The following is a 69,941-nucleotide window of genomic DNA, read 5'->3' on the forward strand; positions in this document are numbered from 1 at the left end:
AGCACAAGGGCTCAGGTCTAATCCCTGCCCACTTCTCTCCACACCCCTGAGGCTTCACTAGATTGTGGAGCCCGCTCAGCCTGCATCCCTCCAGCCCATGGAGCCTGTAATGGCTCTTCCTGGTTGTCAACTTGACTGTACCTGGAATGAACTACAATCCAGAATTGGAGGACTCACCTGTAATCCAGATCTTGAGGCTGGAAGACACAAGTTTCTGACCTGAATCTTGGCATGGAGATCTTGAGGCATGGTGGCCATGAAAACTTTAGGCCCAGGCAAGGTAGTACACGCCTTTAATCCCAGGAGACTCTGAGTTCAAGGTAAGCCTGGGAGAAAGCCAGTTCCAGGCAGGAATAGCAGTGTCACCTTTAATCTGGGCCACACCTTCTGCTGGAGACCTACATAAAGACATGGAAGAAGGAAGATTTGCTCTTCTTCACCTGCTTGCACTTACTCGCCAGCTCATTTGTTGGAACTTCTACAGAAGACCAGCTCAAACAACTAGCCTCATGGGACTGAGCAACTACTAGATTCTTGAACTTCCATCCACAGCTGCTCGGAGTTGGTTTAGTTGAACTGCAGACTGTAAGTTCTCACAATAAATTTCCTTAACATATAAAGACAGTCCATAAATTCCGTGACTCTAGAGAACCCTGACTACTACAGAAGTTGGTACCAGAAGTAGGGTTCTGGAGGATCAGATGTATAAGGACGATTCTTCTAAGAATCTGAAATTGGCTTAATAATTTGCTAGCACCTTCTAATTCACCAGCAGTTTCAACTACCAAAACCTCTCCAGATACTTCTCCCTCCTGGGAGCTTGGAAAATATTGAAGGCCTGTGGTGGAAACTATATTGCAAACTTAAAGAAGCTAATGCCTTTGATTATCTTGATCCATCAATTGTAACTGGCAATGAATTAGGTGACCCGGTATACAAACATTTCTATAATGTTGGTGGGGAAAAATTATATGACTGGCTTGTTGCTCTTAGTATCTCTAGACCACACCTTTCATCTTAGCACTTAGGAGACAGGCATGTAAATTCTGAGTTCAAAGTTACTCTACAGAGCAAGCTCCAGAATAACCAAGCTTAGGCATGGAATAAATTCATTCTATGAAAGCTGGTAATAATATAATAGAACAAGGGGACCATGTTTCAGTTCCAGCAAGCAGCAGAACTTGGCAACTTTGGCCATGCATCTCTGGTTTTATAATCAAGAGGAGAAGGAGACTACTGGGACAATTGATGCTGGTTAACTGGAGCTAAGAAATTAGTGAAGATACCAGCATCACTGAAGAGAAATACGGGAAGTGTTTCCTGAGAGCGTGTCACTATAGGTATGAGTTGTAAGACCCTAGTCCTAGATGCCTGTAAACCAGTCTTTTCCTGATTGCCTTTGGATGAAGATGTAGAACTCTCAGCTCCTGCTGCACCATGTCTGCTGGGACACCGCCATACTCCTGCCTTGGTGATAATGGACCCAACCTGTAATTCAGCCCTAATTAAATGTTGTTTTTATAAGAACATGGTCATGTTCTTGGTCATGATATCTGCTCACAGCGGTAAAACCCAAGCTAAAACATAGCCCCTGCAAGAAACTGTGGATTCCACTGTGCCCTCCTAGCCCTTCCCAGTCTCTGGGGTTTAGCAAGATCATTTTAGATCAGGGGATGTTGGAAGCATGACTGAGGCCTCAGGCTCCCCTTAAAATCTTGTCTTATGGTTGAAGAGATGACTCAGTGGTTAAGAGCACTGACTGCTCTTCCAGAGGTCCTGGGTTCAAATCCCAGCAACCACATGGTGGCTCACAACCATCTATAATGGGGATCTGTTACCCTCTTCTGGTATGTCTGAAGAGTATACTTATATATAATAAATAAATGAATCTTTTCTTAAAAATCCTGTCTTCATGAGGCTGAGGATAGGTGACTCAGTGGTTAAAGTCTGTTACATAAACATGAGGACCAGAGTTTGAATCTCCTGGAAACCCATGTAAAGGACCAATGAGCTTGGCAGCCTGTGTAATCCCAGTCCAGGGAGACAGGAGAAGGGAATTGATCCCCAGAGCTGTCTAGAAAGACAAGCCATATCAGAGAGCTCTGAGTTTGATTGAGAAAGCCTGCCTCAAAGAACAAAGGTGACTGAGGCTGATTCTCAACATGGGTTCATATGGGTTCACACACAGGATGGAGGCTTCAAGGCTGCTATGGGCCAGGCCCAGGGCTTAATGCCAAGAATATAAACAAACTGGGAGACAGAAGCACCTGTACAATGGAGCTTATAGAAACAGGCCAACCCATGACAGAAAGATCAGCCCTGACACCAAATCCCTTTACACCAAGAGCCCCTCCCTGCTTTGTGAGCAGCAACCGAGCTAAAAGGTAGACCAGTTGCCTTGAGAATAAGTCCTAGAGGATATTAAACAGAACAAGGGACCAAGTAGAACCCGTTAGATTTAGAGTGGGCAGAGGGCCTCTCAGAAGTGACCCTGAAAAAGAACTGGAGGATCTCAAGTAGAAAAGAGCAGTCTAAAAGCCAAGAAGTTGGGAGATGTCAGGAAGCCATGAGGCTAGAGGAATGGAGAAAGAGACTAGGCTGGCCCTGCAGGTTATGGTAGGGATTCAGGTATGCAATGTGGGCTTTATCCCAATTAGCGGGAAGGGAAAACGAGGCTCAGCAAACCATGTATGATACAATGATGCAGGTATCAAGTCACCCCAGTGACCAAACCAAGAGTCTTCCAGGTTTATTGAAAAACAAGCAAACAAACAAACAAAACCCACAGGACGGGTTTTTGTCACTCCACGTACAAATCAAGAGCGGAGCTGGCTGCTCCAACATGAAATAAACCAGTGAAGCTACCCATAACAACTGCTTTTCTCTATCTGTGTATAGGTATTGGGGAATGCGTGCCATTGCATTCATATAGAGGCCTGAGGGACCTTCTGGGAATCCGTTCTCACCTTCTACCACATGGATGGCAGAGGATTGAACTCAAGTCATCAGCCTTGGCACCTTTACCCACTGTGGTGGTGTGAATAGGTTTGCCGCCAGGACTCCTGTGTTGGAGTGCTTGGCCTTGAATGGGAGTGGCCTTGTTGGAGTAGCTGTGTGGGTGGGCCTTGAGGTCTCCTAATGCTCAAGCTCCACCTAATTTGAGACAGTCTCCTCCTGGCCACCTTCTGACCAAGATATAGACCTCCAGCCCCTTCAGCACCATGGCTGCCTGGACCCTGCCATGTCATGACAATAATGGACTAAACCTCTGAAACTGTAAGCCAGCCCCACTTAAAAGCCAGCCTTTATATGAGTTGCCTCCGTCATCGTGTCTCTTTACAGCAATAAAACCCTAAGACACCCACTGAGCCATCTCCCTGACCCCATTAGTTATTTCGGGGCCTAGCATCTTCATACATCTTAGGCTGGCCTCAGTCTTGCTAAGATAGCCAAGGATGACCCTGAACTTGTCATCTCTCTGCCTCCATCTCTCCTGGGTGCTGGAATTCCAGGTGTGCACCCACATCTGGTTTATGTAGTGCTGACGATGGAACCCAGAGCTTCGTACATGCTGAATAAGTCCTTTGCTGATGGCATGGAATCCTCAGCCCTAACAACTGATACAATGAGAGGAGCGGGGGGGGGGGGGCGGTGTTACTTTTCAGGGAAGTCTCATTTGTATAGGAGCCAACAAGAACCAGGCCTGAAGAACTAGGGGGAAACCGAGAGGGAGGGAAAGCATGAGGAGTCAGCAGGACTATCCCTTGTAAGCGAAGATCAGCAGAGAACATATACTGACTGGTGGGAGCCGGGAGATGTGAGGGCCAGAATCCAGAGCTGCATGTGGAGATGCGGTATCTGAGTTCCAGCTTCTGCCCCTCGGAGCCTGTGTCAGAAGCCAAAGTGGGCTTCAGCTGGGATAGGCTGGGATCAGGCCAGCCTACGGACCCTCCCAGACTGCCCTGTTCCCAGTAGACCCCTGCAGCCGGTTCTGGCTCTCTGGCTCTCACTCTGCATCTCTACTGGGATAACAGGATGGGGCAGGGGTGGGGGGTGCTGGGGGAAGACACACAGCTACTAGGGGCATTCTAGGTGCCAAGGTCCCACTTCAGTTCCAGGACCCGCTTGCTGGTAGCCCTCTTGTCCAATAGAGGGCGCAATGTGCACAGAAATTTGACTATCGGCTCGCCCTCCCCTCCCACCCAGGAGGGGACTGAGGTTCCCACCCCAGTTCATTCATCCTTATTTTATCCCAATTCCTCACCCCTACCCACAACAACCACATATATGTTCCTATAAGCCAAGTGCATGCATATTTAAAATTTCTTAGTCCTTTGTAAAGATAGGGTTTCACTATGTAGCCCTGACTAGCCTGAAACTCACTACGCAGACCAGGCTGGACATAAACTCACAGAGATTGACCTGCCTTGGCCTGTGTCTCAGCCTCCTTGGTGCTGCTGGACTAAAAGCATGGGCTATTACACCTGTTCCTCATTCTTAGTGTTTGTGGTGGTACTTGTTCTCTACTGGACAAGAACTAGAACCACCTGGGAGATGGGCCTGTTGATTAAGTTAACTGTAGCAGGCAGACCCATCTCCACTATGGGCGGAATCATCCCCTAGGCAGAGGAGTATGGCGTGTATAATGTAAGGAAGTGAGCCGAGCCGCAGCTCACATTCATCGCCCTCAGCTTCTTTACTGTGTGAGCCTTGCACAGGGAGCTAAAATAAGTTTTTTTTTTTCTTTATTAAATTGCTTTTGTCTGATTATTTTATCATATCAATAGGAGAAGAAACTAAGAGAGGACATTTATGGTTATTACTGTCCCTCCTCTTATTTTAAGGTTTAGTTATATTGCTGAGAGTATATTTAGTCTCTGGTGGGCACCTCACATTTATACACGATCTCTAACAGATACCCAGGCACCCCTCAGCACCAAATAACAGCCCAACCCTGAGCATGCTCACACCCCACCCCCACACATTGCTCAGTTTGAATAGGGCAAAGAACTCCTGGGTTGCTGGACATTCATTACTGTTAACTACAGAGGATGACCAACTATTTTTTTACTTACATGATTCTTGAAAGGTCCGCAGGCCTCCCCGGGTGGCCCTTGCTGGCATTCTTCTTACCACCTGGCCCAAATCCTCTTGGCTTAACTTAGGAAGATGCAGACCCACTGGCCCTGTGGCTTCTGTAAAGATCCTCTTACATACATAAGACACACTACTGCTCTCTGTTGGGCTTACCCTGCAGTTGAATACTCACCAAAGCAGTTTGGACCAGTGAACACCACAAGTCTCAGAAGGAGGCTTATCCCACTGCAAAATCCAGTTGGCCATTTCCTCTTCTACAGAGCTAACCCAGCTTTCTGAATTTCCCCATAGCTCTTGTTAAGACAACTTCTTCAAGGATCTATGCTTCCCAGTTTTGTCTGGAGACAAATTAAATAGACTCTCTGAATCCCACTGTATACCATGGAAGCAATGTCCGCTCCTGGCTTCTGCCAACAGCATCCATTTCTGACTTACCCAGCTAAGTTTCCTGCAGAAGTTGTTGGCTCGAACCAGACTCAGTCTCAAAGCCCTTAACCCAACTGTCGCCCAATGAAAGCCCCAATGTTTTAGGAGCAAAGGCTGAAAGAGAAACTGGGTATGGTAGATTAGACAGCTAGATCTTTGCTCTGGCCTGCCTGGTCACCAGGGCCCTTGAAGATCATCCTTGCCATCTCTACGTCACAAGTGACTGGGTATCCGCTCGGAGTTAAAGGACGTGCCTGGGGTTGCTGCAGGTCATTGTTAAGGTCAGGACTGGAACACAGGCTTGTGTGGGAGGAAAGCAGTCTTCCATGATGCACTGTACCATTCCCTACAGAATCCTGCCCCCCCTTTCTCTCTCAACATCCCCCCACACTCCACCGTGTAAACACTGCATTTTAAATTGGTTGTAAGTTCATAAATAATACAGGGATATATTCTCCTTCTTAAAAAATTAAAGTGCTCAGGGGCCTGAAAGATCGCTCAGCAGTTAAGAGCACTTACTGCTCTTGCAGAGGACCCAAGTTCAGTTCCCAGCACCCACATGGAAACTCTAAGCTGCTTATGGTTTAAGTTTCAAGAAACCTGAGGCCCTCTTCTGCCTCTAGGGTGACCAGGTATGACCGTGGTGCACACACATGAGAGGTAAGAAATACATCTTGCCAGGTGGTGGTGGCTCACACCTTTAGTTTCAGCAGAGGCAGAGGCAGGCAGATCTCTGTGAGTTCAAGGCTAGACTTGTGGAAAGAAAGAAACAAAGAAAGAAAGAAAGGAAGGAAGGAAGAGACAAAGAAACAAGGAACAAAGAAAGAAAGAAAAACAAGAGGCCAGGAACAGTGGTGCACCTCTTTGAGCCCAGCACTCAGAAGGTAAAGGCAGACAGATTTCTATAAGGCCAACCTGGTCTACAGAGTGAGTTCTAGGACAGTCAGAGCCACATAGTAAGACCCTGTCTCAAAAAAACACACAAAAACCCCCACAAGATTTACTAGAGCATGTGGTATGCTCCCATACTGGGGAGGCAGAGGCAGGCACATCTCTGTGCACTGGAGGTCAGATTGATCTATATGGTGAGTTTTATATAGTGAGGCTATAAGGGCTACATAGTGAGAACCCATCTTTTAAAATTAAAATAATAAGGGCTGGAGAGATGGCTCAGTGATTAAGAGCACTGGCTGCTGGGTTCCATTCCCAGCACCCCAAAGCAGCTCACAGCTGTTTGTAGCCCCACTTCCAGGGGGCTTGGCACCTCCACACAGATATACATGTAGGCAAAAAGTAAGTAAATCATTAAAAAATTTTAACTAAAAAATGTTTAAAGAGCACTAGGGATGTGGCTTGACAGAGTACTGGTCTAGCCTGTGCAAGACCCTGTGTCTTGTCTCCAGAACCACACAAAAACAGACACAATGCAATTCATAGCACTCTCTTACCTCAGAGCAGGCCCTCCTCTCCCTAAGGAACCCTGCTAGCAGCTTGGGAGCCACTGTACTGTCCTTTTGGTGTGAACAGAACAGGTGTTTCATAGCTCTGAGTTAAGTGGCACTGCTGTCTGAACTTACTTTGCTTCATTCAGTGCAGCTAATATGTAAGTAATGTGTTTATTCTATGTAGCTAATGTGTAAGTAATGTGTTCATTCTATGTAGCTAGTGTGTAAGTGATGTGTTTATTCTATGTAGCTAGTGTGTAAGTAATGTGTTCATTCTATGTAGCTAGTGTGTAAGTAATGTGTTCATTCTATGTAGCTAGTGTGTAAGTGATGTGTTCATTCTATGTAGCTAGTGTGTAAGTAATGTGTTCATTCTATGTAGCTAGTGTGTAAGTAATGTGTTTATTCTGTGTACCTAGTGCATAAGTGATGTGTTCATTCTATGTAGCTAATGTGTAAGTGATGTATTTATTCTGTGTAGCTAATGTGTAAGTGATGTGTTTATTCTGTGTACCTAGTGCATAAGTGATGTGCTCATTCTATGTAGCTAACGTGTAAGTGATGTATTCATTCTATGTAGCTAATGTACAAATGATGTGTCCATCCAATGTATGCAAATGTGTAAGTGATATGTTTATTCTATGTAACTAATGTGAAAGTGATGTATTCATTCTATGTTTAGTTCTCCTCAGCCAAAAGTCTTGGGATTTATGTCTGTTTATACTTCTACCTTTCTTTCTCAGAACTACCACGTAATATTCCACGGGACAAGAGGATCCGACCTATTTATCTAGTCTCTTACTGATGGCCACGGAGCTCACTCCTAATTCTTACTATTAAAAACGGGGCTGGGGGAGAGAGAGAGGGGGGGGGAGGGAGGGAGAGAGAGAGAGAGAATTAGGAAATATAATGAAAAAAATTAGGATGGGAAGTGGCTATGTACACTTTTACTTTCTGCACTTGGGAGGCAGAAGCAGGTGAATCTCTATGAGTTTGAAGCCAGCCTGGTCTACAAAACAAGTTCCAGGACAGCCAGGGCTACACAGAGACTATTTCAGTACTGTAAATGAAGCTAGGTCTGGCGGTGTGCTCCTGTAGTCCCACCAATAACACAGTAGAGGCAGGAGGCTCACGAACTCCCGACCAGCCTGGCTACACGCCAAGGCCCATGCAGGCTCCTGTGTGCAGTGATGTGTGCTCTAAGTGTATTGTTTCCTCCCATCAACCTTTGGGGCTGACAAAAACCCTCACAGTTGTTTACCAGTTGGGAGCCTCAGGAGGCCTAGGGGTGGGAGTCCAACCCCTGACATCATACCTAAAATTACATACGGGTGCTCTGAATGTATTAACAGTGCTACAGAGAGAACCTATAAACCTTCCCAGGTTTCAAGCTCTTGATGGCTTTGTAGGAGCCAAGGGACAGACCTGTAGTGCCTTTCATCCCTTCATGCTCCAGCTAGGCCATGGTACGTGCTCAAGGAGACAGCAAAAGCATGGCAGTCCTGTCTCCAACTTTGCCATGCAGTACAGAGGGGACCCAAGGGGGTCAGACCTGGGCCAAAGCCTAGCTCTGCTCTTCCAGGGAAGCCTTTGGGCAACCAGTTAACACGGGGCCTTAGTTTGCATGAAATGACATGGGGCTGCTGTAGAGAGCTGTCTAACTTGGTGCTGATGTCTGCATTACCTTCACTCCAGTGCTATAAAGCAACTGTCTCAAGGGCAGGGACCAAAGCTTGCAGAGTTTGCAGCCCCCTTAAGATCTGAACCTAAATTTGTCTTTGAAAAATTATGAGCAGTGAGGCCAGGTGTTGCTGACACTCATCTCTAATCCCAGCACTTGGGAGGTGAGGCAGGAGAATCAAGAGTTCAAGGCCATCCTAGGCTACCTGAGACCTATCTCAAAAAACAAAACAAAACAAAAAAAAAACAAAACATAAAAACAAACAAACAAAAACAAATCAAGGTAGGGATGCAGCTCAGTTGAGTAGAGTACTTACCTACACACTTGACTGTAACCCTGGCATTTAGGAAGTGGGAGCAGAAAGGTCAGGGTTTCACCTTCGGCTATATAATGAGTTCCAGGGCAGCCTGCACTACATGAGTCTCTGTCTAAAAAAAATGAAAAGAAAGAGACAAAGAGAGAGACAAAGAGCCCAGACAGAAAGATTTAGAGCCAGGTGATGATGGCCCATGCCTTTAATCCCAACACTCGGTAAGGAGGCAGGTAGAGGCAGGCAGATCTCTGAGTTTGAAGCCAGTCTGGTCTACAAAGCAAGTTCCAGGGCAGCCAGGACTTCACAGAGAAATCTTGTCTCAAAAACAAACAACAAAAACAAATAAATTTTTTTAAAAAGGAGTAGAAAAGAAAAAAAGACAAGGAACAATAACAGACAAACTACTGCTCTGGGTCTAGTTGAGCCACAGCAGTGTGTGGCTGCAGGGCCCACCCTGGACCTGGAAAGACCTTCAAGAACAGCTCGGACTGAAGCGGTGTGTGTGAGTACCACATGTATGAACAGGTAGATGGTTAGAGTCTACACTGTAACTGTGTGTGCTGATGTGTGTGCGTATGTGCATGTGTGTGTTTGTGTGTGTGTGTGTGTGTCTCTCTCTCTCTCTCTCTGTGTGTGTGTGTGTGTGTGTGTGTACACCAAAGGCAGACATAAAGAAGAGCAGAGAGGCCAGAGAAGCAGCAACACCTTCTCCCATGACACATTTCCAGGCTGGTGGGAAAATATTTGGTCAGGGTTACATGCAACCCTGCCAGCGCTGGGGGAACCCACAGTGGGACAGAAACAAGATACTTGCACTCAAGTAGGAGATGCAAACATGGGCATTTGTGCTAAGTACCAAAGACACCAAAAGACATGCACTCCCTACTCTTTTGAGTCAGGCATGCAATTCAGTGCAAACCCGTGTGTGGCACCCACGATGGTGTATGTTTAAGACCCAGAAAACCCTGGCTGGAGATGTAGCTCAGTTGATAGAGTGCCCATTTAGAATACACAAAACCCTGAATCAGAGCCCCGGCATCGCAAAAACCAGGCATGGTATGAACACCACAAAAGTGGTAGAGACAAGGAGACTGTTCAAGAGCATCCTACATACAGTGAGTTCAAGGCCAGCCTGGGATATGGTTTTGTCCCAGGCATTGGATACTCTATGAGTATTGTAGTGTACACCAAAGATGCCCCTGGCCTCCTCCTTTTCTATTCTGTCCCTGCATACAAGGCCACAGAGTCCAGCTGAACAAAATCTTCCTCTAGTGGACAGAAAATGTACAGGAGCCTGCCTCCGCCTCTCCTTCCCTTGTGGCAGCTGGTCCTCATCTCTCCCACATCCTGCTTGTACTGCATCCTCCTCCTCCCCCATGCCTACTTCTCTAAATGTGCATGGGTGTCTCACACGCATGTCTGTCTGTGTACCACTTGCGCATGGGAGGCCCACGGGAAACCAGAAGGAGGCACTGGATTCCGTTAGAACTGGAGTTACAGACAGTTGTGAGCCGCTGGATTGCTGAGAATCACACTTGGATCCTTTGGAAGAGTAGCCAGTGCTCTTGACTTCTGAGCCATCTTTCCAGCCCCTTGCTTTTTGTTTTTAAGATAAGGTCCTGCCATGTAGCCCAGACTAGCCTTGGGTTTACAGTGTAGTCCAGTTTGGCCTCAAGTTTTCTTTCAATCCTCCTGCCTCAGCCTCCAGTGCTCTGGGATTAGAGACATACCCAGTGTGGTGGTTTGACTAAGAATGGCCCTCATTGACTAATTGGCCATAGGGCGTGGCACTATTAGGAGGTGTGGCTTTATTGGAGTGGGTGTGGTCTTGCTGGAGGAGGTGTGTCACTGGGGGTGGGGTTAAGGTCTTCTATGCTCAAGTCAGTCTCCTGTTGTCTTGCGGATCCGGATCCGCAGAACTCTCAGCTCCTGCAGGCTACCATGCTTCCTGCCATGATGATAATAGACTGAACCTCTGAAACTGTAAGCCAGCGCCAATTAAATGTTGCCCTTTATAAGAGTTGTTGTGGTCATGGCATCTCTTCACACAATAGAAACCCTAACTAAGACAGCCAGCACACATTCTGAACTCCCTGACAAGCCCCCCCATACCTCTCAACCCCTCCCCCAATGACCCCCATCAGCCCACCTGCCTCCCCAACTCGGAAAAGAGCAGCCTTCTCATATTCCCCTGCATCTCCACCTCTGCTGTGTCTTCCTCCACCAAACTCCACCATACCCCCCTTCCTACAGCTTCTCCCTCTGCTGCCCTATGGCCACTCCGCAGAGAGCTAAGCAGCCCAGCCCTGCCACGTCTCAGCCTAGCTTCTTATATGTGCCGATGCACCTCCAGAGCTTTGACTTTGATGTCTGTAGCCCAGGGCAAATCCCAGTGATCGGGCCAGAGCCGGCCTTGAGAAGGATGTGAGTGGGGTAAATGTTTATGGGAGACCCAAGGGAGGAAAGACTGCGGCCGTAACCTTCCGGCCAAACCAGGGTCTCAGAGGAAAGAGAACCACTATCAACCAACAGAGATAACAGTGATACAGAGTCCAAGGACAGCATCAGGAAGTTTGTGGTCCTCATCAAAGCATCCTCCTGAGCTGTCAAGGTAGCTCAGCCCCTTAAAGGACTTGCCATGCAAGCCTGTGAACTTTGGTTTGATAGCTCCTCCCAGTGGGAGGGGAGAATTGAATCTGGAAAGATTCCCCCTGACCTCCACTCATGCACCATGGCACACACGGTAACAATAACTATGATAGTAATTGTAAAGCATCCCCAGTCTGAGTCAGATAAACCCTTGAGTCTCCCTTCTCACCTCAGCCCTTCTTAGACCGCTGTGGAAACCATCCCTGACCCCATTTTCTTCCCACAATACCTCAGGAAGCCCGGACCCCAGCACTTTCACCTGTGACCTCTGTGGTCCCTTCTCTGTCCCTCTGCAGGAGGAGCGAGGCAGCTCACTTCCTTTTTTTTTTTTTTTTTTTTTTTTTTACGATTTGTTTATTTTTATTATGTGTGTTTTGCCTGCACATATGTCCACATGTGTGAGGGTGTGATCCCCTGAAACTGGAGTTACACACAGTTGTGAGCTGCCGTGTAGATACTGGGAATTGGACCCAGGTCATCTGGAAGAGCAATCAATGCCCTTAACCTTTAAGCTGCCTCTTCAGCTCCTGCCCACTTCCCCTTAGAGTCTCACCTTGAACCTCCACCTCTCCACTTCCTCACGCCCTCTCCTCCTTCCCCACGGGTCTGTCCTGATGCTCATCCGGCTTCCTTCTGCCTGCTCTTGGTTCACGGTCACTGTGCCTCTCTCCTTCCCTTTCTCAGGCACTGCTGAAATCTCTGTCATATCTCCCAGGCCTCAGCCCAGCAAATCTTACTACCTCTGAACATTCTCAAACCAATATCAGATATAACTCCCTTTCTCCATCTCCACTCCCAGGATGCTGGACTCCGTGGGAAGTCTGTCCCTAACCCCAGGCAAGACCTAGGGTGGATTCTTACCTACTCCTACCCCAGTATTTATTTATTTGTTTGTTTGTTTGTCTGTCTGCTTATTTTGAGACTGGGTTTCTCTGTGCAGCCCTCCTTGGTTGTCTTTGAACTTGCTCTATAGACCAGGCTGGCCTCGAACTCACAAAGATCTGCCTGCCTCTGCTTCCTGAGAGCTGGGGCCAAAGGCGTGCTTCCACCATGCCTGGGTCTTTTTAATATTTTTTAAATGAGATTTGTATGATAAATCCCAGGAACTGGAGTTGCAGATGGTTGTGAATCCCCATGCCAGTGCTGGGTATCAAACCTGTTTTCTGCAAGGGCTGCCAGCGCCCTTACCACAGAGTTGTCTCCACAGCCCACCTCCTGCCATTCTTGAAGTCCTGCCCAATTTTGGAGACACAAACAACCCCTGGGCTGAAGGATGGAATATGGACAGGCATAAGGATGTGCTTGATTTGGAGACCACAGCGGGCAGCCCAGAGCTCTCCACAGATTACAGCAGAGATGGCAGCGGCAACCTGTCCAGACCCTTGTCACTCACTGAGCTGGCCATACTCATACTTCCCCTATAGGCCTGCCCTACCCCAGCTCTGTTCCTGAGCTGTCCTTCAAGGTCGTCTACCCTATGAAGTGACTCCACATAAAGACTCAGCTCTCCACTAGCCTTCAGTGTTTGGATGCTTAGCATAACTCCTCAGTGTCAAGTTTCCTTAAACTGCTAAATACCTATTCCCACCCCTTCTTCCCCCCATGGGATAAGGTCTCCCCATGGTCCAAGCTGTTCTTGAACATCCTATGTGACTGACAATAACCTTCAACTCCTGGTCCTCTTGCCTCCATCTCCAGATGGTTGAGATTCACAGGTGTGTGCCACCCCAGACCTATCTGTCTGTCTTGTTTTTTTTTTAATTTATTTTTATTTTATATATGTAAGTATACTGCAGCTGTCTTCAGACACACCAGAAGAGGGCATCAGATCCCATTACAGATGGTTGTGAGCCACCATGTGGTTGCTGGGAATTGAACTCGGGACCTCTGGAAGAGCAGTCGGTACTCTTAACCACTGAGTCATGTATCTGTCTTTACATGAGTGCATGTGTGTGTGTGTGTGTGTGTGTGTGTGTGTGTGTACATATGAGTGCAGACACTACTAGGACCATTGTCTTAAGTACTGGGACAAGGAGCCATTAGCATAAAGCCGGGCCGTGATGGGTTAAAGCTGCAGCCCTCCAGCAGCCCACAGGCCTGCCTCTGCCAGCTTACCATCACTGCTATGAACCACAAACTGCAGGCAGGTCTCAGTACAGTCTACTCACTGTCACATCTGTGGCTTCGGCTGGGACCGAGGGTATTCCCGTTTAACCCTGTCACCTGGCTAACTGACTTCTCTCCCCAGCTCTGGTCATCTTTTAACACCACTGCAGAATAGAATGTTCAAGGGGCTGGAGATCCCCTCCCAGGAGTGTCTTCAGAAGCTCATAATGAATGTTTGAATAAGGCCAAGAGTAGAGCAGGCAACAGGTGAGACCCGAAGGGATTGCTTTGAAAGGTGTGGGCTGGCGTGGGTAGTGCATGACCCTGGGCAATGAAGACATGTGTCTATAAAGGGATGTGGCAGGTCTGAATGGGAAAAGAAGCCAGTGCCAGACATTCTCTCTCTTGTCCTCCGTGCTCCTGCTCTGCCTCCCCAGTGCAGAGCAGTGTGGAAGGAGACAGGGCAGGTCCTGAGGGGCCATTTAAGACACCAAGCCTGGATTTTGTGTCTGTTGATCGGAACTTCATTGATGAGAAATCTGAGCAGGACTCCATAAGACGATCAGTCACCTCTGCAGACAAGAAAGGACACTCCTGGCCACAGGGCTGCCTGTGAGCTCTTGAGGGCTTATGCTGGAAACTCAAGACAGAAATCCTAGAGATGGAGCAGGGGAAACAAGGACCAAATGAGAGGCCCCTGAGTAGGACTAAATCCCACATCACTACTGCAGGGACCACTGAACAGAGCTGCTTACCCAGCACCTAATGTGCTTCCATGGCCCAGGATTTACAGAGAGAAGGAATGGGGCTTGGAGAGACAGAGAGAACCTAACACTGGTGTGGGAGACAGCTAACATTATCCTTTAGTTATTCAACAAACATGGAAAAAACATTCCTAAGAGCACTGTGATGCCTGGCACAGGGCACAGGCCCCATGAAGGCAAAGGGCCGGTTTCCTTGGCCATAGTGGATGTAACTGTGAGATGGCAAGAAGCAGAGCTGGTAAGGCAGGCAGGCAGGCAGCAGGCAGCAGGCAGGCAGAAGGCAGGCAAGCAGGCAGCAGGCAGCAGACAAGCAGGCAGGCAAGCAGGCAGCAGGCAGCAGACAAGCAGGCAGGCAAGCAGGCAGCAGGCAGCAGACAAGCAGGCAGGCAAGCAGGCAGCAGACAAGCAGGCAGGCTCTAGCAGGAAGCACAACCTTCCATTCAGACTAGGACAAGATAATCCAAGAGGTAACTGGAAGCAACACCAAATATCTTGGTGGTTATCTAAAGGCTGCTTCCGGAAAACAGTTTCAGTTTTAATTGTTAGAGAGGGCACCTTGAGATCAGATGGTCCCGATTTGGAATCCCAGCCTGCCACTTGCTCGGCAGTTCCTAAGATCTGGCCAGCTTGGGTATTCTCTCCTAAGTCAGGCACACAACAATGTGAAGCTTTGGATTCCATCGCTAGCACCATATAAACCAGGCATGGGGTGTACACTTGTAACCCCAGAATTTGGCAGGTAGGGCAGGGTGATCAAACTTAAACTACATAGCCAAGTTTGAGGCCAGACTGGTATATAGGAGATACTGTCTCGATTTTATTTTTTTAATTAATTAATTTCTTTGTTTATTTATTGGGTTTGGGTTTTCAATACAGGGTTTCTCTGGCTTTCCTGGAACTTGCTCTGTAGACCAGGTTGGTCTTGAACTCAGAGCTCTACCTGCTTCTCCCTCCCAAGTGCTAAAATTAAAGCCATGGGCTACATGAAACGCTGTTTCAAAGGATATATATAAATACATACATACACATAATATCATATACAATTATACATATACTATACACATATATAATATATATCATATGTATATGTACACAGATATAATTTTTTAAAGACAAAATAAGGCAGGGAGGGGCAGGGCATCCCCAGGACTCAGGATGCAGAGTCAGGCAGATATGTCAATTCCAGGCCAGCTTGGTCTACTAAATGAGTTCCAGGCCAGCTGGGGCTACATAGTAAGCCGTTGTCTCAAGGGAGGGCAAGGGAGAGAAGAAAGTAGCTTTCAGTTAAATGTTCTTTCTTCATACCTAGTTCTGGAATAGTCATCAAAGTTAAAGCCAAATGTCACGTCAGCAAAGGTTCTCTCCAAGAAACATATTGATTCTCTGCATATAAATGCAGATTCCAGTTTAACTGGGTTATCAGTCTAGACTTGGTACAGAAAGACACCTCACAAGTAGGAAGCCTGAGACACACAGCCAACATGGGGAAAAGTCTGTGAGGGTAAGAATCTATTTGGAAATGGGCAGCTATGCTCAGCGTGGGTGCTTGTTCCAAACTTGCAAATGTCAGAATGCTAACTTCATGCCAGACCCTTACACTACAACTCCTTTTATGACTAATTCAAAGTACAAGAGCCAGGTGTGTTGACCCAAGGTTGGATTCCCAGCCCTTGAGAATTAGAAGCTGGAGGGTCAGAAGTTCAAGGTCATCCTGGGTTGTATAGGGAATTTAGAGCCAGTTTGAGCTACACAAGACCCTATCTCAACAAACCAACCAACCAACAAAAATAAATAGAGGCTGGAGAGATGGCTCAGTGGTTAAGAGCACTAGTTGCTCTCCCAGAGGTCCTGAGTTCAATTCCCAGCAGCTACATGGTGCCTCACAACCATCTGGAATGGGATCTGATGCCCTCTTCTGGTACGTCTGAAGACAGCTACAGTGTACTCATAGACAATAAATAAATAAATAAATAAATAAATAAATAAATAAATAAATAAACAAACAAACAAATAAATTCAGTCAGGCATGCCTTTATTTACAGCACTCAGGAGGCAGAGGCAGGCAGATCTCAGTCTGAGGCAGCCTGGTCTACAGTTAGTTCCAGGACAGTCAGGGCTACACAGAGAAACCCTACCTTAAAAAAAAAAATCCAGCATAATGAACATTTCTACTCGGCTCTCTTCTCTCTACAGTCTAGACTCCTAGTCCAGGAACCAGTTTCACCTACAGTGAACAGTCTCCTCACTTCTCTACCGCAGGCATGCCCAGCCTCCCATCTCCTAGGTGACAAGAGAGATGATCACTACAAGGCCTTAGACAAGCCCTGTGGGGAACAGATGCAGACCTGCAACCGAGTTGTTCAGAAGCCACGGGGATCCAGATAAGGAAGTGCTCAGTCCTGGAGTGGAGGCCTTCCTGGGCTGTACCAGGCCATGGGGGACAAAGGGCTCAAAGGGGAGTCTCCACACAGCATCCCCAGTGCCTTGCCTCCTGCCCAGTCGGGTCTGGTCTGGTCCGTCACTATGCATTCAGCTCTGCCTCACTGTTTCCCAGGCAGTCATTCTTAAGGCCCCACCTCATGGCAGCCTAGCTTTCCACCCAGTCCAGCTTCTTGGTAGTCTCACCCACGGGGTTTTTTGGTTTTTGTTTTGGTAAAGTTTTCTGTTGTCTGGTTTTGAAGCAGGGTTTCCGTGTAGCCTAGGCTGGTCTCAAACTCCACATCTTCCTGCCTGTACCTCCCACACTGTGGGATTATAGGCATATGCCACCTTGACTAATTCTCAGAGCATGTTTCAGGGAATTCATCAGAGTCGGTGGTGAAAGAGCCCTCAGGGGTCTCCTGACTCATGGCAGAAAGAGATCTGAAAACCTTGGATGTATCTCAAAGCTGCTTTCTTCCTTCCTTCCTTCCTCTCTTACCTAAAGATTTATTTATTTAATGTCTATGAGTACACTGTAGCTGTCTTCAGACACATCAGAAGAGGGCATCTGATCCCACTACAGATAGATGTGAGCCACCATGTGGTTGCTGGGATTTGAACTCAGGACCTCTGGAAGAGCAAGTAAACCATGCTCTCAACTGCTGAGCCATCTCTCCAGCCCCAAAGCTGTGCTATTTACACACATAATGTTTGGGAGCTATCTCTCTCTCTCTCTCTCTCTCTCTCTTCTACATGTGTTGTCCATGTGTTTGGGTACACATCTGTAGGTGTATGCACATGTGGTGGTCATGAGCTCTTCCACCTGATTCATAGAGTCAGGGGTGCTCAATCAAACCCAGAGCTACACGATATGGCCAATCTGGGTCTGCTTTCCTAGGCTGGAATAACACAGTATCTCCTATTTCCTAGGCTACCACACCGCACAGTATCTCCATGAGTGCTAGGTATTTGGCTTCAGGCTTGCACACCACGTGCTTAACCCTTAAGCCATCTCTCCAATCCCTCAGGGAGTTCTTTTGCCCCCATATCTCCAATGGTCATAGTGAAGGGTGGTAAATTTACTTCAGCTCTGCTCCGAAATAAACTGTCCTTAAGCCATAGGTCAGCTGCCTACAATGAAGCCTTGACCTTGGAGAAAGACCCCCTCCAAATTTCTGAACATTAGATTTGGGGGGGGGGGAAGTATTGTGTAGCCGAGGCTGACTTCAAACTCAGACAAGGATGACCTCAAACTCGGGATCCTCTTATGCTTACCTTCTGAGCACCGGGATTAGAGGCGTGCACCAGCACTCTTGTTTGGAACAGCACTGGGATCAAGCCCAGGCCTTCATGCATGCTGGGCAAGCAGACTGCCAACTAACTAATCGCCATTCTGAGCAAGAAATCTTGACATGGAAACCTCCACATCCTCACAGACTGACAGCAATGCCGTGACTAAGATCTAAAATGTCCCCATAGGCTCCTGTGTAAAAGCTTGGTCCGAGCACTGTTTGGAAGAGCCTAGTGTAAGGAAGTTAGGCCATGGGAGCTTGTGCTCAAAGGACATATTGGGAGGCTAACCCTTTCCTCTCTCTGCTCTGCAGCCCGTGACAGGAGGAGGCTTTTTCACGTACTCCACGCTGTGCTTAATCACAGGACTCAGAACAGTGGAGCATCTGACGGAGGCCTTAAACCACAAATCCAACGAGGTCTTTCCTGCTGTAAAGTTGCTTCTCTCAGGTAGTTAGTCTGGGAAGGCATCTCCCAAAGGACCCATAATTTACAACACTTGTAACTCTGGCTCCAGATCAGATACCGCTTCTGGCCTCTAATGAACATAAAGTAAAAAGTAAAATATTTAAAACACATAGACCCTTTGGAGAGAGTGAGAGTAAAATGAGTTTGTAGCTATGACAAAATAAACACATGTACACACAAAGTCTCTGCAAATGATTAAACACAAAGGGTGCCCATGGGTTGGGAGGTCTGCAGCGAAGGTTGTTTGGGATAATTGGGAAACCACAAGACTATCTATAATTATAGGGACCTGTCCTGGAAAAAGAGGTTCTACAAAGAACCTTAAAACCTCAATTTAAGCCTTCTTCTTTCACTACCCCCTTGAACCAGGGCTGGCGGCAAATTCAGTTAATGTTTCTTATGAACAGAACACTGGTTAGATTTATGGCCACCCAGAGCTCACTCCTCAGCTCCCGTATGCCCATCCCTTTCTGGACATCAGCTGTGGCTAGCCAGTAAGGCACCGAATTAACCCAGAAAGGACAGTACAGTCTACTCCCAGCTCAGAAATTCCACCAGAGGCCAGGTGTGGCAGCCAGCGCTAAGGCTGGGAGAGAAGGGCCAGCTTCTCTTCCTAAGCCGGGCAGCTCTGGGGAAGCAAGGTGAAATCAATATGAATCTGGCAGCCCGAGTGAGCAGGACACAGGTAACTATGGCCAGCTGGCCGCTCCATCCTGGGTGAGCAAGGGTTGCCTCCCTCTGTTTGGCATGTAAATATTGGGCCTCAAGTGCTTGCCCACTCCAGGTTTCATAATACCCAAGGGTATCCCAATTATGCAAGAGATCTTTTTAAATTCCCAAAGTCAGTATTTCCTCTTCAAAAAGCCATCCAAGAAGACAGATGGCTTGCCATACTGTCAAGCAAATGGTAAGAGGTCATCACTGCCCTGAATGCGTTAAGCAAGCTGTAAATCCCTTTCATCTCAGGAAAGGCAGAGGAAGCAACTCAAATTTGGTAAAACCATTTAGCAAAAATACATCTCAAAGGCTGAGAACCAACCAGTGCCAGAAACAGTTGGCCTCCGCAGATGCTTTGGCCAGGTCCCTATCTGCAGCCACGGGCACGTCCTTCCGGTGGATGAGGCAAGGACTTGTATTTTAGTGTCAGGCTAGATCTGTAAAGTGAAGCCATCAACCAGGCATCCTGAGCACCAAGTCATCAAAGGAGAAGCCGAATCTCTCCTTCCGTCTGAGCCCGTGGCTTGCCCAGAGACACACAACAAGCCAGTGACCGGTTTCCAACCGCAGATGCTGATCTAGGAGCCTTTCTCAGCATAGTCCTTCTGTAGCAATGTGACAAAGTCACACCGTGGGTGGGCAGGACACCAGTAAAGACACTGCAAGGAAGTCGGTGGTAACTCTGGAAGACGAGTGAGGTCTGCAACCCAACAGGAGTGGCTTTCTTAAGGGCACAGAAGGGGAACAAAGGAAAGCAAGCTTATACGCCCAAGGAAACATAATCTGTGATTATAAATATTTCATGGGCAAAGAAAGTACCGGCTGTGGGCATGAGGATGTGTGTGTGTGTGTGTGTATGGCTACAAATTAGATCTCCCTTTGCAAAGCGATAGGACAGCTGGAAGGACAACCAGGCTGGGGCTATTCTGGGCAGTGTGCTCCAAGGGCCTGCGTCACAGGCACTAGCCTGTGTTGAAACCACAGGCTTCTAGTGGTCAGCACAGAACACCTTGGGAGGAGTGCTTAAGTCCGTAAGAGACCAGAGGGGACAGCAAGGATGAGAGTCACCCAGAGGACAGTGGTGAGCTTCAACAGCCTGGAGGCAGGTGAGGGGGCTGAGGGGACGCGGCAGAGCAGCCAGCACCCTGAAAACACACGGCAAGGCAGAGGGAGGGGAGGGCCCAACTCCAGCTAAGCGAGCCGCCAGAGGCTGTAAGGTAGCAAGGGTCAAGCTACCCTGTTAAGGGCAAAAGTCCAGGTGAAAGCAGGTTGTGTCAGGCTGAGGACAATAGCTGCTTTCCTTTACCCCAAGACAGAGGCCTTATCCACCCCACCCCCACCAGTTTACCTTCCAGAAGCTGCCGAGACAGCAGGGAATTAAGAGTCCACTAAGCCCCAGCACCAAGGCTGTAAACACGCTAGCAAAACAGCAATGTGTTGGAGAGAGTTCTGCCACAGCTGGTCCACCCCTAGAGCCCGCCATGGCAGCCACACTGCACCAGTCCTTCCAGGGGCCAGATTAGGAGGGGCACGGGTATACCCTCAAAATACCCACGATCCCTTGAAGCAAACTCAACCAGAGGGGACCTGTTTCTGCCTCCTAGTATTGAATGGCAGCTCCCACCTCCACCCCCTTACCCCCTAAGGTCTGCCCTGAGGTATTCCTTATAATCAAAATGGCAGCCTGTAGGATCACAGCTGGTAGGAGTCAAGATAGAGGCCTCAGCAACAGTAAGAATGAGAGATGGGAATGCTAGGGGGAAGACAGATACCTGGCCTGAGACCCAGTTTCCCCGCATGGCCTCTGAAACTGTCCTCACCAGCAATGGGACCAGTATTTAAACCCAAGGACTGTGAGCCGCACTAAGAATATGCACATACCTGGATTTCTCCACAGAACACTGCTGCTATAACTCAAGATGACACACACTTCAGAGAAACAGCCACTTACCCACTGACTACCCCTTCTCTCAGATCCTCGGGCCTCTGCAATAGCACCCAAGCTGTGTTCTGCATGGGTGATTCTAAGAACCCCAGACTCATCTGGTCTCCTTCATATCAGCCTACTGCCAATCCCACCTCTTCAAGCACCTACATCTGAGTGTGCCACAACAGTTCATGGTGGCGTCATGCGGTACTAGTCTGTCCTCTTCAAACCCTCAAGGAAAAGCCAACCCACCTCCCCTCCTTGTCCCTAGATAACCATCACATACATCTTAATGCCTTTGAATAAGATAAGCCTCCTTCCCTGGGCCTTGCAGTCAGGAGTAAACGGAGGTCCACAGAATCTGAAGCGGCCCCAAAGGCTCACAGGTTAAAGGTCCTGGTACTCACTCCAAGTCCTGCACACACATGCTCCTTTCTCCCCAGCAAATTCCCACTCCTTTAAGAAGACACAAGGGTTGGAGAGATGGTTCAGCGGTTAAGAGCACTGACTGCTCTTCCAGAGGTCCCAAGTTCAATTCTCAGCAACCACATGGTGGTTCACAACCATCTGTAATAGAATCTGATGCTCTCTTCTGGTGTGTCTGAAGACAGCTACAGTGGACTCATATAAATATAATAAATCTTGAAGAAAAAAAAGAGGGCATAAGTGCACAGTGCATTAATTATTCACAGATATAAATACTCATGCAGTCGCTAAGTCTAACACATTCCCAATGACCAGAAGGCTCCCTCTTGCCCCTCCCCAGTTCACATAGCCCCTCATTTGGGTTTCTGTCATATCGCCTGTTTAGACTACAGCTGAGGCAACTAACCTGAAGGTCAAACCCTCCATTATAAGCCCTTGTTAGAGGAATTTATTGGGTCCCTTTGTAACACCCCAAGTGCCAGGAGGACGAGAGCCACACCTGCTCACTCTCACCTTTGCACTCCTGGAGCTTGCATATGCACAGTCACAATACAAGAAACACTGAGCACTTCCTGCCGCCAGGAACTGCTTTGGGTATTAACAGGCACTGGCTCTTTTAATCTTCATATCATTAGCACCAAATGGGCACCATCATTACACATCATGTGAAGACACTGAGGCTCAGAAAAATAAACCAACTTGTCCAATGTCATGAGGTTGTAACAGGAGGAGCCGAGACTCAAACCCAGGCAGCCTGAACCTAGAGCCTGTGACCACCACCCTCACGAGCCTCTCGGGGGCCAAGATGTTTTAATAAGTGGCTATCTCTTACATACATACATATATATATATATATATATTATGTGTAGGCAATGTTCTGTCTGCATGTGTCTCTGTGTAGCACATGCATACAGCCTCCACAGAGGCCAGAAGGGGGCACTCTGATCCATCAGAACTGGAGTTAGGAAGATTGTGAGCCACCATATGGGTACTGGGAATGGAACCTGGTTCTCTAGAAGAGCAGTCATTGTTCTTAACCACCAAGCCAGCTCTCTGACCTCACAATATCTTAAACAAATGACTTTGTGAGTTGATAAGAGTCTACTAAGGAAAAAGGGAGTTCTTACTCCGCACAAGAGCGACAAATAAAGAGAAAAGAAACAGTTGTCTGGTCACTGCATAGGCCCAAAGTTGTCAGATGTAAGAGAAGCCCAGGCCATTCCTGGAGTCTGGGGAGAACGGCAGCATTCAGGTGCTTCAGTTACCCACCTCTCGACCACAACTCAGACAGCATAGGAAGAAAACACACATTAAAACATTTATTCTGTTCCAGACCACTGAGCAGTGTGGAGGGAATGAGCCACTCTTCTCACACAAAGTTCTGAGCGATGGCTAACACCTTGGAATACTCCCCTTCTCTCCTGCGAAGGCTGGTTGGGATAGGTATTTTAATTCGAGTCCCCACAGGGTTGCCATTGTCTTCAAGGAGGACCACGTTGTTGGAGTCAAACTTTGGAGTCATTCGGGAGCCAGGCATGCGGTGTCCCACAATGAGAGCTTTCTTTTTCTGCCCCCTGATGGCCAGCAGGATCTGGTCACCCACCTTGCCCACCCCACTCTTGTTATAGACGTGGATACATCGGGGAGGCCGATGGTAGGGGGTGTTGCCCAAGGCGCTATTGTCCACTACACGGACCCGAGTCATCTTCTGGATTGCACTGAGGCTCCCAGAGGTGCTAATGGGAGAGAAAAAATAAGGCTGTGACAGAGATCTCTCTGGGCTTCTCAGAGGGTAGGAAGGTGCATGTCAGCCTCACGCATATACATACATGTACACACCGAGCAGAGTGACCCAAGAACCAAAACAAAAAGTCAGAGGTTGTGAAGTCTTAACTACCCACTTCTTCATAGTGGAGAGCTTCTAAGACAGTTTGCTAGCAAAGACCTGTAATCCTAGCACTTGAGAGGCTGAGGCAGGAAGATCATAGGCTTGAGGCCAATCTGTGTTAGTCTCTCATAAAACCAAGAGCTTCTATTGTGTGTCAAGATTCCAATTTTCCTGTGACAGGAAACTTCATGGCATACTTCATCTCCAGCCTTTGCTTTCTGAAAGTCAAGGAGGGCTCAAGGCAGCTCCACCGGCTGCCTCGCCCCGCCAATCCTGCAGAACCTGCTTCCCTTCCCTGTTCTCATAGAGTCTGGGAACCCGAGGACTCTATTCTGAAGGAGTCCTGACACAATACGGCAAAAACCAGAAACTGTCAAGATAACAACTTCTTAATACTAGCAAAGGGGTTCCGTTTGCTTTTTGAGATGGGTCTTCTACATTGCCCAAACCCCTGAGATGGAGCAAACTCCCTCCCTCCCTTAGCCTGGAAACACAGGAAATGGGAGCCCATCTTCCAGCACCACCACCCTCCAAACCCATTCCTCTTCAGAAATAGAAAAGTACTAGGAGCAGATCCAGTCTTGCCACCGTGGGAGTTCCATGGCCCGACGGTGTGATGTTCTCTAGCACCGTCCCAGGGCCTCCTGGTACCTCTTCTCTACACGCCTATCCCATGGTTTCCTTCTAACGACTCTACCTCCAGGCCATGCCTCTTCTTTGTTTAACCTTGACTTTCCACCACAGAGCTCTCAACTGGTGTTACATACACGTAAACTCGGGTGGTCCCAACTGACCTCCTGCCCCGCTCAGTAAGCAACTCCAACCCTGCTCCTTCTGCTCTGAATGGCTTCTCCAGGAAAGCCAGAGGGGCTTGTCAGGCTAGACCCACTTCTCTTCTAGGTACCCTCACCTTCCTCCCCTATCGGCTCTACTTACACACATGCATGTGGTAGTAAGAGGACAATGAACAGACAGGCACTGGTACTGCCCCTCCACCACATGGGCCCTAGGGATGGAACTCAGTCAGGTCACCAGGCTTGGTAGCCGCCACCATCACTGCTGAGCTACTTTCCCCACACCTATCATGTCTTCTTAGAGTTAGTTGCTTTGAAGCTTGTTTCTGAGGCCTACCTTGAGAACTCTTCTGCATAAGAAACAATTCCCATTCATCTCTGCAGGATGCTGGAAGAAATGGGAAATGGGGTCTCGAAGGGAGGGCACTGAGGCTGGGGTGGGGCCATCTTGGTTTGGTAAAGAGGCATGGACTGACAATGATTGTGCAATGTTGTAATTAAAGGTTAATTTTGCTGGGCTTTGTGGTCCAAGAATGCAATCCTGGCTACATGGTAGAAGGAGCCAGAATATGGCAGGTTCAAAGTCATGCAGGCTCCAGGGTAAGATCAAAGTCAGCCTGGGAAACTTGGTCAGATCTTGTCTCAAAATTATAAGTAACACAGAAGGCTGATAGTGCACACTTGTAATCCCAGGGCTCAGGAAGCAGAAGTGAGAAGTGGCTAGCCTGGTCTACATGGAAATGTCTAGGTCTCCTATAACTATATAGCAAAACTCTACTGCATAAAGTACACAAAAATAAAAATCAAAATAAAATGTAAGAAGAAGGTTGGAAACTCTGAAAAAAATTTCTAAAAAAATGTTGGGGTGAGCAAGATGGTCGAGCAGATGAAGGTGCTTGCCACTAAGCCCAAAAACCTGAGTTTGATCCCTGAGAACCACAAGGTGGAGAGAACCAACTTCTGCAAGTTGTCCTCTGACTTCTACATGTGTACCAGGACACGTGCAAGCCCAAACACGCACGCACACAGCCCTAGGAATGACAGGCTCAGAGCAGTGTCTAAGGAACTGACAGGGACTGAGGGTGAGCAGTTTTCCCCACATCTGTCCTGATCCGCCCCGCATGCTGACCCTGACAGCTCTCTGAGTTTCCTCTCCCATTCTAGACACCACAGGATCCAGCCAGAGTGGCAGGCTTACCCAGGGACACTTAAGAACAGGGTGTTAAGTATTACCTGAAGCAGCGCTGGCTGAATGCTCCGCTGACAAAGGCCAAAGAGCCCCAGAGCCCAGTAAGGACAGCCATGGGATCCCAAGACGGCAAACCTGCAAGAAAGGGACACAGGCTGTTTTCTCTGGGACCTGTGTGGGAGAGGACACTGTAGCACAAGTTCATTAGTCACTAAGTAAGAATCTTGGTGTTTGAAAGATACACGGATGATTAGACAGAACTCCTGCTCCCAATTCTGCTGAGTCACACTCCCCTCAGGTCAGCTGCAACAGACCAACATAGAGAACGCCCGCTGCCCTCAGCTTCCCCGGCAGCAGAAAACATGAGTCCTTCACACAAGTTGACCACAACTTCCCAAGAGGGCACAAAATTGAGTGCCATTTCCCTTCTTGACGCCAGTGTGCCTTCTGAAAGAGTGTCACTTCAGCACCCAGGAAGAAAGATTAGCCAAGCCTGGAGGCACAGGTCTGTAATCCCAACTCTTCAGGGTTGGAAGATCCACATTCCACACCTGGCTGGACTAGAGAGAGCTCCTGTATTAAAACCAATTAAACCAGTACGGTGGCTCCTATGTGAAATCGCAGCTTGTGGAAGGCCTAGGCCGGAGAATGAAAAGTCCAAGACCTGTGAGCTACACGGTGAGTTCCAGGCCAGCCTGGGCTACTACCTGAGACCCTGACTCAAAAGAAATTAGTAAAGATAAAACATGAGGCTGGAGAGATGGCTCAGTGGTTAAGGGCACGAGCTGTTCCTGCAGAGGACCTTCTGGCCTCCTTGGGCACCAGGCACATATTTAGGTAAACATTAGTATATATAAAACAAAAATAAACAATTTTTTAAAGGGCTGAGAATATAGCTCAGTGGTAGGGTGCTCACACAGTCCCTAGTACTGAAGTGGGGTGAAAAACATTGAGGATCTGAGCAGCTTCCTAAGCCGCTGCCGGTCACAGATCACCCTTCCCCCAAATGTGAATGCCAGGACACCTGTAGAGCCCAAGGTCGGCAGAGTAGGGCCAAAGCCACCCTTGCCAAGGCACTGACCAAAGTCTATATTTGGGTGAGTCTCCCTACAGCACGGAAAAACATCCACAGACAGGAAACAAAGCTACAGCATCTAGGAGTCAGGAGTCCAGTTCACAGAACTTGGCTCTACACAAACATGTGCGCGCGCACAAACACACACACACACACACACACACACACACACACACACACACACACACACACACGTTGAAAGGTCCTGCAGGGCATGAGCATCAGTTCAGCATGGAGAGAGATACCAACCAGGCGGTGATTCGGCTGTCAGCAGGCCAGCTCCTCCATGCAGATGCCTAGCTGCAGAGGGCACCACTGGAGCCCCACTGAGCCATGTCTGTGCACTGGAGTATTTACACACAGCTTTGCTTAGTGAGGCTTCAAGGCGCCACAGATAAGGCTATTTAATAAAGGTGGTGGGGAGAACTCACCACTCACTTCCACGTGGGGGCATTCCATAAATGCCAGTCACTTGGTGCCTCACCGCAAATCCCAGCACCTCAGTGTTCTCCCTGGGATACCCGTGAAGTGTTGGGCTACTCTACAACCTGAGGCAGACAGCAGCTAACTCAGACAACCCGAGCACTGGACAGATGAGCCTATGTGAGTCATCCAGCTGTGAGCCCAGGCATGAGCAACGCAGAGGACCCAGCCCATACCTATCAGCTCTCTTCTTCCCATCTCATTTCATAGATGAAGAAACCGAGGTACAGAAACTTATGGTGATCTACAGAGCCCCCTCACAACGAGCCCCAGCCTTAGGACCTCTGCACCCCTAGGCTTTGAGTTGTCGGGTCCCTCTGTTTTCTTAAACCTTTGCTGAGGAGGTTATATCACGCCACATACCAGGCTAAATGCTGTGCACTGTCATTTCAATAACTGACAAATACGACTGAGCAATGCATATTGCTGACCTCCATCTCCCCCTCCCCCCAAGGTGGCACAGGTCAGTGACAATTTGAACCACAGTAACCAGCTTCCAGAACCCTCTCACTTACTCAAGTGAGAGTAAACATGGCAACCGTAAATATTAGTATTTCTCCAACTGTTAACAGACTCTAGTTCCGTCAAGAATACTGACATTCGCCAGATGTGGTACATGCCATCAATCCTAGCCTGGTCTACATAGGACAGCCAAGGGATAGACCATCATCTCAAAAACCAAAACAACACGGCCATTTTATGTCCACTTAGATCATAGGCATCTCACTACCGGCTGAAGGACTTGAAATACCAGGTGAGGACTCCCTTCAATCTCACCTAAGGCTGAGCTGTGTCCTGCGCTGGGATTGCACCCAGCTCCTCTATCGTGTCTGGAGAGCCCTCGGTGATTTACAGTCCCCATGTAAGGTCTAAAAAAATCTGTTGCATAGGTAGCAAGAAGGGCTCATGCTCTATGTATAACTGAAAATGGGCACCCCCTCCACAAGAATGATAGACTCCTTGCTACTTACCACTCCAAATTCAGAAACTTAGGAGACCTCAAATGGCTGCACCCTCAAGCACAGGGGCCATGCCTAGAGAAGCCTTCAGCTTCTTTTTGTGTGATAGGGTTTCTCTATGTAGCCTTGGCTGTCCTAGAACTCACAGAGATCCACCTGTCTTTACCTACGAGCACTGGGACTAAAGGCGCGTCACCACTGCTCAGCTTCAACTTAGGAAAAGTGCATGTTTACTTTCAGTTTCTAAGGAATCTGGTACTGACTGTGACATCTGACCTCAACTGCAGTTAACTTAGCAGTGAAAAGACAGCACTATGTGCCACGTGGCCTGAAGGCACAGTCGCAGACACTCACCTGCTTCTCCCACACTGGGAAAAGATCTCAGGTCCCGAAAAACAGTAGAATAAATAAGTTAAGTGTGCACACACACACACACACACACACACACACACTGATGAGACACGGGGACTTCATAGGGAACCCACCCCTCAAAGGCTGGTGCCAAGATGGTGCTAAGTGGAAGCCCATGCTTTATCTAAAAGTCCCTGGAAGTATGTCCCAATCAAGTGTGAACACTGTCCATCACTAAATAACCGCTTTGGATAGGGTGTGTGTGTGTGTGTGTGTGTGTGTGTGTGTGTGTGTGCGCGCGCGCGCGCATGCACACATACATGAGTCCATCCTGTAGACAGGCTCTGGGGCTTGGTAGACCCTGGCATAAGGAATGCCGTGTCTCTTTCTAAGCCTTGTGTTTGCCCAGATGGTCCTCAGTATTTCTTCTACGACACTCATTTAGATGGAGTCAGGTCCCTGGGAAGATTCCAGTGCTAGAGGTGGCCTTTCATGTTACTTCCTGGTCAACTCAGAGCACTATCTTCCCATTTCAGAGTGCGAATCACAACCTGTTCTTCAAAGGGCAGGGTAGAGAAGAGTCAATCCATCCGAGAAGATTGCCCCTTTCCCATCTTGGCTAAATTCTCCCTTATGCTGCAGAGCCATAGAGAGCAGGGATTTCAACGTGAGGTGCCCACTAGGCTCATCCATGCACGTCCCACTGGAATGCATGCTCCCATGCTCCACAGGGGCAGAGACCACTACCTGCCCTGCTTAATTAGTGCTCTAGGGTCAAGAGCAGCTACTGACACATGGTTACAGCTAAGAGACTGTCACATAGAGCCCAGAGATCCCATGTGTGTTTGTGTGTTTTAACTTTTTTTTTTCCTTTTTGGTTTTTCAAGACTGGTTTTCTCTGTGTAGCCCTGACTGTCCTGGAACTCCCTGTGTAGACAAGGCCCGCCTTGAACTCAGACATCCACCTGCCTCTGCCTCCTGAGTGTTGGTGTTAAAGGTGTGCACCACCATGCCTGGCTTGACTTTTTCATGCATCTAGGCTTCTAATGTCTTAGAGCAATACTTTTCAACCTATGGGTCATGACCCCTCTGGGGGTCAAATGATTCTTTTCATAGGGGTTGCCTAAGACCACTGAAAAACAGACATTTATAGTATAATTCATAGCAGTAGCAAAACTACAGTTATGAAGTAGCAATGAAAATAATTTTATGGTTGGGGTCACAACATAAGGAACTGTGTTAAAAGATCACAGTGTTAGCAAAGTTGAGAATTACTGCTTTAGAGGTTCATTTTCAGTTTAGTTTTCTTTTTTGTTGGGTCTGGTGAATTTTTGTTACTTTTCATACACAGAGCTAGAAGAACAATCAAGGAAGCACCTAAGTTTTGTATGCTCTGTGGGGGAAACAGCACGTTACTTGAAGATATTTATTTATTACCACGTGTGGGCATCATGTAGAAGGCAACTGTGGGGTCAGATCTCTCCTTTACCTTTACCGGTTCTGGTGAGCAGACTCAGGTTCTCAGACTTGTGCTCAAGAACGCTGCTGCCTAGCAGAGCCCTCTTTTGCTGGTATTACTTGGGTTTTGAATTTCAGTTACAAAGTAACCAGTAAAGTATCTCGCTATACAATTATGCAGTTCAGTGAGCATCAGAGACCTATACATTGTTTCCAAGCCAGGCTAGCAGGCCTTCTATCCCAACACTCCGGAGGAAGGAAGCAGACAAGAGTCGCTTTTAGTCTGAGAATTCTAAACCAGCTTCATTTTACAGAGTGAGGCCCTGTCTCCAAAAACAAACAAATAAACAATGTTAAACAGAAAAAAGAAAAGGCATGGCCACTTTGAAGTCACAAAGACCATCATCCTCCCATATAAACCCTTCCCTCCATTTTGGCCCAACAAATACCTGAATTTGTTGCTTAAGCACTGTTACTGTTTCCGTACTGACCCATTTTCTTTCTCTTTCAGTTTATTTTGTGTATATAGTTTAATCTCACACAAGTCTAACCTGTTGCAATTCTCCAAGTATCCTCACCAGAGCACCATCTTTGATGATTTCATTCCTTTGGATCCAATGGAAAGAGAAAAACAAACAAGAACAGGCACCTGCCTGAAGGAGGCTAGCCCAGTGAGGACTTGCATCATTTTGCAGGTGGAGGAATGAAATTAGAAATGGCACCACTGCTTGCCACACCACCTAAGTTACAAGGCAACCCAGTCTAGACCAGAGCTCAAACTTGTTCCGACCTACCCAGTATCCTCTGTAGAGCGGGGTATGACCCACTAAAAAACTTCACCAAAACCAAATACCACTTCAAAGCCAGCCTGGTCTACATGAGACTGTATCAAAAAGAAAAGAAAACAAACAGCAAAACAACCAAGGCCAGGCATGGTGGCTCATCCCTATAATCACAGCATTTGGGAGGCAGAGGCAAGTGGCTATCCTGAGTTCAAGACCAGCCTGGTCTACATGTTGAATTCCATTGCTAGTCAGCGCTACACAGTAAGATTGTGTTAAAAAACAATGATAACAACAACAACAACAACAACCATAAAAGCAGAGGCTGATTTGACTCACTGCCCAGGTACTTCCCCAGAATCATTCACTACCCATGAGCAGAGCGCCCTTTAAGGACATGGAGATCAGTTTCTATGACAGCTGCCACTGAACTTTTCTCACCTTGGTCTACAGTTTTTATCTTATGTTTAATTTTCTATGAAGACTTAACTAAGGCCGTGCAAGGAGCCAGGAATAAGAAGTCAGGTAGCCAAAGGAATGCAGGACAGCAAAGTTAGAACCAGAGGAAATGCTACTGGCAACACTCATCTCTCAGTGCCAGCCACTCCTCTCTGAGAAGTCTGTGACCTTTAAGTCACTTCCCCAAGTCTCAGTGAATCATGGATAAACAGGGGTGATTGGGAAGAGTAAAGCCTCTTTGATATCAAAGTGCTTTAGTTTTGTTTAGGGAAGAAACCACTCCCGTTGGAGAATCCTTCCAGTTTACAGAGTAGCACCAGCTGGCTTCCTGTGTGAAGGGGAGGAAGAGTGGTCTCACTCCTCCATCACGAGGCTCCCCTCCTGCCTTGAAAATCACACAGTCCTCCAAGTCTTCTCAGCTTAGAGGAGACACAAGAAAGTGCTTTCTGCCCTTCAGAGGACATTCATGATTTTTAAGAGTGTCTTGAAAGGGACCTCCGACCCTATTTCCCTACTGACACCTCCTCTTGACAGCACATTTTGTGTCTCAAACAACACTGACTCACAGTCCTTTCTTGGACACTGACTATAATTGTTAATATACCTATAAAATTATACCAAATAAACCTTCAATCTCAAAAATGGAAGACTGAAAGGGGTGAACACATTTAATCCCAGCACTTTGGAGGCAGAGGCAGAAGGATCATAAGTCTCACATAAACAGACAAACCAATAAATACAGGCTAAACTATACCATGGCTTTTTGAGGTCTTCCCAAGCTACCACAGAACCAAGTAACATAAACAATGGGAAAATACATTTGGTCCACATATGACAGTGGACATCACTGTCCACAACAGTGGAGCCCATCAAGGCAATCTTTAAAGAACTTTTGCATTAATCTTAGCACTAGGGAGGCAAAAGCAGATGGATCTCTGAGTTTGAGGCCAAGCTAGTCTACAGAGTGAGTTCCAGGACAGCCAGGGATACACAGAGAAACAATGTATCAAAAAACAAAAACCAAGAAACAAAACACATAGAAAAATTATGTAAAAAAAAGTAGTTTTTAATTTAAAATAGGATGTTACATAATGTTTTATATAAAACAGGCTATCCATTTTACCCACATGGGTTCTTGGATTTGTCTTTCCTGTGGGACTTTTTACATAATTGTATTGACTTGGGTGTGTATTTGTGGAAAACTAGCATGACCCACTCCCTAGAACAATAAAATTCACTTTGAGCCCAAATAGTATTTAATACCAGTATCTAGAAGACAGAAGTAGAGGGCCTTGGTAACCTGATTTAGGGACTTCTGGAGATCACTGGAAAATGTTTCCAAAATTCTACTACTTTAAAAAATACTAAAGTGGGAATCTGAGCCTGTGGGTCCCTGAGTCCCGTTCTCTAGTGGCACACTGTTATATGTCCAGAATCTCAGATGATGGTATTTGGGGGTTTTGTGCCACCACTACCACCCAGCTCCATCAAAACCTGTTTACTCAATACAGCTTCTCAGAACCCAGACCTACAGTCTCCTGCCACTAGGCAGTCTACAGTAACAACGGCACCTTCATCTTCTTTCCCTTACCACCAACAAAATCCTCAAGGTTGGGGGACTTGGATGTTTGGTTTCATTGAGATGTTGTCTCAGGCAATCTCAAGCTCATCTTACACACCCAAAGCAGCTAAGGATGGCCTTGAACACTTGGCCACATCTGGGATTACAGGCAAGCCCCACTGATAGCCCATTCCAACCTGCTCATTACTAGTATTACCAACTGCATCTTCAGAATTTTAAACAGACTGAAAACACCTAATACACTTCCATCCCTTGTGTCCCAGAACTTGGCTCTACACACACACACACACACACACACACACACACACACACACACACACACACACGATGGCCATGATCTACTAAATTGATTTCCAAGTCACTCACAGGAGAGTCTGAAAGACACTTCAACAAGACCAAATCTTACAACTGCAACCCTCCAGTTACAAAACAGGCAGCTGAATATCCACATACAGCAGGCACACTGACCAGGAAGGTAGGTAGTGTCCAGCCGTGATGCAAGACCCTGAGAGCCACCATTTCTCAAGAAACCCAAGGTGACTCCGTTTCAGCTCTTGTAACCACTACACCGTCAGTCCCTTAACGTCTCCGCGTAGAAAGCTCACCGCATACAGTGAAAAGCAGTGTTTCCTCTGTCCCCTTTAAGACCTCGAAATTAAACAGGTGGTGTTTGTCCTGTCTCTGTGCTCATCATGTGTGGTGACATACAGAAAAGGGGCGTTCCGCCTCTCCATCTCTTCAGTCTTAAACACCCTCTCCAGGCTAGGTGAGGTCTTTGGTGAACTGAGAAAACAGGGAATCCCCTGGGCCTGACAGAAGTGAAAGCAAGGCCTCCCTCTTTACACCACAGAAGCTTCCAGCAAACTCATCTCTAGACCCAGCAGGAGAGAAAAGCAGATAAAACAGCAGGAGACCCGACAGAGCAACCGGTCTAAGCCACTTAGCTCAGGCTAGACCGCAGCTCACATTCCCCGAGGCTCTACACCCCGGACCTGGGTGTAAGCAGGTGAGTGCATCGGGGGAGACGCAGACCCGGAGGTCCTTGGCAAAGAAACTGCAAGAGGGTCGAGATCTAAGGCCTCGCGAAGGGCGAGAATCCTTCTCACTTGACCCTGAGTTTCCAAGGGGCCCAGCATGGCCTGTCCTCACCCCTCCCCGACAGCGCTCCCCCTGCTGCAGAGAAGAAACCGGGAGAAGTAGCGCGAGGGGAACGAGGTGCCCCCTGAGCCCCCATCGTACCGCGTTGACAGCCTGGGAATCTCCCGCCACGGACCCCCGCTTGCCAGGCCCCGCCCCGCACGCTGCGCCTGCGCGCCAGCGGTGCTCCCTGAGTGCGCGCGCACTTTCTACGTGTGCGGCGCGGGGGCGGGTCCTGCAGGAGCCCCGCCCTCAGCCTCCCTCCCTCCTTCTGCTCCCCCTCCCCCACGCGCTGCCGCGGCCGCCGCAGGAGCCCAGAGCTCTAGCCGCCTGGCGACTCCCCCTCCCCCTCCCCAGCCCCGCCCCGCCCGGAGCCGGGGCTCCCGAGTCGGAGCCGAGTCTGCGCCTAGGGGTGAGTACGCGGACCCCTCCCCAGTACCCCTTACTTGGCTCATGGGATCTTACCACCACCCCAAGGAAGGGGGGGAAAAAAAGCACCCGGACTCAGCTGCGCGTCCCCTCCCTTCCACCTTCTGCGGGACCCAGAGGTGCCCGGGCCCCGCGGGACCCAAGGGAGGCACGCTTTGTCCCCAAACCCGCACCGTCCCTGGCCAGATGTGAGTCCTCCCATTCCTGTCGGGGCTCCAGATGTGCGCTGTCCTCTGCCCCCGCCCCGCCAGAATATCCCAAGGGGTGGGACCCCTCTGTCCCGGCCCTCGAGTGCCACTCTAGTTCCACCTGCTCAGTCCAGGTGCGCGTCCCCTGCGCGGCCCTCCTCAGGTCCTGGCTGTTCCCCAGTCGCCGGCGCAGCTGAAGGGAGCCACCCGCCTCCGCCCCCGAGTTTTGCATTCTAGGGTCGCCAAGTCCGATGCCCTCGGTCTCTTTTTTTTTTTTTTTTTTTCCTCTTGTTGCTGTGGATGAAGCTGGCCTCAAACAAGGGGTCCAGGCTTGGGCAAAGGGTAGGGCTCGAGGGTGCTAGCACTAGACGGGTGGAAGCCCCAGCCCTGATGAGGACTGGTCTGCCGGCTGGAGAGGGCGGCCGGCCCGGGGAGCATGTCCTCTCCTGCGCCCCACACAGAGCAGTTCATTCATGAGCCGCCCGGGCCTGCGTTGGAGGGTGCGGTGGGGAGAAGATTCAGACGCGAATCCGAAGTAGGCAAAGGCCCTATTGAGGGGGAGGGGGCGCGCTTTGTCCCTCCCGGCCGTCTTGACCGCCTGGTGCGGACTGTCCCAAAGCGTGCCGTTGTGTTGCCCAGAAAAAACAAGGATGCCCGGGAAGTGGGGAAGAGAGGTCAGAGGGGCTGGCTGCCCTTGGAGCTTTGTGCTGCTACCCGCCTTGGTTCCCTGGTCGGAAGTCTGGCAGCCCATTGCCCAGAGGGGCTTGGGGCTCTGCTCCCTCTACCTAGTACCACTCCCTGATCCTGAAACTCCTTCCGGTCTGCAGTAGTCCGGGGTGAATAAGATTGTACCCAACATCTCCTGAAGAGGGGCTGACAGTCCTCTGCCTTCCAGATATATGAGTGGAGGGGAAGGGGAGTGGCTGCCAGGCTCAGGTGATGGGTATGCTGGCAGCGCCTTTGTCCTCCGGGGTACCAGAGGGTCTAGGTCTTGGCATGTCCCAGGTAGCACATGCTGGGGCCTGCTGTTGAAGTCTTGGCCAGTGAATGAGCGAGTAGGTGGGTGGGGATGTTTTGAGGCAGAAGATGGGCGATAAGTAGCTAAGAACCCCTTTTTTTGGCATCGGTACAAATTCCTTCCAAGTACAGCAGAGTAGCAGACAACCAGTTCAAATCCTAGCTCTGCTGTTCTTGAGCTGCGCGACCTTGGCAAGTCACTTAACCCATCTGAACCTCTGTTTCTATCCAAAAGTGTGATTAGTTACTGCCACCTCCTTCCGAGGTGCATGTCTGGGATCCAATAGTTTAAAGCATGTAAAATACCCTGGCACTCTGCCTGACAGTTGATCGATGATAATGGTTTCAGATCTCTGAACTTCCCGACCTATCCGTCTCCTCTGGATCCCACCCCACCTACTGCAGGTGGATGGGGGTACATTCTCGGACTTGGTGAGAGAGTCCCTAATATAGAGGAGGTACTCTCCCCCCACTGAGGAGTTCTATTTCTATCTTGAACTATATGTTTTAGTTTGGTCTTAACCAGCCTTCCTCCACTAAAGCAACCTCTTGGGAGTCTGTATCTTATTAATAACAGCTGTTTTTGTGTTTTGTTTGAGATGGAATGTCATTTAGCCCAGGCTGGCCCTGAACTCCTAATCTTACTCCTCCATCTTCCAGGTGTATACTAGCATGCTTGCCTTCAACAGCTGGTCCTTTTTTTTTTTTTTTTTTTTTTTTTTTTTTTTTTTTTTGTGGTGGCTTTTGTTTGCTTGCTTGCTTGTTTTAAGAGCTGTGAACTAGAGTTTTGGTGGTTTGTGTTGTTTTGTTTTTTAATTTTATTTAATCTTTCAAGCAGCCACAGGGCTGAGTTGTTGTCTCCATTTTATAGGTGAAGAACCTGAGCTAGTAAAATACCTTTTCCAAAATAAAAGCCAAGTGTGTTTCATCTTAGGTCCCTTGGTCCTCTACCTCTGCCTCAGAACTTGAACCCACAAACCCCACACCTGAGTAGGCAAACCTGTAGATACCGGGCATGGCATTCTTCAGAGCTGGTACTGACAGCCCTCAGAGACTCTCCTGTTAGCAAGAGCAGCAAAATGCCTGGGCCGATCTCTGGATCTGTCTCTGACTGCTGTGTGACCTTCCCCAAGTTATTTCCTGTCTGTCTGTGCCTCAGTGGGCTGTTAGGGTTGTAAGGGGTGGCAAGCAGCAACATTTACAAAGTGCTTCCTGAAGTAATGCTGGAGACTCGGCAGGTGTGCTGGAGCATATCTACGGTAGGTAGGTAGATAGCTAGATTCTGAAGAGATGGGGGAGGGGCCCCCTCTGGATACAATGGATACACCTTTGCCCTTCTCGTGTTCAACCAAACCCAAGCAAAGCCTTTGGTATTTGTTACAGATTGGAAGACTGAGGCTGGGATGGCATACAAAGAGTTAATTTCTAATTCACTGGCTTTGTAAGATCTGGAAGAAGCCCTAAACTCTACAAGGAAAACAAACAAACAAACAAATTTCACTTCTAACCTATAGCACAGTTTTTATTAGCGAAATGACAACTTTGGAAAAGCTAAAATCCCCATCCCTATACAATACTATCTTCAGTATTCAGCCAAAGAAGTGGGCTCACAGCTGGCTGGGTATGTCGGAATTCCTGGTTACTCCTTTCCCCAGGTATGCTGCCCAGTGCTAGGCTGGATTTTAAGGGCGGTTGCCCTGGATAACACAGCCCAGCAACCCCACCCCTAAAGTTAAAGAGCTCGAAGTCACCCTGTCAACTAGCAAAACCACCAGCCCAACTCCACCTCTTACCTACCCCGTGACCTGGCCTGGCTCCACTCCCTTCTCTGGTCCCTATTTCCTTCCTGTGGATGGGTGATCTGGGTGTGCCTTGCTTGCCTTGGGTGCAGGAGAGGATCTGTGTGGTTGGATTCTGGGGAATTCTCACCCACCGTAACAGAGCCAGATCTTGTAGAAGCTCCCAGAATGTTCCATCTTCCTTCAGAATAGGGAAGACAGGAAGGGGAGGATGTAATTAAAAGAGTTTGGACGGGGGGGGGGGGGGGGGTGGGGGGGGGTGGGGGGGTGGGGACAGACACTGCAATTCCTGGAGTTCAGAGAAGTTAGGACTGGGTATAGAGCATGGTTAGCATCATGCTTGCTTAGCATGTGTGAAGCCCTGAGTTGGATTTCCAGCACTTGGGAAGTAGAGACAGGAATTTAAGGTCACCCACACACAGCTTCATAGCAAGAGTGAAGCCAGTCTGCAATATATGAGACCTGGTCTTAAAGAAAAAAGGGGGGAAGGACTGACTAATCAGAGCCTCCCTCCCCAAAATACCTATACCCATCTTTAACCTGTCCTGGCTCCTCAGCAACTGTGTATCTTAATTTATACACTGACACACACACTTACTCCTCCATTCAGAGGCCACAAATCCCTTTATTTCTGCACACAATCGTGTAGCTATCCAGCACCCTATGCAGACAGACACACATGAGCACAATACATATCTGAACATATGTCTGGACTGCCTTTGTATTCACTGGCCCAAGAACAAATAATAATCATTTGACTTATGAAATGTCCATATATGCAGAGGATCTGAAGTTGGAGATCCTTCTCCCACTGTGGATACATTTTTACCTCTCTGTGAGAGTCAGGCTGGTGTTTCTTTGTTACAGATTGGAAGAGTGAGGTCGGCTACACCTTCATCTGTTCTAGGTTTATCAGCAAAGTGCGCTTGCGTTCTGGGGTCCTGGCTTAGGTAGAAGTTGATGTAGGTTTGAATTCCAGATTCCGTTACTTTACTGGCAGTGAGACCCTGTGGGAAAGTATTTAACCTTCTCAGCCTTGAACTCACATCTTCGAATGACGGTGATACAGCTCACAGGATGTTTGAAGATTAAATGTGGTCATGTTGGTTATTCTTTTGTTTTAAAAAGATTTGGAATTTGTTTTATGTGTAGTTTGCCTGCATGTGTCTGTGTATCATGTAGGTCAGTACCTGCAGAGGCCAGAAGAGGGTGTCAGATCTGGGGCTGGAGTTAGTTGTTAGCCGACATGTGGGCGCTGAGAATTGAATCCTCGTTGTCCAAGAGAAGATAGTGCTGTCATCTGCTGAGCTAGGGCTGGAGTCCCATATATTGTTATTAAAACAATGGACGCTAGAGAACCAGTACTTGCTACAGTGATTAAACTCGTGTGTTTTTAAGGCAGCTTTGGGCCAGAAAAAGGAACCTGTATAACACATGCAGGGAGTTAGTCTCTGCTCTGTCCTGAAGCAGGCTTTGCAAAGACTCCTTCGGACCAAGAGAAACACACAAACAATGCCCATGTCCTCCTGGCTCCTGCCCTGTGTGATTGGATGTTTGAATGGAAAGAGGGGATCCCAGGGCTGCTAGGTCACCCTTAGGGGACTGAGGGACAGACAATTGCTTCCAACTTGCTAGTCACCTCTTCTAGATTTGTTGTTCTCTCTCTTTGGTTGCCTTTCTTCCCTAGGGACCCTCCCTGTGGCAGACCGTTCATGTTGTCAGCAGAAGGGGCCCCCAGGGGCCCCTGAGTAGGGCAGGGGAGGGTGCTGCTGCTGTGGTAGCTGTCTCTGCTGCAGCCACAGTTCTTCAGCCTGGGAACCTTCCCCAGGGCCCTGCACAGCTTTGTCCCTAAACACTTCCAGAGCCCAGGGCTCCAACTGACTTCTCCTTCCCTCCTCTCCTGCTCTTCATCCACTCCGAGCACAAAGGGCTGTGGCAGGGCACCAGGCAGGCACCAGGCAAGACAGTAGTACAGTGGTTGCTGGGGGCCTTTAGAGGCCTCGCCCACTCTTCCCACTCTTTTTGCCAATGGAAAAGCTGGCTGGAGGGCACAGCATTCCCAGCCTGCTCTGCTCCGTAGACAGAAGCACAGCATTCTGGGAGTTGTAGTCCTTACACCCCTGTTTCCCCCTGTACAGCTAGTTGGAGAGAAGGGAAGAAAGCTGGGTTGGAAATGTAGTGGAGAAAGGCAGATGTGGCTGGGGCCAGTGTGGAAACACAGACCCTGACGTTTGGCTCTTTTACCTGCCTTCCAGCCCAGTGCTCTGCTCCGAGGATACAGGGGCAGCTCTGATACTGAGCATCTGTTAGAAGGTGGTTATGTGGAGGAGGTTAGCAGAATTCAAAACTCTAAGCACATTTAATCATTCTGGTTTTCTTTTCATATTTTTCGCTTGAACTTAGCCAAAAGGCAGAGAAGTTCCCCCCCCCCCCCTTTAATTCTTCGTTTGTTTATTGTGGTCCCAGAGATTGAATTTAGGGCCTCTTCTGAGAAGATCAGAACGTTGCTTCTAGACTCTTATTCCTTGGCATAGAGGCAGGCCTCTCTACCCATCATTTTAAAATTTACTTGCATTGCTTTGTCTGCATGCATACATGTATGTGTACCACATGCATGCCTGGTGCCTACAGAGGTCAAAAGAAGGTATTGCATTTCCTGGAACTAAAAGTATGATGTCCCTGAGCCTCCATGGGAGTGCTAGGAACCCAACCCAAGCCCTCTAGAAGAGCTGCAAAGCTTTTAACTGCTGAATCATCTCTCCAGCATCCACCCCTCCTCATTTCTCCTGCCTAAGAGAGGTTCTGTATAGGTTGGGGGTGAAGCTGATCTTCCCATCAGGATCAGGGTGTGCTGCCCTATTCAAGGGTAAAGTCATAGCCAGAGGGCCATGAAATAAATCCTTGGGATGCACACGTCTCCTCTTCGGGTTCTGATTTCTCACGAGCAGAGGTTCCACCCACTGAGGCAGCTGGTCAACCCTCCCTGTGTTCACTTTGCAAGGCGAGGGTGAGTAAGAGATAAACCCAGCTGACTGACCTGCCCTCTGCCCAGGAGGACCATGCGGCAGTAGCAACCATGCTGCCGTTCTTGCTGGCCACACTGGGCACCGCGGCCCTCAACAGCAGCAACCCGAAGGACTACTGCTACAGCGCCCGAATCCGCAGCACTGTCTTACAGGGCCTGCCCTTCGGGGGTGTCCCCACCGTGCTGGCTCTGGATTTCATGTGCTTCCTTGTGAGTGAACTCATACTGTCCCCCACCCTTGACACCTGGGCTCAGGACATCCCCTGCAAAAATCCTCCACCTCTGACCCGTGTCCACCTTCCCAGACCCAACCAAGAAAGGGATTGCCACTTTCCAACGACTGTCCCTTCAGGCCAGGGTCCTTCCTTTTAAGTTAAGGTTCTGACCCCAGGCTGTTCCACTTGCCTCCCCTCTGCCCTCAGGCCCTGCTATTCTTATTCTCTATACTCCGGAAGGTGGCCTGGGACTACGGGCGGCTGGCCTTGGTGACAGATGCAGACAGGTAAGAAAGAGCCGGGGCCTGTCTCCCTCTACTCTGCACACAAGCATCATGTTCCACACACCGTGCCTTCGGGGAATGCCAGCCTTCTCCGTCCCCTCTGCTGGGGGATGGAGAGGGACTAGTAGATCCAAGGCCAACATGGGGTGGCACAAGGACTTTAGTTGGGCCTCTGTCCCACACCGGTCCCCAGGGACTCTCATCTGGCCCACCTAACCCTTTCTGTTCTCTGTCCCCAGGCTTCGCCGGCAGGAGAGGGAGCGAGTGGAACAGGAATAGTATGTGGGGCACCAGCCCCCTCATCCACACTAAACCTGCTTCCCTTTTTCTTCTTTTTCACGCTTCTCTTCTCTTCATGCCAGTTGCTGGATTTCTCTTTTGCAGTTTTCTCCTCTGGAGGCTCATGTTTCAGATTAACGCAGGCGGTGTGCTTTGCAGAGCAGGGGGCTCCTCAGCTTGTCTCTGCACTACCCAGTTCAGTTCCTCCTCTTAGGCTCTCTGCCTAAGGAAAGCCCCTCTGTGTGTACCCCTGCATTCTTAGCCTTCACTGGTAGGGGCCAGGGACCATCCTCTGGGAACTCCCTAAACAATCCCCAGCACAATGATGCAGAGACAAGATCGGGTGTCACCAGCAGCTTCCCATCCCCTAACAGCTAGTTCTTCATGTTTCAGGGTTCCTTGCTCCGTCTCAAGGCCTGGGCTGGGCTTTGACCCAAGGAGCCCCCATTTGTGGCCTTTTTGACTCCTTGTGGTCTCTGTCTATAGGACTGGAGTTGGAGCTGTGGCAGCTAATGGCTCCGGGAAATGTGAGGGAAGGGTCCTGCCCAAGAGACATCATCCAGTCTTGCCATCCCCTGTGGGTTCTTCTGGTCCCTGCTTTCCTTCACTTCCCTTTTGCTTTTGGGGTAATACTGTTTCTGTTGCCCATCTCCTGCTCCCCCTGCTGGTTACCTTTGGAACTGCAGGGACCTCTAACGTTCTTGCTTCAGCCTCTATTCTGGGCGGTGATGAAGACACCCTCTCGAATAAGGCCCACTCACCAGAGATCCCTAAAGTGGGAGTGTTCGAGAGAGACGTGGGTAGGGGGAGACCACCCTTGCTTCAGCCTCTGCGCTTTCTGTGCCTTCTTTAGTCCCTCTGGGTGTGCATAGCTGGTCCTCTGAGGCCCACACTCCCCCTCACCTTCCTCTGCTCTGTTTCCCCCACCCCCAGTGTGGCATCCGCTATGCATGGGGACAGTCATGACCGGTATGAGCGTCTCACCTCCGTCTCCAGCTCTGTCGACTTTGACCAAAGGGACAATGTGAGTGTCCTCCCGATTTCCTTGGGTACACTGCTGTAGGGTCAGGGACATTAGTGGGACACCAGCAGGCCCAGAGCTCCAGTGGCACAGGCCTGGAGCTTCTAACACTTGTTAGTCCCAAACTTTATCTGCAACAGAGGAATTTGATGCCCACCTCCACTATTGATTTGAACTTTTTCCTTTGAACATGGCTGTAGAAACTATAATGAACCTCGAAGGTCTGCGCAATAAAACTTAGACCCATTGATTAAAACACCTTTTTGGGGGGCTGGAGAGATGGCTCAGTGGCTAAGAGCACTGACTGCTCTTCCAGAGGTCCTGAGTTCAATTCCCAGCAACCACAGGGTGGCTCACAATCATCTGTAATGGGATCTGATGCCCTCTTCTGGTGTGTCTGAAGACAGCTACAGTGTACTTACATATAAAAACAGAAAAACAGAAACCTCCTTTTTTCTTTGGATGTGGTTTTAGAACCCCTAATAAGCCTGGAGGGTCTATGCAATAAGACTTAGACACCATCATGTTGCACGGAGCTTGCCAGCTGGTGTCCGTGCACAAAGGGACTTGCTGGAGGCTAACACTGACTGAGCCACCTCTTCAGACCTGACAGGCCACAGCAGGCCTCAGAACTCCTTCCATCAGCTCAGGTACACAGCAGTTCCCTGCTCAGTCCCATTTGGGCTAGGACACCTGCATCAGTCTTAGCAGAGATACCTGTCAGCTTCCTGAGACTCCCAGGGTACGTGGCAAGTTACAGGGATTGCCCCTACCAGACAGAGGTGTCCAGATGGTCCCAGACTTGAATGGAGCTCAGGTAGGCAGTCCTGCATCTTGGCTGTAAGGTTCACACTCCCATTCTGTATTATACATGGACCTTCTCTTGGTAGAAGGTAGGGTGGGCCCTCTTTCTAAGGATCCACCCTGAATCTGCAGATAGGACTGAGAGGAGAACAGGGAGAGACCTGCAACCCAGGGACCCCTCTGTTTTTATTAGCAATGATTGTTATTTTTATTTTATTTTTTTTACTTTGTGCATGTGGTCTGTGTGCATGTATGTGTGTATGTGTGTGTATCTATATGCATGCAGGTTATATGTGTGTACACTCGAGTTTGTGTGTGTGTGTATCTATATGCATGCAGGTTATATGTGTGTACACTCGAGTTTGTGTGTGTGTGTGTGTGTGTCTATATGCATGCAGGTTATATGTGTGTACACTCGAGTTTGTGTGTGTGTGTCTATATGCCTGCAGGTTATATGTGTGTACACTCGAGTTTTTGTGTGTGTGTGTATGTGTGTGTATCTATATGCATGCAGGTTATATGTGTGTACACTCGAGTTTGTGTGTGTGTGTGTGTGTGTGCACATGTACGTGTGTACAGATACATGGTGAAAAAGCAGTCACACCTTGACTGTTGTTCCTCAGGTACTATCAACCTTGGTTTTTTGGTTTGTTTGTTTTTTGTTTTTGTACCCACCATGATGCACATACACACGCACACACTAAGCTATGTGTATAGAGAAGACAGCTTGGGGAAGTCAGCTCTCTCCTTCCACTGTGTTAGGTCCCAGAGATCATACTCCAGCTTCAAACTTGGCAGAGGGGACCTTTATGAGCCATCTTGAAAGGCCTACTTGGTTTTTCTGAGATGGGGTCTATAACTGGGACCTAGGGCTTCCTAGTAGGCTAACCTGTCTGTCCAATGAACCCCAGAGATCCATCTGTCTTTGCCTCCTCTGGGTTGGGAGTGTGTACCACCATGCCCTGCTTTTTTCCTGTAAGACCCAGGAATTGAACTCAGGTCCTTTTGCTAGACGAGCACTTTCCTGACTGAGCCATCTCTCTCTTTCCTACTCACATACATTCATTTTTTTCAGTACTAGAGGTAGAAACAAGGGCCTTGCTCACACTAGGCAGATGCTCTCCCAGACACATCTGTGGTGGTCATGGGTGGGTACAGAAGCTGTGATCACAGGCTGGAGATAATTCTGAGAACCTAATGGGTGGAGCTAAAGGGAAGTGGGGTCAGGTTGGAAGGCTGGGATCTCCAGTTGTGTTCCCTTTGTTTCCCCAGGGCTTCTGTTCCTGGCTGACAGCCATCTTCAGGATAAAGTAAGTGAATGGCCTACGCACTCTAAAGAGAGAGACAGAAACCTCAGCACCTGTCACCTCCCTCCAAAACCAAGGCCAGCAGCTTTGAGGGCCTTAGGGCTCCTAACCATCACTGTACCCTGCACCCTACTGCAAGAGGCCAGGCAGTGGGGGAACAGCTTCTACTGCCTCCCTCCCCCCCCCAATGCTTTTTCTGACCCACCATCTCCTCTGTGACACCCTGCATGAGGTCAGCCATGCCCTGGTCAACCAACCCTGGCCACAGCTTGATTGAGAGCAGGCACCGGAGCCCCCACCTTGGCTTCGGTGCAGCCATCGGGTGGGGGCAGCAGGCAGGCTGGAAGCAGCCAGCCAGCCTCAGGCAGGAGCCAGCAGCCAGCAGGCAGAACTCAGGAGATCCAGCCAGAGTCCACAGGCAGGCAGTGAGCGCTGAGAAAGGCAGGAAGCTGGGACAGGTCAGCACTGGGCCCCTAACCATGCTGTGGGCCCCTGACCATGGGAGGTCAGCCCTGGTAGCCTTAAGGCCTTAGAAGGAGCTGCTGCCCACTTCCCAAACTCCTCCTATAACATCCCTCCTTGTCCCCTCCCATTTCTGTCTTCCATCTTCCTGTCTTTTCGTCTCCATTCCCAATCTTGCTTTCTCTTTCTTCTCTTGCTCTTCTTTTTGCTTCCATGTTCAGGCTCTTTGGATTCCTCCTCCTCTCCTTCCCCCTACTCCTCTAGTTCTTCCTCCTCCATTTCTTCTTCCTCCTCTTTTTCCCCGCTCCTTCCCTACTCCCACTCCTCCTCCCTTTCGCCTTCTTTTCCCCTCTCTCCTTCCTCCCTCCCAGGAAATTGGGATGGAAAATTCTGTCTCAGCCCCATTGCTGTTCCCATCAGCAGGGTGGCTAGGGTGGCTGGAGGTGGGACAGGCCGGTTCTAGCCTTCCCTCTGCTCTTCTTAACCAGCATCTTCTGTCTTCCTTCCGTGGCCTACAGGGATGATGAGATCCGGGACAAGTGTGGGGGTGACGCTGTGCACTACCTATCCTTCCAAAGACACATCATTGGGTTGCTGGTTGTCGTGGGCGTCCTCTCTGTAGGCATCGTACTGCCTGTCAACTTCTCAGGGGACCTACTAGGTCAGTGAGGGCCAGGTGGCCGGAGTGGAAGGGGGCAGAGGGCGTCCATTCTGACCCCACCACCATCCCCTTCTCCTTCCCACCTTCCAGAGAACAATGCCTACAGCTTTGGGAGAACCACCATCGCCAACTTGAAATCAGGGTGAGGCTGGGTAGCTCTGCGGTGGGGTGGGGGTCTAGGGGAGAAGCAAGACAGGAGGCTGCAGAGACAGACAGACATCAGAGGTAGACCCTGCTGACACAGTTAACTGTATGTCCTGCACTCCCCACAGGAATAACCTCCTCTGGCTGCATACCTCCTTCGCCTTCCTGTACCTACTGCTCACGGTCTACAGCATGCGGAGACACACCTCTAAGATGCGCTACAAAGAAGATGACCTGGTGAGGAAGTGCAGCCTGTCTTGGCTTCCCAATCGGCCCTCAGGGTGGCTGCTGTAGAGTTAGGCTACCTGGGTTCCCTCCTACACACGGGATAAGGGTGCCTCTCCTGAGGTCCTAGGAAGGCAATGCCTGTGCCTTCCCATCCTGAGTACGACCCTGGGGAAGTGACTGTGGCTGGTACTAGTATCAGATATTGTCCTCTTACAGCCTGGACCAAATGCTAGTCACTATGCTAGGTCCTCAAGGCTCTAAGTGTCCACCCACCTGGTGACCCATGAGACCCGCTCAAAGAACAGCCACCTTATGGCTCTTCCATTAGGCTTCTGTTACAAACACTCCACTGAGACCTGACCGATTCCTACGGCCCACTCCTGCCCCCATCCCTTCCTTGTGTCCTCTTGCTCTTCTGGACCTACCCACAGGAAGACAAACCCGCTACCCTATTCCCCAGGTCAAGCGGACTCTTTTCATCAATGGAATCTCCAAATATGCAGAGTCAGAAAAAATCAAGAAACATTTTGAGTGAGTAATTGGCCCACCCCACCTCAGGCCTGCAGACCCTTGCCTGTCCCTCATCCCTAAGAACATCTTTGCACCCTCTGGGCTCATATTCAGCAGTCCGAGGCACAGGCTGAGGGGAGCAGATCAAGGAAGGCCTCACGTGCTGAGCTGGGCTGGGTTCTAGCTTTCACCAAGTGACTGGATAGGGCTGAGGTGGTCACTCAGGATACAGTTCATGCTTAGCATGTACAGGGCCTTGGGTTTGATCCCTAGCACTTAAAAAAAATTAGCAAATGAGAGAAGTAGGAAGAACTCCTGAAGAGTGCGGCCTGTGACATTTGTTTCATCCTCCGGCTCGGGCTGGGTCATGGGTGTTTGGCCCAGGGTCCTAAGGTGGCAGCTTCCTCAAAATTATCAGCAGCATTTACTTGGTGCATGTGTGGGGAAGCTGGTGGGCTATGGTGGCATCTCAAGGAGTCTGAGGAGGTTGGTCTTGTTCTTAGCTTCTCTGGCTCTGCCCTCCAGGTATCTGGGTACTGGACAGGCCCCTTGGTGCTGAGCCCGTGGGGTAGAGAGTCAAGAGTAGCCGGTTGTGGTGGTTCAAACCTTTAATCCCAACACTTGGGAGTGAAAGGCAGATGGATCTCTGTGAGTTCAAGGCCAGCCTAGTCTATAAAAGAGGTCACCAGGGCAACAGAGAGGGACCCCATTTCAAACAACAAACAAAGTTAAGGGCCAGCTGTAAGGACATAGACGGTCTGCACACAGAATTAGAGGTCCTGCATACTTGATTCATTTATTGCCAAACTCCCATCAGTTACCATAGCAGGAGATGAATGAAGTCAGCCATGCTCAAGGGTCACACATAGAGATCAACTGAGAGCGAGTCATTCGTTTCAGCTGAGACTGGTCCAAGTCAGCCCGTGACCGACAGTGGCTATGACAAGGGACAAGTCAATCTGTGACCCATATTAGGAGCCAGCCAGTGGCCATGACAAAGGACATTACAGGTCTTGATCTCAGCTCAAGGTTCGGGTAGATTTAGGGCTTATTCTTTCTTTTCTTTTTTAAGTTTTACTTATTTTTATTTTGTGTGTATGGGTATTTTCACTATGTATGTCCGAGTACCATGTGGGTGTGGTGTCTGTGGAAGCCAGAAGAGGGAGACAAATCCCCTGGCTGCAAGTGGCTGGATAGGTATTGGGGATCAACTCTGGTCTTCTGGAAGGACATCGGAAGTCTTAAACCCTAGCCATCCTTCCAGCCCCAGGTTTATTCTTGAGGTCCAGGTCTGCTGCTATCCATCCAAATCAGAGTTCAGTCATTGTCCTGGAGCAGGTCAGTTTGTCATTCCATCAGCAGTAATGTCTCAGAAGGATCAGAGGCAGTATCTGGTCAGGTCACATTCCAGAGCTGAGTCACAGAGATCTGGAGCTAAACACTGATGGGCGGGTACTTATGCATGTGACATACACACATTGAACATCTTCTGTATGCAGGCATAGGTATTTTAGAAGCAAGTCCTGCCCTCAGACAGCTTATGAAACAGTGCGAGAATGATTTGGCATTTGATCTTACATCAGCATAAGGGCACCCTAGGTAGCAATGGGGACTATAGTATGTGCTCAGGGTCCAGTGACATTTTGTCTGGTGGGACAGTTATCAGCTCCCATTGTCTTGTCCTGATGCAGACCTCTAGCAATCTGCCCTGGGCGAGGGCTCGGTATAAAGCAGTAAACAAAACCAGAAATTTACTTTTCATTAGTCCTATTCAGAGGAGTGGGGGTGCTGAGCTGCTGTCTTGAGCAAGGAGGGTGTGTGTGTGAAAGGGACCCTCACATTTAAACAGAGATCTGAACACAGCAGAGGAGTATGCCCTCCTGGTCAACTCTGATGTCCTTGCCCTGTGCTGTGGGAGGCTAAAAGCCAGGCTAAAGCAGGTGCTCTGGCTGGGTGCTTCAGGGCTAGTTCTAACTTTGTTTTAGGAAAATAGCCCGAGGTTAAAACTCACTCTCACCCTAAAAGCAGGTGTCAAGAGGATCTGGCCTTTGTTAGACTCTGGGGCTTTGAATAGGGTGAGGGTAATGAAGTCAGCCTTTCATCGGTTGACTTTGCTGAGCACTTACTGTGGGCAGGCTGTTAGGGAGGATTCCCCATGTGAGGATTAGCAGCCAGCCCTTGTCCACGCTGAGCTCTGAAGCAGTCCTCAGCCCTCACTGAGACTCACGGTCCAGGTCTGGGGACTGTGTGGAGTAGAGGACTGCCTCAGAAGAAGGAGGGTTAGCTTTAGAGGATTTGCCCTTAGTCCCATGAGGGTGAGAACGAGGGTGAGAACTTGCCCTCCCAAAGAGGCAGCTCAAAGAGCCATGAAGGAAAAACCACTGTGGCAACCTTGTGTGCCAGCTGCGAGTGTCTACATTCTCGTGTGTTGTGAAGTTCATCTTGCTGTTAAGGAACTTTATCACACACGTCTCGAATACTCGGTGGCCCTTCATTAAATTTTAATATGACATCAAAAAGATGGAAACTCAGTCAAGGACTAGATCGGTTTGCAGTCAGCTGAGAAGGACAGTGCTGAGTAGATCAGCAAGCATTTTGTGTGTGAATGCTCTCCAGAGCCACGTGGCAGGGCAGCAAGCCCTGTCAGTCTGTCTTTCGAAGGTCAGGGTCAAAGATCAGCCCTGGGCCTGGGTCATGGCCAGGGTTACAGATTCAAGGATCAGTTTCTTGTTGGTCTTGGGCCAAGATTGGTTGGAGTAAATCCAAAGTCAAGGCCAAGTGTTGGATCAGGAACAGGTCTTCCCGGGAACAAGGCAAAGGAAACAGTCTGTAACTACAAACAGTTTCTGTGAACCTCAAGTTTACGGCCCTGGACAAGAATCAGACCACAGCCTTGGCCTCCCTAGCACCACATAATAGCATCCTCACACACCCTGGGCTCTCATCACCTGCTGCCTTCACACAGGCCTCATGCACTCTTGCAACCAGTCCCACCTATACGATGTAAAGGCTTCAAAGTTCTCTTCTTGAGGAGCACTGTAGACCGAGAAGCCAGTAAGCTGAGAGGGCTGAAGCATTGGCCCCCTGGATGAAAGTGAGGACAGGCACGTGGATGGGACCCTGCAGGGCATGACAGCTGCCTGTGTTTCAGGGAGGCCTACCCCAACTGCACAGTTCTGGAAGCCCGGCCCTGTTACAACGTGGCTCGTCTTATGTTCCTTGACGCAGAGAGGTACCGGGTCAGGGGTGGGGAGGGTGCCACCAAGGGTCCTCTGCTCATCATGGAGAGAATCTTGACCTCCTTGTGGGAACGGGGCTCCTCTTTTGGATGGTTTTGGGGACATTTGGGGGCAACTAGACCTTGGGAGTCTCTGTTGCTTCCAAGGCCTGGAGCTTAGCATATGTTGTGAGAGGGAAGGGTCTACAGTCCATACCTGGTTGCTACAGTACAAGAAATTTATGGAAGACTATAGGAATTGGCTCTCCAGAAATGGACAAGGAGACCCTTGGATGGAACTGTGGCTGAGCCCTACTTGCCCTACAAGCTCACTACAAGTCCCCTGCCCTTGGGGACTAAAGCAAGCCTTCTTAAGTCCTGTCGACTCCAAGCCCTTTCTAACTGAGAACATTTTACATGACTTCAGGCCTGTAGGCACATAAATAGGAATGCAAGCCAAACATTAATGAGAAAAAAAAAAAATCATAAGATTTCTTTTAGCTGGGTGGTGGTCCACACCTCTAGTCCCAGCACTTAGGAGTCGAGTCAGAGGCAGGTAGATCTCTGAGTTTGAGGCCAGTCTGGTCTACAGATTGAGTTCCGGGGCAGCCAAAACTACATAAAGAAACCCTGTCCCACCCTCATCCCGCTGAAAAAAAAGAAAAATATTTTTTAGATGTATTTATTTCTTTTTTAAACATTCCTTAGTCTTCATATAATCTTATTATTTATTATTTAATGAAAAGACCAGACTGGGAAAAATGGGTCAGTGGCTGCAGCATTTGTCATACAAGAGGAAGGACCTGTGTTGAGGTCCCCACTGGGAGGCATAGGCAGGTGGCTCTGACTTAAGGCTAGCCTGGTTTACACAGCGAGTTCCAACACAGCCAGTACAGAAAGACCCTGTTTCAAAAACTAAACAAAACCAAACAAACAAAATTTAACTTGTAGAACAATCCTGAGACACATCCCATGTCTTGGACACCTCTTGTTTCCATGTGTACATACACACATGCATATATGTTGGCATACATACATGAGCATGAACATAGCACACAGAAGGATGCGAATGCTCCTAAGATGAATGTGTATGTCATACATGAGACCAAAGAGAAATAACAATAGGAAAATATTGACTCTTGGTTTTCCAAAATTAAGCCATCATTTTTCTACAAGAGCAAAAGGCTTTATATGTACAGCAAAATCACTGCAACTCATTAATCCAGCCGTGACCCTGAGCCAGAATGTTTCAGGCAACAGTTGCTGGCGTGGTGACATAGGTCACACAGACTGTACAGGCTGCGTGTTCAGAACCAAGGTTGCCGTGGAGTTGCTTGCTACGATACAGGCCAAATCTGCCAGAAACACCTCAGATGTGTTTATTTGGAATTAATCTGTGGTTATTGCACTATCAGAAACTTTTGACTGTCGCCTGATTCTTTCCTAACCCCCACATTCAGCTATGCAATCCCACATGGTGGCCCCATAGTTGAAGAAGCTTTGGGTTTCTTTGTGACCGCCCTCCCCACCCCCGTCCTCCAAGCTTGTTTCCCTCCCCCAACACTGAGCAGTAAGTGACTGACCCCGGATCCCACAGGAAGAAGGCTGAGCGGGGAAAACTCTACTTCACGAACCTGCAGAGCAAGGAAAATGTACCCGCCATGATCAACCCCAAACCGTGCGGCCACCTCTGCTGCTGTGTGGTTCGAGGCTGCGAGCAGGTACCGTGTGGACCGGCTGCTGGGTGGCCAGAGGCCATGGCAAGGCTGGGGAGGTCCGGGCCTCAGTAGATGCGGATGCCTTAGGGTGGTCACGTCCCCTACCCAAGGACAAACAAGGGTGGTGGACAGACACACAGGTAAAGAGACTCCGAGAGAAAGAAGACATGCCCCCCCCCAAGCAAGCTCCAACTGCCTCAGACCATGAAACCCCAAATCTTTATTTAAATATTTATTTTTTATATGCAGAGGGCATACCACGGTGCATGTGGGGGAAGTCAGAGAACAGCTTGTGATAGCCAGTTCTCTCCACCTTGTAGGTTCTGTAGCTCAAACACTGGTCATCGGGCTTGGTGGCAGGCTCCTTTTACTCACTGAGCTGTCTTGTCAGCCCCTGTACTCACTGTTGGGTTTGTCCTGTTTGTGATAACTTTTAAAACTGTAGATTAGGCAAGCATAGCAGGGGGCTAGGATGTCCTTCAGTGCTGGCTTAGCATATTCAAGGCCACGTGTTTGATCCCCAGTACCAGTAAGTCAGCCATGACAGCTGTCTGTCATCCAAACCCTCAAGGAAGCACAGGCAGGACTGGAAATTCAGGGTCATGCTCTGCTTTATTTTTTATGCATTTTATGTATATGAGTACACTGTAGCTGTCCTCAGACATGACACACCAGAAGAGGGCATCAGACCCCATTACGGATGGTTGTGAGCCACCATGTGGTTGCTGGGAACCGACCTCAGGACCTCTGGAAAAGCAGCCTGTGCTCATGACCGCTGAGCCATCTCTCCAGCCCCTCCTGTTTTAATAAGTTCATTAGTTATCCTGCTCTTTGGCTTCCTCGTTGTGCCCATCTTGTGAGATCAGAACAAAGACAGAGTGATTCATACGTACAGGAAAGCTTCAGGGAGCCTGGGCTGATCCTGGCTGGTGCTATGGCTACCTCCCAGCTCTGAGCAGAGCCCCTGGCCCTGCCGCTGCAGGTGGAGGCCATTGAGTACTACACGAAGCTGGAGCAGAGGCTGAAGGAAGACTACAGGCGGGAGAAGGAGAAGGTGAACGAGAAGCCTCTGGGCATGGCCTTTGTCACCTTCCACAATGAGACCATCACAGCCATGTGAGCTCCCCACTCCCACCCCTGCCTGTCACCCCTGGCCCTCTCCCTCTCACAGGCCCTGTACTCTCCACTGGGGACCCCACTTGGGGCTGAAGTAACAAGTACCTGTTCCCCCAGCATCCTAAAGGACTTCAACGTGTGCAAATGCCAGGGCTGTGCCTGCCGTGGGGAGCCGCGTGCCTCCTCCTGCAGTGAGGCTTTGCATATCTCCAACTGGACCGTGACTTATGCTCCTGACCCTCAGAATATCTACTGGTGAGCCACAGGGGGTGGGATGGGGCTTCTTACAGACTGAGGGGCTGTTTCCCAGAGGGTGGGGAGAGAGTGGGTGTTACCAGAGAACAAGCAGTCCCAAGTCTTTAGAGTGACCCCTCCCCCACTTTCCCAGGGAACACCTCTCCATCCGAGGCTTCATCTGGTGGCTGCGCTGCCTGGTCATCAATGTGGTCCTCTTCATACTGCTCTTCTTCCTCACCACCCCGGCCATCATCATCACCACCATGGACAAGTTCAACGTCACCAAGCCTGTGGAGTACCTCAATGTGAGGCCCGTGCCCTCCCAGCCCTCCCTGGTGTACCATAAGCATCAGTACCAGGCAGCATCTCCCTCATCCCTAGGGTAGTGCTCTGATTCTGGGTGCTCCAGCCTAGCCCTTCCAGGATGTTTCCTAAGAACAAGGGCTGCTACCCCAACCTACATGTCCTGCCCTCAGGAAAGGCTACCCTTGGGTTTACATTTCCTGGACCCCCCCCACACACACACACCTTGGGTAAGCCCCCCTTTCTCCTCTCTTTGAAAAATGGAAGGTTTAAACTGGCCCTTTGCCGTGTGTACACTCAGGGCCTCATGTCAGCATAAAGGTCCAGGCTGCTCAGATGACATTAGGGTGCAGCCATGGCCACTGGGGCTCCTTGGCCCTCCTGCTGTGTTCAGAGTGTGCTTCTTTGAATCTCAGCACTCAGAAGCACAGTCGATAAGATGCAGACCCCAATCAAAACCCAACTCTCTAGCCGGCCAAACTGTCAAGTCTCTGTCTTCTCGGTTGATGCATTGGGAAGATGAGCCAGTTTCATGGTCTTGAGGTTTAGTATGTAGAAAATGCACAAGTGCTTGGCACACAGTAGGTGTTCAGCCGCATTCTCATCATTCACCCAGAAGCCTTACCTGCAACCCTAGCTTCGGCCCCACCCAGCCCTCCAAGTGTTATGAACTTTTAGACCCACCCACCTGCCTGTCTGCTTTTCCCTCCCTGTCCCCCACAGAACCCCATCATCACCCAGTTCTTCCCTACACTACTGCTGTGGTGCTTCTCGGCCCTCCTCCCCACCATCGTCTACTACTCCGCCTTCTTCGAAGCACACTGGACACGGTGAGCTGTCCACACTGCACCTGCCGTGTCCCCGGGCAGCCCTTGCTCTAAAGGTTCCCAGCCCTGGGCCCTGGCCCCTCACCTAGAGAAGCCTCCAGCACCCAGAGGATGTCCCGGTGTGGGCTGGCCTGCTGTGACCTCTGCCTGTGCTCTGCCTTGCCCTCCTAGCTCCGGGGAGAACAGGACCACCATGCATAAATGCTACACCTTCCTCATCTTCATGGTGCTGCTACTGCCCTCGCTGGGGCTGAGCAGGTGAGTGTCAAAGGACCAAGGGGGAGCCAGGGTGGGTGCGAGTGCTGGGAAGAGAGCTACTGGCCCAGAAGCCTGCCTGTCCCAGGCTTCCCCAGAGGCACATGGCAGACCCTCTGCACAGGTGCCCTGCCCCATGCCAGCTTCCATCCTTCCTCCTGCAGCCTAGACCTCTTCTTCCGCTGGCTCTTTGACAAGAAATTCCTGGCCGAAGCAGCTATTCGGTTTGAGTGAGTGACCAGGACACCTGGGGAAAGAGAGAGATAACAAGGGTGGATGTCACCAAGGTTCCAGCTGTAAGGGGTGGGATTAACATCGTCCTGGGTTATTCAAAAGACAGCCCTCGGGGTCTTGGGTATGTACTTGGATGAAATGTGTTGGGGCTCATGATCAGGAGTGAACCTAAACGAGTATGTGCTCAAGGTATATTTTAGTCTTCAGAGCTCAGGTTTGGGGGTTCTGTGAGGACTCGGGCCTTATTTGAGGACTGCTGTAGGTGTTTGAATTTCTCCAAGGAGATGGAGAAGTTATTTGTAGTGGGAACTTGGTCATTATCTGAGAGTGACTTGGTAACCCCCAGAGTATCCCTGAGGGTCACTAGAACTCATGCCTTGATCTACTTGAGGTCTCTTAGATTGACAGCTCTGGGGCTCAGATGCAGACCCCTGTTAGGGACTATCTTGGATGCATATGTGGCTCTCATAGGCCCAAGCTCCAGGCTTCTGCTGGAGTTGCCTGTGACCATCTTGGACTTAGGAACTCTCTGGTTCGTGTCATCCCTCACACACCCCAAAGATACCTGAGGGTTTCTGAAGATGGTAGGGAAGGAGTCAGGCTCTATGTGGGAGAACCTAAGTCAAAAAACGTACTCAGTTTTCTGGGGCTTACATCCCTGGAGGTCTCCGAGGGTGCCATTGGAGGTCTCAGCAATTATTTACTGCACATGCTGGTGGCCTTTTGTGGCTTTGAACCATGTCCTTGGATGTTTTCAGGGCATGCCATCTAGGAAGGCCTCTGGGCTGGTTTTCAGGGTATGCATCTGGACTGGCTTTGTTATTTTGATATTCTGGGGTTCACACTGTGGAAAGAGTAGGGCACAGGTATTGGGGGTCTAAGGTGTGGGTGTACATGTAGAGGAAGCAACAGAGGGTGAGGCGTGGGGTGCTGTCATGCTAGCAGTGGGCAGACAGCCACCAGGTCACCCCAAGGGTGCAGTGCTGGAGCACCTGCTGCCCGCAGGTGTGTTTTCCTGCCCGACAACGGCGCTTTCTTCGTGAACTACGTCATCGCCTCGGCCTTTATCGGTAACGCCATGGACCTGCTGCGCATCCCAGGCCTACTCATGTACATGATCCGGCTCTGCCTGGCGCGCTCTGCAGCTGAAAGACGCAACGTGAAGCGGGTATGGCCGCCTAGGGCAGCGGCAACACGCACAGCGCCCTCTGGTGGCCTAACCAGAAACAGCAGCAGTCAGACTCGGGTGGTGGGCACAAGGATGCTGGGATTTAGGGACTTTAGTTCCCATCTGAAGCCTCGGTTTTCCCACACATATAGCTATGGGTGGACATAGGTAATCAGGAGGTCCTTGAGTTCTGAGAGCATAGTGCTATGTACTTGGAGTTGGGAGAGGTGTAGCTCCCTTGAGCTAGGGATCCTCTGCCCTCATTCCACAAGAGGGCGCTGGAGAACTTGTTCCCTAGTCCGCTCAACTTTTGCCCCCACCTGCCCATGTCCCATCACTGCCCTGCCTGGCCTCCCTCTCAGCCACAGCACCCCTCCCACCTGCTTCGCTGTCCCCTGCACCACTCCCACATTAGGTCCCTCACTCCCGATGGCTTCATCCCCAGCCCTAGAGTTCCTGGCCACTTCCTGCCTGCCCTGCATCCCTGCAGCCTGTCCCCTCCACCCTGAGCCACCCTCCTGCCCATGTCCCCCCCAGCATCAGGCCTACGAGTTCCAGTTTGGCGCAGCCTACGCTTGGATGATGTGCGTCTTCACGGTGGTCATGACCTACAGTATCACCTGCCCCATCATCGTGCCCTTCGGTAGGCACCGCCGCGCCGGGACCTGGGCCCTGCTCGGGGGAACCCAGGGCCTCACCCGCTCCACTCTAGTAAGGCAGGCCACCCTGATTGGACAGGGCCCCGGCTGGGAGACCGGCCCCTCGGGCCTCCCGCCTGGATCCTGGCTCAGTCTAGGGCCAGGCCTTGGGGAAGAGGGGGAGATCAGTTCTATCAAGATTTGGCCCACTGACGTGCTTGGTCTCTGCGTCAAGCCACCCACCTCAGCAATATTTACTGGTATAGGTGAACATACCTCCCTCTGAGTTGTTAGACATATATACACACATTCCTATATATACACATTCCTATCTACACTTGTGCACAGATTTCAAAATTCAAGAAAACCCCTTAAAGTCCAGAGAGGGCTAGGTCCTTTTACCTCATGGACATGTCCCAATGCAGGCAAGCCATTTAGCTTGGGCAGGTCTCCCTTCCTCTTAGAAGGTGTTCAGCTAAGTTTCTCATTGGCCATGATCCCTCAATAGCCTCTACCTTCCCCAATAGCATCCGAACTCCCTACCCACCTTCTGTGGCTGTTGAAAGCTCCAGACTCTCAAACTAACCTCCTCGCCCTTCTTTAAAGCTCCAATTCCGGAAGTAGAACCTGCCCGTTAGTTTACACCCAACTATTTAGGGGCGGGGCAGAGAAACGTAAGAAGGGTTTCAAAGGCTTCTTGTTCATCTAAACGAATGGCTCTCTGGTGGTCGTTTCGGGGCAGGGGAGGCTGCCGGGGTGAAGGGTCTGACTAAGGAGAAGCTGCAGCTTCCAGTTATGGCGGGACAGGAAGCAAAGACCAGCCTTTCAGCCATCTCAGAAGGCCAGGACAGCCTGTGGTCGACACACAAGGTCTGTGGGCGCTGGTTCCGAGGTCAGGGCCATTGGCTTTCCTCAGGGCTCATGTACATGCTGCTGAAGCACCTGGTAGACAGGTACAATCTCTACTACGCCTACTTGCCGGCCAAACTGGACAAGAAGATTCACTCGGGGGCTGTGAACCAGGTGGTGGCCGCGCCCATCCTCTGCCTCTTCTGGCTGCTCTTCTTCTCCACCATGCGCACGGGTGAGGGCCACCATCCCACTTGGGTCAGGTGGCAGGGACAGAAGGGACTTTTGGATATAGAACTTGTCACAGAAGGGCCACGTGGTAGAATATGCCAGGAAGGGTCTCGGTGAGGTTATGTGGAGGGGTTGAAGGAGTCAGAGGTAGTTAGCCCCTTGGAGGAGGCCAGGCAGGGTAGCCCCTTAAAGGAGGAGATGGTAGCCCCTTTTTGTCCTCCCCGCCCCAGGGTTCCTAGCCCCCACGTCTATGTTCACCTTCGTCGTTCTGGTAATCACCATCGTCATCTGTCTCTGCCACGTCTGCTTCGGACACTTCAAATACCTCAGTGCCCACAACTACAAGGTATGGGGCAGGAGAAGAGGTGGTGGAGTATGACCGGGGGTAAACGTTTTTCTGGGGGCGGAGGGCGACATACAGACCCAGAGGGGGAGAGGGTGTTGGGTATGATCAGGGCTAAAGACAAGAATGTTTCCTCCCCTCTCCCTGGACCCCTTAAGATTGAACACACAGAGACAGATGCCGTGAGCTCCAGAAGTAATGGACGGCCCCCCACTGCTGGCGCTGTCCCCAAGTCTGCGGTGAGTGTCTCACTCCATAGTCTGGGGCGGGCATGGGGGGAGGCTTTGACCTGCAGGGATTCAGCAATCCAGGAGTCCTCCACAAAAGCCAGCCTGTACCAGATCTCATGGCAGTGGATACCGGAACTGGAAAGACTTGGTTTCCTCCTCCCCACTCCGTCCCCTTGTATACTGCTGGCAACCCCTACCTGCCCCCACCTACCCACCCACAGTGGACAGCTAGTCACCTTACCCCTCCCTATTCCTTTCCCTTCAGAAATACATCGCTCAGGTGCTGCAGGACTCAGAGGGGGATGGGGACGGGGATGGGGCTCCTGGGAGCTCAGGCGATGAGCCCCCATCGTCCTCCTCCCAAGACGAGGAGTTGCTGATGCCGCCTGATGGCCTCACGGACACAGACTTCCAGTCATGCGAGGACAGCCTCATAGAGAATGAGATTCACCAGTAAGGGGAGGGAGGGGCCCTGGAGGCCACGCCCTGCCCCTCCCCCTTGCCCCCCACGGACACTAAAAAACAAAACGCTAATAATTTATTAGAACTAAAGCCCCCTCCTCCTACCCCATCCCCTGCTTTCATTAAGGTATTTAAACCTGGGGATTTCACCACTCTCCCCCCCATCATGGAGGGAGAGCGGGAGCCCCCCAACCTCAGTGAGGACAGCCCCGAGCAGGCCCCGGGGCAAAGAGGGGTGTGGAGGGAATTCCCCCCAGATCAGCCTCACCACCCAGTAGTGTGGCCAGGAAAGGTTAATGAGAGCCAAGGTGGGTACCTGGAGCCATGGCTGGAGGCCTGGGGAAAGCAAGAAGATCATGGCTGCCACCCAGTCTTTTTCCTCCCCTTCACCGCCCCTGGATCTGGGCCTCCAGGGACGTGGAACCTGCAGCCCTCTGGGATGCAGAAGGGAGAGGTACATAGTGGGGGGAAGAGTCAGGCCTGAGCCAGGGGTTGACCCCGGGGGGCGGGAGGGGGGCATGGCTGACACTGGAAAATGGGGTTTTGCACTGGGTTTGTTGGGTTTTTTTTGTTTTTGTTTTCCTTTAAAATAAAAACAAAAGCTGTGAGTTTGTGTCTGATTGGAGGTTCCACCCTGGAACCTCATTCTGTCCTGGAGTGAGCTTCGGTTTTATTAAAGTGGGGTCAGCAGGAATAGCCTCTGTGCTCGGGTCACCTCATATCAGCCCTGTGCTCTGAACACCCCAGATTTCTAAGAGACAAAGGACAGGAGAGAAAAGGCTTTAAAATCATTGCCACGTTCCTAAGCAAGGGCTTGGGAAGAGGGCCCTCCGTAGCACCTCAGGATGTCCTTCCTCAGCCCCATGTATCCCCAGGCCACTCCATTCAAGACCCTCAACTCACCTCTAAGGGCTTTTCTGTAGGCCACTCAGGAAGGGCACAGCTACGAATATACCCACAATGCATTGTGTGCAGCAGGAGCCAGAAAAGCTCGGGACTTGTTTCCTCAGTCAAATCAGGATTGCATGGCCAGGTAACCTTTAAAGCCAGACCCACATACCAGTTTTCACTCTGTACACCAGGCTATGCTCAAGGAGAAATCCATCTGCCTCTGCCTCCCAAGTGCTGGGATTAAAGGCATATGCCACCACTGCCTGGCAGGTTTTTAATCCTTCAACAGAAAATAAGTTGTAGGCTTCCCAGAGAGAAGAATCCAGGAGATGAAGGAAGAAAAAAACAAAAATACAGATGGGGCTGGAGAGATGGCTCAGTAGTTAGGAAGACTGACTGCTCTTCCAGAGGCCCTGAGTTCAATTCCCAGAAACCACATGGTGGCTCACAGCCATCTGTAGTGGGATCTGATGCCTCTTCTGGTGTGTCTGAAGACAGCTACAGTGTACTCAAAATAATTCTTAAAAAAAAAAAAAAAATACGGGCACCAAAATGTCTGGAGAGGTAGCAGCAGGGCAGGCAGTGGAGGGCACAAAGACCCCAGTGAAAATGTCACCAGGGACAAGAGCGAGGTCCCTCCCTAGCAATGGTGATGTCCTCTGTACCACAGGCACTCAGAGCCTGTGCTCAGGGCAGCTGACTGGAGCAGGCCAGTTACCATGATGGGAAGAGTGGCCTTGGTCCACTCTTCATGTAAAACTCAGATCTGAAGCCTTCATGATGCTACACTCCCAGGTGGAGTCCCTCCCAAGTATTGGTGCTGGGGCAGCTGCCAGTCCAAGGGTTGGGGGAAGGGTGCCAGCTCCCAGATGGGCAGAAACTGAGAAGCCAGAAGCAAGCATTTTCAGTACTCCTAAGCATATTATTTTACCTTACCACACCCTACCTGGAAAATCCTATTGTCTGCCTGGTGTGATCTGGACAGACCTTAGCCATGGCCTTGGCCACCTGCACATGCGCCAAGGTGATTGTGGGCTTCTCCTGGCTCTACTATGGGGAATCTCCTGGTGGACCTCGTGTTCTAATGCTTAGGGATGGGGAATGAGGTAAAACTCAAACGGCCCACACAGCAAGGCTGCTGAGGAGAGCCCCTTCCCAGGATGAAAGGCTGTCCTGGAGAAGGCCTTAAGCCTACCTTCTCCTTGCTCCTGGTATCAGACAGCATTCAGGTCAGCAGGGAAGAATCTAGTATTATTTAGCAAACAGTGCTGAGCTCTGGTCTGGGTCCTTCAAGGAATCCAAGAATCTCCATGATTATCCTTGGGGCTGCAGGAATAGAAAAGAGGAAGGGACCAGGTAGTAGTGGCACATGACTGGGAGGCAGAGGTAGGCAAATCTCTGACTTTGAGGCCAGCCTGGTCTATAGAGGGAGTTCCAGGACAGCCGGGGATATGCAGAGAAACCCCGTCTCAGAAGGAGGAAGAGGGGAAGGGAAGGACAAAAGGAAAGAAGAAAGGAAGGAAGGAGAAGGAAAGTGGTTTGGAGTCACTCTCCCCCTTCCCTTCTCCCCTTCCGTCCCTCTATGGGATAAAAGGCAAGGGCTCTGAGTGACCCTGAGCAGACAGCATCAGCCCTGCCAGGAGTAATGGCACAGGTGGATCTCTTGAGTCCACAGCCAGCCAGGTCTACAAAGTAAGTTCCAGGTCAGCCGGAGAAACCCTCTCTCAAAAACCCAAAAGATAAAATCAGAAAAATAAATAAAGTGACATCACACCCCCGATCCTCATCTATGAGACTGGAGCTGAGACTGGAAATCCACTGACAGTGTGCACAGCACACACTCCACTGACAGTGTGCACAGCACACAGAGACGTGGATTTGATCCTCAGTAGGGCATGAACTAGGTGCAGTGGTGCACACCGTGATCCCTGCGCTCAAAAGCTGGTCAGGGGTTCCAGAGATAGCCCATCAGGTAAAAAGCATAGTGTCATAATGTCTGTCACAATGATCTGAGTTCAAGCCCTGGGACCCACCGTGGAAAAAGAGAACAGGCTCTCAAAAGTTGTCCTCTGATTCTCACATGTATTCATGCAAATGGGTTTCTCCTTACACAAGGAGGAAGAGGTGGAGGAGGTAACATATGCCCACAGTCTCAGCACTTGGAAGTAGAGACAAGGAGGACCAGGAGCTCAAGGCCTTGGCTATGTAGCAAGTTTGAAGCTAGCCTGGGCTACATATTTTCAAATTAAAAAAAAAAAAATGGCATGTGGATGGAGTGAGGCATGAAGAAGACATAGCCCAGGAAGATGTGGGATCGTGGCTTTTTTTGTAAATAAGAGACTTTTCAGGACAAAGGTGCAGGCTGAGGGTATAGAAGTAACTGACTCCAGAAATCGTAGATTGAAAGGGAAGGACTTGCCCTAGGTGGCAGTCCCCTGTCCCAGCAAGGACAGGCCTTGGTCCTGGCAAATCAGATGGGCCGGGGCAAAAGGACCAAATGAGCAGAGACAGGTAACAGTTAAACCATTGCCCCTGACTGAAGACTCCCTGCCTGGAGAGTTCTGGGTGGGGGAGGGGTGGTCTCTGCTCCCTGCCCCCCCCCTCCACTACCACCACCAAGAACCTTCAACTGTCAAGTGCTGGGCTGGTACTGGCTGTTCTAGGTAGCCTTCAGCATGCTGAACTTCTCAGGTAGGCACTCACGGGGCCCTGCCCCTCTTATACACTCCCCTGCAGAAGTGGGGTCTTGATCCCCCAGAGGCCTCAGACTGGGACCTCTCTATCAAACTGGATGGTCTGAGAGTAAGAGCTGGCCTCTTTCTCAGACTGTTAGGGAAAGAATAGGAAGGTGGCTTTCTTCTTTATTTCACTGAAGCATGGGTTGGGATGGCCCATAACCTTCCATCATAGCTGCCGGGGGAAGGTTTGTGTAAGAGCCCATCAGCTACTAAAGACAGGGGTAAACCTTAAGAAACAGAAAAATCTCTCTCAAGCCTAAGCAGCCTTCTTAGTCCTAAAATATCAGCTCCTAAGGCACAGAGCAAGCAACCCTTACATTGAGGGTGGATGGGCTGATAGCAGTGCAGAAAGTAGCCGCTAGGGGTTTTGGGGGGCATGTCTAGCTTCAGCAGCTTCGCCCTCACCCTTACTTAGCCTGAAAGAGGGGAGGAAGCCAGTCTACCCTGAAGACAAAGGCCCCTAGACTCTGCCTCCTAGCTTCTGTGACAGGTAACTTGACTCCTGCATGTTTAGGCTTGAAGGAGACCCCAAACCTTTGACGTTTTCTGAGACAGTGTCTCAGTTTCCTCCAAGCTCTGGAGATCCAAAAACCGTTGGGTCTCTGATTACAATGTAATAATCATTTTAAGAATCCCTGGGGGTGGGGGTGGAGAGATGGCTCGGCAGTTAGGAGCTCATGCTGCTTTTGCAGAGAACCTAAATTGGGTTCCCAGCACCCACTCACTACTGCCTCTAACTCCAGCTCCCAGGAGATGTAATCCTTCTACCCTCTGTGGGGCATTTGCACTCAGTACACATAGACATAATTAAAAACACATCTTTTTAATCACCGAGAGTAGGGATTGGGATGTAATTAAATTGGCAGAGTGAGAACATTTGCATGCATAAAACTCTGAGTCCTATCCCCAGGACCTTAGAAAACCAGTGTGAAGACAGACCTGTCATCAGGACACACAGGATGTAGAAGCAGAAAGGTCTGGAGTTCAAGGTCTCCTCAGCTACATAGGGAGTCTGAAGCCAGCCTGGCTCTACAGGAGACCCTGTCTTTAAAGATTTGTTTGTTTGTTTGTTTATCTATCTATCTGTTTATTATAAATACATTGTAGCTGTCTTCAGACGCACCAGAAGAGGGCATCAGATCCCATTACAGATGATTGTGAGCCACCATGTGGTTGCTGGGATTTGAACTCAGGACCTCTGGGAAAGCAGTCAGTGCTCTTAACCACTGAACCATCTCTCCAGCCTGAGACTGTGTCTTTAAAAAACAAAAAAAAAACATAGTATTCATATTCAGTGTTCTTACCACACAGAAAGTGTATGAGGTGTTTGAGATAAAGCTTCATCTATTAACAAACAGATTTAGGGGATTAGGAGGCAGTACTTTTGGTTTTTGTTTTAGAGGCTGGGTTTCACTTTATGGCTTAGGCCTCAAAAACAGGATCCTTGCCAGCAGGTAAAGGTCCTTGCCACAAAGCCTGATGACCTGAGCTCGATCCCCAAGACCCACAGGGTGAACGGAGAGAACCAATCCCTGCAGGCTGTCCTCTGACCTCCAGACATATGCTCTGGTACATGTATGCACACATACAAATTAAGCAAATAGTTAAATAGATGTAATAGACAAGATCCTCCTACCTCAGCCTCCCAAATGCTAGGTTACAGTAATACACTTCCAGGTTCGCCTTCGATTGAATATTTAAAAAATCTCCAGGCTCCTAGTGTGATGAAGGCTATACCCTACCTTCAGGGTTGGTGTTTAGTCTGATGGAAGAAGCACTTTGATATGTAGTCATGTCCCTCAACATACTCCCATGGCCATCTGCTTGAGATTCTGCCAGCCTCGGCTGTCTGTCTGTCTTAGCTTGCCTCCCTCCTACTAGCCCATGTGTTGCATGAACTTTGCAAATCTATGACATCAACAAGCATGTACTCATCCCAGGTGAGAGAGACCCCAACAAGAGACCAAGGTACGATTCCACTTGGTGGACCGATGGGTTTATTGGGCTTATCTGCATGTGAGGAGTTTACACACAGGAACGTGGGTGACTCAGTTAGGGTTACTATTGATGTGATGAAACGCCATGATTGGAAAGCAAACTGGGAAGAAGGGGTTTATTTGGCTAACCCTTCCACATTGCTGTTCACCACTGGGAAGTCAGGACAAGAACTTCAACAGGGCAAGATCCCGGAAGCAGGAGCTGATGCAGAGGCCATGGAGGGATGCTGCTTACTGGCTCGCTCCGTCTGCATTCTTACAGAACCCAGGAATTAAATGTACATGAGTGCTTTGTTTGCAGGTACATCTGGGCATCAAGTAAGTCTCCAGTGCCCTCGAAGGCCAGAAGAGAGCATCCTGGAACTAAAGTTCCAGATGGTTGTGAGCTGTCATGTGGGTGCTGGGACTTGAACCTGAATTCTCTGGAAGAGCAGCCAGTGCTCTTAATCAGAGAGTTATATCTCTGGTCTGAGGATTTTTAAACTTCAAATTATGTGTCTATGTGTGGGAGTGTACACGTGAGTGCAGGCACTCAAGGTTGTTGGAAGAAGGCAACAGATTCTTTGGAACCAAGGTATTTAGTAACCTCCACGTGAGTGCTGGGAACCAAGCCCAGGTCCTCTGGAAGAACCGCCAGCAAGCTAACTACTGAGCCATCTCTCCGGTTCCTGTGTTTCACTGAGACACTGCCAGAGGATGCTCTCTAAAGGGGCCTCGTTATTTCCAGTCTTCCTGGCCATGCTCAAGACCTCCAGTGTAGATGTATGTTAAGTCGATACATGATTGGACAGTGGAGAGGTAGGTGGGGAAAAGGGAGGGAAACAGAAGAAGAACAGGGACTGGGGAAGGAGATGAAGATGGAGCTGGAGAAAGCAGACCTGGATCCTGGTGGCTGTAATTGGCGATAGGTAGATATGGATATTTTAAGGGAACCATAGGAAGCAGATGTATCTCAACAAAAGATAAATAACATTAAATGTCATAATTTATAGATTTCTGACATTTTTTAAAACAATCAAACTACAACAAGCATTTCTAAACTGTTAAGCCTTGAATACTCTTGGCCATTTTTAATTGAAATATCTCAAAAACACTTTTTTTTTTTTTTTTTTACTTAGAACCATGAGTTTGTTATCTAGCCCTTAACTAGTATTGTTTAATCAACTAAAAACAGTGTCTAAACCTTAAATCTGTATCAAATAAATTTTATAGCACTGCAAAAATTATAACTTTAACTTTGTATCAATTAAAAAGATTTCTACCAGTGAAGATATGACTTTAGCTTAGTTACCAAAAGAAGATTATGGCTGTATAGTTCAACCTGGCTAATACCTCCCTGTAGATTATGACCATTTTAAAATTCCTCATAAAAACAACCTTACAATAACCACTTTCACCCACCAAAGTCCAGAGAATCAGGTGACAACTCTTCATAGCTTCTTCAAGCTGAATATATGGGCATTGAGAATTTAGAAGCAGGGAGGGAAATGAGGAAGCTGGACAGACCTCAAGAAGGGAAGCCACACTGACGATTGTTGTCGTCTCTGATGTCTGGAATCGGGCCAGTTCAGCATTCTGATGACAAGCTTCACCATAGCTGCACATTCTGTAACATATATAAAACTCAACAGGAAACATTTTAGTATCGAGAAATATTTCGTTTGATCTTTTTTAATTCAGTTTTTCAGGTGGTCTCCCTCTATCAAATCTGATCCATATAACTCTGGAAGACACACAGCCGAATCACACTTTTTAAAAACACAGAGACAAAACCTTTCTCCCAAAATAGCATGTCCCTTAGTTGGCAACTAGAATATCTTGTATCTTGTATTCTTTTCCAGAGAAATAATATAAACACAAAACTCAACACTATACCCATTTTTGAAACAATATAAACAATTAAGATATTTATGAATCCTCACTAACCAGCACCTGACGAGCCACGTGGCCTTGGGGTAATTCACAAAACAAACCAACTTACTATCACTTACAAATCAATAAGAAAGCAATTTGTAAAACGAGAACCTTAGTTCAAAGTATTTCTATCTGTCCAGCTCTGTCTGGAGCGTCAGATCTTCACTGATTAATAACATCCCTAACATATGTCTGCATTCACTACCGTACAGACTTCTTAGTTCTGAATGGCAGGTGAAAATTCCCACGTGATTTGGGTGAGTTCCATGTTCTCCTAAACGAACTTGATTTGTTCTTACTCTCACAGGGGACTGCTAGTGGAGATTTGTTTCCACAACCTCTCTCAGCTCTGGAAACCGTGTGAGGCTTCCTATGTCTTTAGATATGTGGCCATTCTCAGATTTCTGGCAGAGTTGAAGACTAATTTAGTTTTATAACCTACCCAAAATAATTAACTGAGAAAAAATAGTCATTTAGAATATTTTCAAGTGGTAATAGTTGTACACAGCTTACATTTAAAGGTAAAGGTTTTTTGGGTTTTTTTTTTTTTTTTAAGTAAACAAAAAGAGTGATATGTAGACTTTTGTTGATATATAATTGGATAGTGGAGAGGTAGGCAGAGAAAAGGGAGGAAAATGGAAGAGGAACAGGGATTAGGGGAGGAGATCAAGATGGAACCGGAGAAAGCAGACCTGGATCCTGGTGGCCGTAATCGGTGATAGGAATATTTTAAGGGATTCTGTAAGGGCAGTTTGTATCTTTGTCCATTGAACATAATCTTATTGTGTAGAGGGTCTGTGAATTGAGGATTTAATATATAAACCTGTATGAAAAGCTATTGGGTCTTAAAGCCATGTTTGTGCCGGGCGGTGGGGTAAAGAAACACGCCGGGGCAGAAGCACCAGGGCGGGCGGGGTGAACCGCCTGGAAAGGGAATCTGTGGAGAGTGTGGCTCGTGGACCGAGTGACAGAGTCTGTGCGTTCGGCCCCATATTAAGTGGTGCCTGAGGAGTGAAACCAGGGGGTGTGATAAACAGATAAACCATCCATTTTAATAATTACTGCAACACTCCAATGTCTTTACCTTCTCACCTTGTCATTCCTCCCACCTGTGAGCATGAAAGGTACATCTCTTGGTGGCCTTGCTCTTCTGAAAACTGTCCATGCCATTCCTGTTTTCAGAGGCAGGTTGTCATTTGACCTAAGCTTTCTACAAATGTGGTATTTGCACTATGGCCCTGGAGAGACCACTCCACAGCCAAGAGCACTTGGTACATAAGAATGAGGACCAGAGTTTAGAACTCAGCACCCGTGGATCAAGCTGGGCATCCTGCAAATGTTCCCAGGGATCTAACATCTGTTCCCCCAAACACTTCCCATAACATACTTACACATACACTCATACAAACACAGGTTTATGGTTGTAGATTTATGGTTCTGGAGAGGTGGCTCAGCAGTTAAGGGCACTGACTGTGCTTCCAGAGGACCCCAGTTCAGTTCCCAGCACCCACAGAAGGTAGCTCACCACCATCTTAACTCCAGCTCCAAAGGATTTAGCATCCTCTTTTGGCCTCCATGGGTACTGCATGCACCTGCTCAGACATATATTCAGGCAAGACACTCATATACATTTTTTTAATTAAATAAAGTTGAGTATGGTGGGACCAACCTTTGATTCCAGAACCTGGGAGACAGAGGCAAGTTGATTTCTGTGGGGTCTACATGAGTTCTAAGCTGGCCAGAACTACTACATAGTAAGATCAGATAGATAGATAGATAGATAGATAGATAGATAGATAGGTAGGTAGGTAGGTAGGTAGGTAGAGAGAGAGAGAGAGAGAGAGAGAGAGAGAGAAATAATCTTTACTTTAAAAATTGGCCTTGGGCTGGAGAGATGGTTCAGTGGTTAAGAACACTGACTGCTCTTCCAGAGGTCCTGCGTTCATGGTAGCTCACAACCATTTGTGATGTGATCTTGGCGTCCTCTTCTAGCATACAGGAACACATGCAGGCAGAACACTATATACATAATAAATAAATCTTTTTTAAAAATGGGCTTGGAGATGGTTCAATGGTTAGGAGCACTAGCACAGTGCTCGCTTGCAGAGGACCTTTGATTCCCAGCGTCTACATAACAGCCACAGCCATCTGTAACTCCAGTTCCAGGGGATTTGATGCCCCTTCTGACCTCTGTGAGCCTCTGCAAGCACACGGTGCACAGGCATACACTCAGGCACACAAGCAAGGGCACATAAAAGTAAGTAAATATTACAGAACGAAAATCCCTGTGGCTGAGGACAGTCAGCCCCTGCTCTGCGTCCACCTTGCAAATAGCTGTGATTCCGGGTGTGCCCCCCTGCCCCTCTACAGTACCATTCCAAACTGGGTTATTGGTCTTTTTTCTTTTTTCCTTTTTAATTGAACAGACATTTCTTATGCTGAAAATGGAATGGTGGCTACCATAAGCAGCAACAGGCTCAAGGAGAAGGGTGTGGGCCAGCACCACAATGCCTACAACTACAAGAATCAGAACTATGAGGACCTCCGAGCAGCATGTCTCAGGAAGGGAGAATTGTTCGAAGACCCCTTTTTCCCTGCCGAACCCAAGTCTATAGGCTTCAAGGATCTGGGCCCCGGCTCTAAACACATGCAGAACATCTACTGGCAACGGCCCAAGGTGGGCACTGGGAGAGAGGGAAGGCCCTGGCACTGGGCTTCAGTGCCATCAGAGCCATCAGAACTGGGAACAGTTCTGAACATGCTTCTGCCAAACCTCGTAGTTTAATCAGGGGCTGGCACCCTGGCACCCAGGCCCAGGCTGTACTCAGGCTTCAGCCTCCCCCTACTGCTAACATAGAAGTCAGAGGGAAAAGGAGCTGGGGAAGGGGACCGTCACCCTTTGACATTCTTATTCCTTTACCACAGGATATCATACACAACCCCCAATTCATTACGAATGACTCCTCTCCCACGGACATCTGCCAAGGGCTCTTGGGTAAGTAGGGGCTAGGGCACTGGCCTCCACCCACAAGGAAAATGGGAAGAAAAGAGGCTGGGATGGGGGAAGGGAGATGCAGATGGCTCTCAAGGAAGAGTTAGGACTCACCGTTTCTTTCTTGATCCCCTTTCAAGAGATGACAGTCAGCAGAAGTGTAACATGGACCCCTGTGTCCCTCCTGTCCCTGCTGTTGTCTGGTTTGGAAGTAGGCTGAGGTGATAAGGCAGTTACTTGTTGATGTGTGGATAAATCACCCAAGGCCTGGTAACTGGAGTCCGGTGCAGAGACAGCCCAGCAGTTGAGAGCTCGTACAGAACAAATGATGAAGACCAGAGTTCAGATCCTAGCACCTAAGTAACAAGTCCGTTATCCAGATCTAAGGAATCCAGTGGCCCCCACGCTGACCTCTATGCACATAGAAATGTCACACACACACACACACACACACACACACACTAATCTCCACCATGTTTTGTTAGGAGAAATCCCTGAACGTGACCCATAGAATACAAAGGATTATGGGGCTCCGGTGTATCTCAGTGGCCAGAATACTTGGCTAGCATGCACGGAGCCCTGGTTCAATCCTCAGCATCACAGAAACGGGGTATGGTGGCATGTGCCTGCAGTCCCAAGATCTAGATGAGGCCAGAGGATTACTTATGAATTTAAGGCCAGACTGGTCTACATAGTGAGTTCCAGGCTAGCCCAGAGCCTAGAGACCTTGCTGGGGGTGAGGGGTGGGGGATCGAGGGGGAGGAGGGGGGAAATTTCAGGTCATCCTCAGCTATACAGTGAGTTTAAAGCTAGCCTGCGCTATAGGAGACCCTGTCTTTAAAATAAGAAAAATAAAAAATAAAGAGGAGAAGGGTTGGGTCATACCTTTGAGGAGAAAGAAGTCAACAGATTGTCTGACACAGGCACTAAAGCTTCTTTAGCATGGGCCCTCAAATAATGGGTGAGAGGTCAGAGGGGTCCCACGCTGTCACCCTGGGGAGCAGGTTGCCGCCTCCCCCCTGAGCACTTGCCTCAGCCCCCTCCCCACTCCTCATCACCAGGGCAGGCACCAAGACCACTGTATTTTCTCTTTGTGGCAGGAAAAGGGGCAGAAATAAGTACACAAGAGGCCAAGGAGCCCTAGAAACACAGCCGCCTCTGTGGCTCGGTGGGCCAGAGGGATGGGATGCTGGGAATGGAGGGTGAGAAACAGTGAGCTCTGAGTGCCCTTCTGTTGGTGATGACTGCAGTCTTTAGCCTTCCCTCCCGCCTGCAGCCTCCCTCCAAAACTCAGCAGTCTCTAGTCATCACACAGCCTTGC

General features: G+C 49.3%; 3 protein-coding genes across 7 annotated transcripts in view; 2 read left to right on the forward strand and 1 right to left on the reverse strand.

Annotated features, from left to right (window-relative positions):
- Positions 1–23,023: 23,023 nt before the first annotated feature.
- MRPL14 (mitochondrial ribosomal protein L14) lies at positions 23,024–34,676 on the reverse strand. Of its 4 annotated transcripts, none has more exons than XM_080917015.1 (3): positions 34,626–34,676; positions 25,646–25,736; positions 23,024–23,466 (listed from the first exon to the last, which is right to left on the reverse strand). In XM_080917015.1, exons 2-3 carry the CDS (start codon positions 25,714–25,716, stop codon positions 23,100–23,102), a joined length of 438 nt encoding a protein of 145 aa, XP_080773141.1. In that variant the 5' UTR covers positions 25,717–25,736; positions 34,626–34,676; the 3' UTR covers positions 23,024–23,099. The 4 variants fall into 4 exon arrangements, with proteins under 4 accessions (XP_080773141.1, XP_080773139.1, XP_080773138.1 ...); XM_080917013.1 differs by lacking the exon at positions 34,626–34,676 and adding an exon at positions 34,353–34,462; XM_080917012.1 differs by lacking the exon at positions 34,626–34,676 and adding an exon at positions 33,990–34,087.
- Positions 34,179–58,605, forward strand: TMEM63B (transmembrane protein 63B). Of its 2 annotated transcripts, XM_080917010.1 has the most exons (24): positions 34,179–34,299; positions 40,373–40,555; positions 40,768–40,847; positions 41,084–41,122; positions 42,057–42,147; positions 44,221–44,258; positions 45,236–45,378; positions 45,469–45,520; positions 45,651–45,759; positions 46,211–46,281; positions 49,412–49,492; positions 51,075–51,198; positions 52,178–52,311; positions 52,429–52,566; positions 52,700–52,853; positions 53,575–53,681; positions 53,850–53,936; positions 54,098–54,163; positions 55,173–55,335; positions 55,873–55,978; positions 56,890–57,057; positions 57,284–57,399; positions 57,555–57,635; positions 57,892–58,605. In XM_080917010.1, the coding sequence occupies exons 2-24, from the start codon at positions 40,397–40,399 to the stop codon at positions 58,081–58,083; spliced, it is 2,499 nt and encodes an 832-aa protein (XP_080773136.1). In that variant the 5' UTR covers positions 34,179–34,299; positions 40,373–40,396; the 3' UTR covers positions 58,084–58,605. The 2 variants fall into 2 exon arrangements, with proteins under 2 accessions (XP_080773136.1, XP_080773137.1); XM_080917011.1 differs by lacking the exon at positions 41,084–41,122.
- An 8,140-nt stretch (positions 58,606–66,745) lies between these two features.
- CAPN11 (calpain 11) overlaps positions 66,746–69,941 on the forward strand; it is a gene marked incomplete at its 5' end in the record, with an annotated part of 16,465 nt that continues 13,269 nt past the window's right edge. Inside the window, 3 exons of the mRNA XM_080917452.1 lie at positions 66,746–66,752; positions 68,055–68,305; positions 68,554–68,623. Of these exons, the coding sequence (XP_080773578.1) occupies positions 66,746–66,752; positions 68,055–68,305; positions 68,554–68,623 (328 nt within the window). The remainder of the gene's footprint in view (positions 66,753–68,054; positions 68,306–68,553; positions 68,624–69,941) is intronic.

The sequence above is a fragment of the Micromys minutus genome (assembly GCF_963924665.1).
Source record: "Micromys minutus genome assembly, chromosome: 5".
Taxonomy (NCBI): domain Eukaryota; kingdom Metazoa; phylum Chordata; class Mammalia; order Rodentia; family Muridae; genus Micromys; species Micromys minutus.

Bases quoted from the DNA above. Each gene is read 5' to 3' on its own strand.
- MRPL14 (XM_080917015.1), bottom strand. From the start codon at position 25,716: ATGGCTGTCCTTACTGGGCTCTGGGGCTCTTTGGCCTTTGTCAGCGGA. The intron at 23,467-25,645 runs GTAATACTTAAC...CTCTCCCATTAG, and splicing joins TTCAGCCAGCGCTGCTTCAG to CACCTCTGGGAGCCTCAGTG.
- TMEM63B (XM_080917010.1), top strand. From the start codon at position 40,397: ATGCTGCCGTTCTTGCTGGCCACACTGGGCACCGCGGCCCTCAACAGC. The intron at 46,282-49,411 runs GTGAGTAATTGG...CCTGTGTTTCAG, and splicing joins AAAATCAAGAAACATTTTGA to GGAGGCCTACCCCAACTGCA. The intron at 55,336-55,872 runs GTATGGCCGCCT...TGTCCCCCCCAG, and splicing joins AAAGACGCAACGTGAAGCGG to CATCAGGCCTACGAGTTCCA.